The following is a 69,259-nucleotide window of genomic DNA, read 5'->3' as shown; positions in this document are numbered from 1 at the left end:
CCAAGAGCAGCAGCTCTGTGTGTTTGCCAGTGCCCACTCAGACCCTCAGGATTTTCCTGAAGTTCTCCAGGACTGCACTGCCACATACAATGGGAATTTTGTCCCAAGGGAACAGTCACTGGAGACCTTCTCTCTTCTCTTTTGAGCTCCCCCTTAGGCTGTTGCTGATGGAGATGGACTTTGGATTATGCAGACTTGTCTGGCTGCTGCACTGTCTTTGAAGTTCTTACATGCTCTTTGGAGTCTGGTTTGTGCCCTGAAGATGCTCTTCAGGGCCAGTCACAAACTGTGAGCACTGGTCCCACCTCACACCTTCACGCTGCTCCCAGGAAGGGCTTTCTATGGCTGTTGCATCTTTTTGGCATCCCTGGGAAGGCCTGCCAAGGTTCCACTGCCACCCTCTCAAACTTGCTGTTCCCAGTGCAGGCGGTGTCGCCAGTATCCACCTTCTGACCTCAATCCCACAAGCTCCTCTGGGCACCATGCCACAATATCTGAGCAGACCAGCAAGTGCTGCAAAGCACCAGGCCATGGCAAGTGACTCCAGACCTCCTCCAGTGTCCTTCCCTGCAGCTTCCACTCACTCTGCACCAGGTTTAGTGGCTTCAGTGGAGGATGGCCATGGACCAGGGAGAATTGTGCATCCTCACTGGTGTTCTCAGCCACACTGTGAGCTGATGCTCTCCTTGCTGCCATCTGGTGACAAGTGGTTGCGGGACTGTGTCACGTGGACATGGCCACCATCAGGCAGCTTGGATGTGGCCACCTTGGAAGTCAAGTTATACTGGTTTTGTTGGTCCTTGCTGCCCTTGGGCAGCACTGCCACAGGACACTCAAACCCTGCTGCAGAGGGTACATCAGGAACACCAGGTACAGCCCTGATGGGGTCCGAAAAAGGGGACAACCACCCCTCCAGCTGCACCCACGTGCTGGTTTACATCAAAAGGTGGTTCCCAGGCTGACAGAGCCAGGAGAGATGACATCTAGGAGACATTAAAACAAGTTTGATGGTGACACATTTAATGCTGCATTTTTCAGTTCCTGATGCAGGAAGAAAAAGTTCCATTTGCATGTGAAGCCCTTGGCTCATCACACCTGGAGGAGGTGGCTCCCTCTCACTCTCTGTGAGGTTACAGAGGCGCAGCAGGTGACAGCTGGGAGTCAAGGGAGGCACAAAGGAAAGCAGCAAGGGGTGACACGGAGCCATCAGGCACACACTCAAGGGTCAGTGCAGTCGTCTTTGGTAATTCCAAGGAGCCTCAGCTACTGGAAAGATTCAAGAGATGCTTCTTTGGTCCAAGGAAGATACTTGGACAATCTCAATGCCCCAGCTAAGGGAGAGGGAGGTTTCTTTGGGATGGGAGGGATGGGGAGTGAGTCCCATGCTGGCACCAAGAGTAAATCTGCCTGTAAATTTCCAAGAGCAGACAGGGAGGTGGTCCAGGGCCACTGAGAGATGCCCTGCAGAGAATCAGCATTCTTGGTCCTGAATTGGCCCCCTTGGTCTTGAATCAGCACACTTGGTCACACCTCTGCATGCAAGAGGAAAGCTTTCCAGCTCCTGGCTGAATCCCTTGGGCTCCAAGGAGCCTCAAGCTTCCAGGGGCAGGTTGGGAGGAAGAAAACACGAGCATATTTTTACAGAAATTGGAGTCTCCCTGCAGCAGAAAATCCCATACAAGCAAAACCCAAGTGAAAAGCAGCTTCAGCTGTTCTGGCTCTGGCTGTGACGGGCTTGGCCCCAGGCCAGTGAGTTAATTCTGCCTATTAACTAATAGTATAGTATTGTCGGTAAAGATTCATTGCTAAACTTATGTTTTTAAGATATCACTTATCATTTAAACACTTAACTCCTGATCCCCGAACATGTACAGGCACCATGTAGCCCTGCAGCCATGCTGCAGATAACCAAAGCCACCGCTGGCTGGGGAGGCCGGGCAGTGTTTAACCCTTTTCCCCCTTTGTTTGAATGATAAATTGTCTGGAGTAGCACTTTCCAGAGGAGAGCAGGCCCTCCCACTCAGGGACCGCTTATTATCACCTACTTAATGTTCCCCAGCTCAGCAGGGATGGAGGAACTGTTCCCAATAGTGGGTTTTTCTAACCTCCGTGAAGGGTGTGTGAACAGCCAGAAACCCCATGGATATCTGTGATTGCAGCCTGTCACCACCAAGGGCCTCCCTCTGTCCTTCCTTACCTTTCCCAGTCACCCCAAGTGCTCTGCAGGCTGGGGACAGGCAGGTCTGGTCCTTCAGGAGGAAGGGTGAGAGCAGCAGGGGCTCCCCACCTCCAGGCTGAGCCCTAGGTGCTGCCCAGCACCTTTCAGCTCAACATCCTCACAATTTTCAGGGATCTCAGATCTCTTCTGCATCATCCCAGAGCAAACCAGCACCTTTACCAGTTACACCAGTCACCGGCCACCACTCAAGCAGGCGTTGGCTGTAGCCCCCTACCCTCCCCACCCCACTGGGGACACTCTGGGGAGGTTTCTCTGCGCAGAGTTAAATAAAGATAAAGCTTTTACATCCCTTTATGCTTGGTGAGGGTACCTGGCCCTGGGTGGCTCATGCTGAAACGTGACACTGGACAGCCCCACCTCACTCAACCTGTTCATCCTGTTGCAGGGACCTGCGGAGGGGGAACCAGAGGCTCCCTCTCCCCGTCAGCTCCTTCCTCCGGCATTTCTGAGCTCTCTGCCTGAGGGGCTCCTGTGCACAAACCCTGAGCTCCCTGGTACCAGGGCAGGTGAAACAGAGAGGAGGAAGGTAAGAGGATGGCACTGGGCAGCCGAGCATCGTCCTGCTCTGGGACCCCCGGGAACGAGGCAGAGCCGCAGAAAAGCACCAAGTGAGGATTTAATCTCTCCGGGGAGGGGCTGCAGTGAGGATGGAGGATCAAGGAGTGGAAGGTAACGCTGTTTGTGCTGCTGTTGCAATGTCTGGAGTCTGAGGGTTTAGAGCCTTCAGCTAAATTAAGAAGGAAAAGTCAACTGGTAGATTGCAGTAACGATTTGGAGAGTTCTCCGCTCGGAAAATGAATGAAACTTTTGAATGGTAGCCATGGGAACAAATTAAAGAGAAGAGGCACTTTTGAAGCATTTAAAATAGATTTAGAACTGTAGAATTGAGCCGGAAATTTGGGATATTTTGTTCAACAGCTAATTTGAACCCAGGTTTAGAATTAAAAGTAACTTTTGGAAAAATAAAGTTCATAAAAGTATCTCCTTGGGGACTGCAAAGATGTCAGATCTTCTTGAAAAATTTGTTTGGGTAAATAAGCAGGACCACTGAGAGGCAGAAAGAAAAAGAATCATAAAAAGAAGGCAAATTTAAATAAAACCATATCTTTTTTTCAATAAAATCAAGGATTTCCTGATTTATAGACTTATATAATCATTAAGGTTGGAAAAGACCTCCAAGATCATCGAGTCCAACCTTCAACCGAGTACCACCACTTTTCCAGAATGTAGAGAAATGTAACAATCAAGAATATAAACTATTACTCTGTGTTTTTAAAAAATACATTAAAAAACGGTATTTAGATATACAGCAAAGAAAAGGTGGAACCATCACCAGAATATCATGTTATATATAGAAACTTAATCCAAAATACTTTACAGCCATGAGGCATGACCAGCAGAAGATGGGGTTTGTATTCTGGAAAATATTTTCATTTTAGTCCTTGGTTATAGCCAGAAATAACAATGTTAGAGAATAAATCTGCCCAGGAGATAACCTGTGATGAAAAACTGCCAGGCATTACCTACTGACAGGGGTAACGACATAAAAGGATGCTCGATTTAATTGCTGTCATTTGTAAAGGCTTGTAAAAGAAAAGGATGTAACCCAAGCTGTTTCGTGGCAGGGAACCCAAGGTCCAGAAGTCTTCCAGAAAATAGTTTTGAAGTTGTTCAAAGGAAGGTGGAAAAGCTGAAAAGTCAAACTCATGTCTGTGTTTAATACTATAAAATGACAGGGTGGCATCCTTGAAATTGAGAATGCTGAAATGGCATTTAATAGGAAACCAGGGAAACCAGGGAGAAAACTACCCAGGTTTTGTCAATGCTGGTGGTAAATATAGGAGCTTTGCAAATGCTTATGGACACTATGAAAAAATGCAACATTATGTGTTACATTTAAGGCACTCGTGAGCAAAATCCTTCAGTGCTCTGAAGTGGCAGATTTACGAGAAGGCAAATACAGGATCACAGGCAACAGCCTGGTGTGAAACTGCTCTTTGCTCCTCAGAGGTGCTACAGAAAGACAGACCTGAAGGAGGCAACCACACCTCCTTCCACAGCAGAAGGGTGGAAAACACGCAGGTTATCACGGCCAGGCTGAATGGGGGAGCCCTGAGCAAGCTGCTGTAGCAGATGTCCCTGTCCACGGCAGGGGGGTTGGAACTGGGTGATCTCTAGGATTCCTTCCAACCCAAACATTCTATGACTCTATCCAGGTCTTTCCAAAGGGAAGCAAGCTGTGGGAGATGTGGTGGCACAGAGAAAGCAGAGCTGAGTGCAGGCAAAACCCCCCGAGGTATGGAGATGAAAGGTCAGGAGTCAGCGGGAGCGGGGCTCGTGCTCTATGATTAGCATTTCCCATTCTCCCTTTGGGTCTAGGAATATCCATGTCATTAAGGTCTGGGCTGAAATGTGACTGAACTGGAACAATTCCTGCAGAGTGATGGCAAAGGCATGCACAGGCTCCTGATGCTGATATTAACTGGCCTACCTTTTATTTTATTGAAGATTCATGAGAATAATAATCTCTAGCAGCAAGGTATCATAGAATCATGGAATTATAAAATAGGTTGGATTGGAAGAGTCCTTAAACCACATCCCATTCCACCCCCTGCCATGGGCGGAGACACCTTCCACTATCCCAGGTTGCTCCAAGCCCTGTCCAAACTGGCTTTGTACATTCCCAGGGATGGGACAGCCACAGCTGCTCTGGGCACCCTGTGCCAGGTCCTTACCACCCTCCCAGGGAAGAATTCCTTCCCAATATCCCACCTAACCCTTCCAGTGTGAAGCCATCCCTCCTTGTCCTGTCCCTCCATGCCTTGTCCAAAGTCCCTCCCCAGGTTTCCCCCCATCCCCTTTCAGGTACTGTATGGGTGTGGTCTTCCTGGATCCTTCCCTTCTCCAGGCTGAACCCCCCAGCTCTCCTGCCCAGGGACATCTGGGGGATGAAGACGGGGTGTGATGGAGAAGCACGGGGCTGCAGGGGCAGGAGCAGGGTGGGAGGGGACAGGGAGCACTTACGATGCACAAGCACTGTGGAGGTGGTGGGCACATCTTTGAGGAGGGAGAGGCAGGGGCTTGCACTCAAAATGTGAGCAGGCTTGGAGGGTCATTTTGGGGCTAGGCAGAGGCAGGGGACACATCCATTCGTGGCTTGAGGAGTGCTGGCCATGGCACAGGAGCAGGACCTGCTCCGTGTCTGTCCATGGCTCTGGCAGGGAGTGGGAGGAAGCAGTGCCCAGTTAACCAAGGTGGATGGAGCACAGCTGCCTCTGGAACAGCCTGTCCAGCTGCCCTTTGGGTTGCTGACCTGGCAACACTTGGGATCTGCCAGCAAAAACGTGCTCAGGTGACTCCTGGCACCCTGACACAGCACTGCTGGGATGGAGCTGGTGAAGAGGCCGTGGCACAGATCCCTGCCAGGAACACTGGGCACAGCAGACAGCGAGGGTCACAGAAGTCATCCTTTCCTCGAGCCCTGCAATGTGACCCATTGAGGAGGCTCTTTGCAGATTTCCCTCTATACTGGTTTGGCCAAATTTAAAAATATATAGTCTGAGAGAAGGCAGGTCACCACCCCTCCCCCATCAAGTTCGGGGAAAAATAAATTTTCCTCAAAGGAAAGTGAAAGAGATAAAAACTATTTATTTAGCAAACACACGGGAAAAGGATAATAATGCTAAATAATAAAATCTCTTGCTGTGGAGAAAAAACCTGGGAAAGTGTTGAAGTCCTCCCTTTGGTCTCCTCAGAGCTGGGGCTTGGCCCAGGGCCAGGCCCTCTGTGCCCGGTGGAAAGTCCTCCTGATGTGTTCTGATACTGAAGCAGTCCAGCAGAAAAGGGAGAAAATCCAAAATTCCAGGGAAGTAAAAAAAGTTCAACTCTCAGTCTCTCTCCAGAGAAAAAGAAACTGAACCACTGGCCAAAAGCTGACCCAGGGAGCCACAAGCCGGGTGCTGCCTCCCTCGCCTGCCGCAGCTGGAAAGAAAAGTTGCTATCTCTGTGTGACCTTGAACAAGCTGCAAACTGCTTTGAGAAAGTTTTGCTCAGTTTTTCCTTCCCCCTCTCAGGCTCAGTTTAAAGGCATAGAAAGGCATAAAAATTAATTCCTGGGCATAGGAATGCAGTGGGATACACATCATAAAGTCACCCCAAGACACCCTCCAAGACTTGGTCCTTGCAGCTGCTGGGATCCCCTTGGCCCATTGGCATCAGCATCCTGCCTGCTCCCTGTGGGACTTCTCTTTGTGTGCTCCTTTGGGGATTCTCATGAGTGCCTGGGACTGCTGATTCCTCCTGCACTCACCGAGGTGTCCCTGCTCCTGCAGGGATCAGGGGCACGGCGTCCGGGCTGAGCCCTCACCATCCTGTCCCGGCACCAGGAGGGGATGGGGTGCCTTGAGGGGTGCTGTGGAGGCCATATGAAAAGTCCCTGGGAGACATAAACCCCATGTATTAGAGGGCAGCTGAAGACCCCTGGCTAAGTGCTATCTGCTGGGAAAGAGTCCATGGGGCTTCTCCAAAGGGGAATCCTGCTCCACAAGCCTTCAGAGCCCTCCAGAGTGGCTGAACACACACGGTCAGTGCCATCTGTTCCTGGCATCTGCTGGGGGTTCCAAAGGCTTTCCTTTAAGTTCCTTGCCAAAAGTTTTTTAAGGAAAGCAGGAAGCCAGGGGGAGTCAAGGGAGTTTCTTGTCATTTTAATTGCATAAGAGATGGTTGCAGAGAGGAGTAAGCAGAGGGAGGTCACCAGCCGGTCCTGCACGGTCTGAGTTGTCATCTCCAACAGCCCCAGAAGTGGCAGGAATAGGGATGAGCAGGGAGGTGATGAAAGATAAGTGATGCCATGGGGAAAACAACCATAGCTTCGCTTGCACAGAGACAAGGCTGCTTCCTTCTCCGTCTTCTCCCAGGAACAAACCAAAGCCATCAAATGACACTTGTGTGAGCTCCAGGGCCAGGGCCTAAAAGACTGAGGGTTTGGGAACAAAGGAGGTGGTTCTTCCTACAGATGGGAGGTGAACTGTGGACCTCTTCAGCAGAGCTGTGGACACACAAATCTCACAGGGATTCAAGTACAGGCTGGAGAAGTCCTTGGAACGGAGATCCAGGAATTTAGAGCACACAGGGAAATCCATGGAAATCAAAATAGCTGGAAAGCCTTCAGTACAGATCTTCCTGGACTCCTGCAGCCCCCCAGTCTGTCCCCTTTCTTCTGTTAAAATCCTTCCTGGCCCCTCAGGAGATGTTGTGGATGCTGGAGACTTGTCCACAGGCTACACCAACCTCTGCACTGAGCCACTGCAGGTGCTCGCTGCCATCAACATGGCACCAGTGCATGGATGGGGACCTCCAGCACGTCCCTGCCAGTCACATTCATGCACCCAAGAGGTCTTTAATTTGGCTTTACTTTGCTTTTTCCTTTCTCGAGGTGTGTTTTGTTCTGTCTGGAGAGCTGGGAATGTCAAGAGCCAGAGTTGCTATGCCGGTGCTGGCGTGGGGACTTCAGCAGGAGCTGAGGGAGCTGGCACAGGGCCCTGTGAGAGGGAGCAGGAGGGGAGCAGAAGGCAGCTCTAAGGGGAGCTGGTGGGTGCTCATGGGTGCTCCAGCCCTGGGAGCACAGCAAGCACAGAGCCTTCCAGCCTGTGTTGGGCTGACGCTGTGCTGAATGCATTGCTCAGCAGGAATTCTGGAGAGGAAATAAATCAGCCCCTGATTTACCTGGGAGGACAGATACTTCTTCTCAACTGGTTTTTAATTTGGACTCAATTTCCAAGCCCGGCTGTTCAGATGTCTCTGAGATAAGTGATCTGTGTAACATCTGAGTCAAACAGGATTTTCCTTCTTCTCAGACAGCAAAGCTGTGCTCCGTAAGTGGATGTTCCAGCTAATGAGGTGTTAAGTGTAGAGAGAATCACAAGTACTTGAGGGCAGGATCCAGCTGGTAGTAAAACCAACAACCAGCACCAAGATTGTCCTCAACTTCCAGGAACAACTTCAGACAATAAAACTGTACTGAGGGCAGGAGCGAGGGAAAACCTGGGAAATAGGACACAAAAATACAGCCATATGTCCTGCTACAGCTGCATCATGTGGCTACACATGTTCCCTTTCCTTGGGCCAATGGAGGATGACAAGGCAGAGACAGAACCAGTGGCTTTTAGCCAGCAACAAGGGGCCAGGTGGGAACAGCCCCGAGAGTCCTGAAATCCCAGAGTTTGCTGAAGAAATGTCCGCAGAAGATGCAGAGAATCCTGTCGGAGAGGTTTAGCACAGGTCTCTGCTCCCAGGGAGAAGGGATGCTGCCTGGGCCTGAGCTACTGTGCCTTGCAGTGTCCACAGTGCTGAGAGGAACAGGGTGACCCTTGAAGCCAAATTTATCATCTGTCCACTTTGTTTGCCTTTGGAGCAGTCCGAAGGCCCAGCTGCTCTCACATTCAATAGCCCTGGTGTCCGCCCCTCCACAGCACAGCCACCTCCATCTGTCCTCGTGCCTCTGTGCAGAACAGGCAGCCCGGGAGCAGCAGGGCCACCTGGCACAAGGACAGAGGGGATGCACAGGCTCCACAGTGACCTGGTCTTCAGGACACTTCCACACCACAGAATCAAAAATCATGGTGATATTCTCTGCAAGGGACTTTCTTAGTGTTCTGCTGTGGACACAGGCTCAGCTGGCACATCAGATGGACATCAGGGTTAGGGTCCAAGCCCTTGAGGAGGCTGGAGGAGACCAGATGGGGCAGAGAAGTGTGAATGTCCTACAAATGCAGTGTCAGGACACATAGATGTCTTAGCAAGGGACCTGAGCAGGCAGGATCAGAAACACATGTAGGAGAAACACAGCAGGTTGCCTAAAACAGCAACCTGTGGCAGATGTCCTGCTTTGGACATTCCAAGTGGTGCCCATCGGGGCAGATGGTAGAACACTGTCAACTCCAACACTCACTCAATGTAAGGAAACCTGGGGTTGCAGGAAATCCCCTGGATGGTTTCCAGGACCTGGGCAGACACAGCCACATCCACCCTGACCTAGTGCTGATGACACTGCAGGGGGTTGGACCAGAGGCCCCACATAGGTTCCTACCACCACCTCCAGGATTTATGGGTATCTCCTGAACTGACCTTCTCTGGGACACAGGTTGTGCAGCAGCAAAAGGAACAACCTGCAGTCCCTGAAGCAATATGGATATGGAAATGGATATGGATACGGACATGGATATGGATATGGATATATAGATATGGACATGGATATGGACATGGATATGGATATGGACATGGATATGGATATCGTTTAGTGGGCATGGTATTCTGTCAAAGGTTGGACTTGATGATCTTGGAGGTCTTTTCCAATCTTAATGATTCTGTGATTCTATGATTCTATTGCCGTCCCACTGCAGCAGGTGGATAAAGGCATATCTCTGGAGCAGGACAGATCTCAGAAGTAGGGATAGGAGAGCTGGGAGAAAGGTTCCAGCACCAGGACCCTCACTGCCATCCAGCATGGGACAGCACTCGGTGCCGGCTGAGCAAGGTCACCAGGGGATGGAATAACACAGGGAATAACACAGGACTGGCAGCAAGCCAGCGTCTCTCACAGCACTGGGGTTTATCTTTAACAACAACAACGGCAGCAGCCCCACTTTGCTGGAAAATACCTGCCCAGTGCTGGGATCCTGCATCCTCAGACAGAGCCAGGCATCCTGCGGGAGCTGAGCCGTGTTATCTGCCCGAGGGGGATTACGCTGAGAAAACGGCTCGTTGGGGATTGTATATTAACAGGATATGCTCGGCTGGTTGACAGGAAGCAATAAAGTAATTTGAAAGAGACTGGGAGAGAGTGTGTGAGTTCCTGCGTCTGTGTTAAATCATGGCTCTAGATAAGCAAACAGCGGCCCCGGAGCGGGAGGAGCGCTGCCAACAGGGACATGGCCAGTGCCAGAAATCTCCAGGAGCTGCCGCAAGTCCATCTCGGAGGCGGCGTGGAAGCCACTGGGATTGCAGTTAGAGCTCTCCCCCTGCTCCGGGCTCCCGTCCTGCAGGATCCTGTCCCTGTCACCCCAGCCCCGCACGGATGCAGGCGTGCAAGGCGAGAACCACTCGGCAGCCCAGAGACCTCTGTGGCTGTCTGCAGGAGCCCATCCCACCCACCTCCAGGAGCTCCGGGAAGAAGCTGCTCCTCCCAGCAGCTCCAGGCCTGCCGGAGGAAGGGGAGGAGAGCCAAGAGGAGAAATACGTGCAACGACAGTGCGCGATCTGCTGAGAGAAGTGTGAGCCAGGGGCTGCTGCGAGGCTGAGGGGAGAAGGGGGCTGTCGGGAAGCATCAGGCACTCTGCGTTTGGCACCTGGCGTGGATCGGAGCGCCCTGCTCGGATCCCGCCCGGGGGAAGCGGATCCTGCCGTGTGTGTCAGCCAGCACAGCACCTGGCGCGCCGGCCCCGCTCAGCCTCCCACATCCTGCTGGCATCACACACGGCAAAATGTCAGCAGCGTTTATTGCTCTCAGAGAGGCTCTGCTGGCCTCCAGGAGGGGATGTTTGAGGTCTTCTGATGCAATCCCCGATCCTTTTTGTTAGGGATACACTTTCACACACCGTGTGATTGCCCGGAAGCTCCCTGCCACAGGATACGGGCTCCATGGGATCAACAAAATGTGTCTGCGTTTGGTGGGGACTGAAGACACTCAAAGTGCTCTCTTCAGAATAATAGAAATTAAAAAATCATATCTGCTGCCTTCTGCCAGAGGCAAAAAAATCCATCCCAGAGCCTGAATGAGTGTTGAACCCTTTTTTTCCCATGTGTCAAGGGCTCTTAGCTGGATGATGGGCAGGAAGTGGGATGTGGCTTGGAGCAACCTGGTCTAGTAGAAAATGTCCCTGCCCATGGCAGGGCAAATGGAACAAGATGACCATTAAGGTCCCACTGAACCCAAACCATCCTGTGATTCTATGAAAGCTCCGTAGCAGTGCTTTATGCCAAAAGCTGTATCTCACTCTGAAGCACTTCACACTGCCCTCATCAGAGCGGATCTCCTGGTGCATAGAGCACTGTTCAGTGTGCATTGGGCACCCCTGTGCCTGACCAGCACCTTCTCCAGGGCATGAGTCCTCACACTCCTGCAACTCTGCGGTGAGGAGACTTCCCTGGAAGCTGAGCCCATGATGCATGTGGACACCTGCATGCATTGGAAAGTAAGTCCATGCCAGCACTTTTCATGAGCATGTTGGTTGCGTTCCTTGGGGCATCACAAGCCCTCCTTGCTGAGGAGAAAGTGGTGGCTGGGACAAGGGTGAAGGCGACTGGAGCAGAAGTGGTCAGTCAGAGACTGTGAGGTAGTGCCATGTCCACATGTTCCTCATTTGCTTTTTCAACATTCCCTCCCTGCTCCCTGCACTAATGCTGGATCCCCAGTGGAGTCATTGATGATGTTCTTGCACCCCTCCTTTCTCCCACGCACCTCACAAAATTTTTGGACTATCCAGGCGGGACAAACACAGCTCGTTCCCTGCCCGTGCAAGAACTGCTCCAGCTGGCTCTTCCAAATGCAGCCAGGCCAGCCACAGCTCAGAGTTATCTGATGGCCACACTCAGCAGCCAAGCCCCTGAGCCCTTCCCACAGACCTTTCCTGCCACAACTGGAAGGGCCTGGGCTGCGCTGGGGAGCCAGCTGGCACCTGGCTGGGTGCGTGGGTAGTCCTCAGAGCCTGAGATGCCACCAGGAGCTCAGGTGGGGTGCTGTGCAGCCCTTCCCATGGCGTCACTCAGCAGACTGGTGTGGGTGGCCCGTGGTGGCCTCTGGAGAGGCGGTGCCCTGCACCCTCCTCTCCCTCGGTCTGTTGCTGTTTCGTGTCTCGCACTGTCTCACCCTGCAGAGCCTCACACAGACTGTCTGACCTTCATCACCAGCTTGGCACCAGGAGTTACCTGACCTGCTCCTGAATCATCTCTGCACGCAGCCGGGAGCAGCAGCCTCCAGAAAATGGATGTACCTGCTGCCATCCACCCAGATCACAGGGCTTGGGAGCTGCTTTGAAGCTCCCCAGGTGGGAATTGGCTGCCACTGCTTCACTCTTGCACGTTTTCCTCAGCCACATGCTTGGAAGCCTGAGGGACCCTGATGGGACTGCCCAAAGCAGCCACATTCCAACCTCAGCCCCACTCCTGTAGAGACCTGGGACACCCTGATCGTCTTTGCCTCTCCAGCATTTTGTCCTCCTTCTCTGACACCCCCACACAGCTGCAGGAAAAAGATGTTCTCCCAGTGCATGACCCAACCACCTCTCGGCAGAATTGGAAGGGCTCCTGGAGCCAGGCCACTGGAGAGGAAAGACCACTCCCTGTACTGGACCTGCTCCAGGCTGGAAGGAGAGACAAGCTGCCTCGGCTGCAGTAATTAAATCCTTCGCCCGAATGAGAGAGAACATCCCATCCTCCCCACTGCCCCCACAGTGCTGCAGTGTGCAAGTCCCTGGCATCACTAGGCAAGCACATCAGTCATCCCCCAGGTGGGTTAGGCTGGACTTAAGTTGCTTGGGCTCTGTCCTTGCTGTGTCCGAGCCTAGGCGGGGCTCCCAGCTCCTCTGGGTCAGCTGTCCAAAAACTCCCACCATGCTGACCTAACCTTTTGGATCTGCTAACCCATGTCTGAGCACCTCAGCCTGGCTGCCCTGAGCCTGGGGGAGGCAGGAGAGAATTCCTGGTGCAGACTGAGCTGGGTTAGACACATCCTTGTGCTCACCAATGCACAAAGGCTGCAGGATGGGCAGGAAAAAGAAGAGGCAAACCCATGGAAGACAGGACAATTGCTATCCTGCAGCACCAAGAACTGGGCATCAGTGTGTGTTATTTACTGAGTCAGCACCTGCTGCCGGGAAGGGACAGGTGTTTCCTCCAGACCAGACCAAAATATCCCTGGCTTTCCCCTGTCTTGGGAAGAAACTCTGGTCCTGTTGGCTTGACTCAGCTTGTCTGGGATCAAGCACCATTATGAGCTCACTGGCTGCCCACCTGGCCAGGTCACCTCCATCCTCCTGCAGCCCCACCAGTTCCCAGCAGGTCTGCGCTGGTGACGGAACCTCCGTGGAGGGTGTGCCCCGGGTGCCAGCATGGCTCTCCTGCCCGGAGGCACCAGGCTATCTCCACCTTGCTCCCATCTCATCCCTGGGGACCCAGGGGGGCTCAGGACTCACACAGCCCCCACCAAATCTGCCTCCCCCTCCCCCATAAGCCAGCCCCCCTCCCCGGCAGAGCTGCGCTTCCCGCCTGTCTCTGCACGGGCATGGCTCGGCCTTTCTTCCTTTTCATCCCTTTCTCCCTCCCTGAATGCGCTTTGCTTGCTTTGGCGGCGCGGGGCAGGGAGAGCCCCTCTCCCCCCTCGCTCCCGGGGATCCCCCCGGCAGATGGGGCCGGGATATGAATGTGCACACAGTGAAGCCCCTAAGAGGATTTGCTGGTGCCCCTTTCATTGCGAGCCTTTGTGTGCTGCTCCACTGCGGTGGGACGCCCCCGAGTTCTCCGCCGGCTCCTCTCTCTTCCACTCCAGAAGAAAAGAAAGTGCCTATAAAGGCCTTGTTTGTCCGACTTGTTTGAGAGGACCATATTGCTGTAGGTGCCGCGGGTCCCGGCGTGACAGCGTCGCCCCTTTGAGAGCGGGTGACGTGCGGCTCCCTCCTGGGAGGGTCCGAGCGGGCGGCTTAGCCAGGCGCTGGGAAAAAGGGTTTCAGTTGCATTTCAATGTCCATTGAACCCTGAATCCCTGCCCATGGTTTTTCCAGTGGCTCTGCAGACAGACAAAGCCATGGAGGAGGAGGCTGGGAAGATGCTTCGTGTCCAGCAGTGGGTGAAGGACCTGCTACCCCCCCCCAAAATCCCATGCCGGAGAGCTGAACAGGGTTCAACGCTGCTTTTCCAATGACACCTAGTGGTAAAGCCAGGGAAGGAGGAAAACGTCGGCTGGGTTTTCCTGGCTGAAGCACGGCACCTCCCGCTGCGGCATTTTGCCCTTTGTATGGCAGCAGACAGCCCCCAGTGAAGAGGGAAGCACAAACAAGCTGCACAACAGCCTCGGCAGCCCCGAGATGTCAGCCAGCCCACCCCGAAACGTGCGCTGCTCCCTGCGCCTCGTCCCGGGTTTTCAGGGGCCCTGGAGCAGATGTCTGGGCTGGAAATGGAGGTGCACAGCAGCACTCCGATCTTGTCCTCCTTGGGTCGCCAGCTGCTCAGAGGCAGGTATGTGACACACGTGGCAGGCCTGGGGATATTCCCAGTGCAGGCAGGGTGCTCGCAGCAGCAGCCACAGGCAGTGACCCTGCGGCACAGAATATGGCTCCAGGGATGCTCCCAGGGCATCTCACCCCAGCTAAGGTGGTTCCCAGGACCTATGGTGGTCTTGGCAGGGGGGTGATGGGGTGGCCAAAGCTAAATGACAGCATTGGCTTTTATTTAGGAGGAGCTTCCGTACTTCACCAGACCCTGGAAAACCCACTCTGGAGAGCACACACTGGAGAGGTTGGTCATTAATGTCCCCTCTACACCATTTCAGAGCCATTTCTTACTGCTCACTACACACCAGAGCACCCACACTGCTGGACATGAACTGCTGATGGATGTTGTCCCAAGCCAAAGGGGATCATGGAGCCTAAATCCTCTCTCGCCCAGCCTCTTCTGCAGCAGATCACCTTGGCTTCCCTGGCACAGGGAGCTCAGAGAAGCTGTGGCTGCCCCATTCCTGGGAGTGTCCAAGGCCAGGCTGGACAGGGCTTGGAACAACCTGGTCAAGTGGAAGGTGTCCCTGCCCACGGCAGGGGGTGGAACAAGTTCTCCCCCAACCCAAACCATTTGGTGATTCTGTGACTTGGCACACAGGGCACGCATGAATGATGCACCTGAGGGTGCAACAGGGAGCGAGAGCTTCAGGACCACACCGACAGCAGGATGAAGAGACCAGAAATACAAATGCAGGAGGTGGCTTTGGTGGTCCTGTGCAGAGGCAGAGCAGCTGTAACCTTCATGGAATCTTACAGCTTGTGCCCAGAGCTTGTGCCACACTGTGAGCAGCCGGACGTGCAGCTGAGCCCAGCCACAGCAAAACCATGATCAAGGAAAAGCCCACCCACATTTTAATGCTGGGAGAGAAAAACTGAGCAAAACCCAGCACAGAAACAACTTTAAAAATGAAATACATTGAATCCACAGTCACTGAGACCAAAATGTGTTTATAATAAATTGGTGATGCTTCTGTCTGCCTGGGCTCAGGGTGCTCGAGTGCTCTGGTAGAGGTCCTTGGGGTCACCACTGCATAATGTTCAGGCACATCCAATGTTCCTGTACTGAATTTTATGGGAGGTAAAATAAAACAAGGGAAAAGGCAGAAAAAAATGGAGAATGCACAGACCATGAGAGATCACATCCTTTGGGGGCCATAGGATGATGAAGAAGCCTGTCCAAACGAGGAGGACAAGCCTCCTGGATAACCTTCAGGTCACCTCTTCCTTCTCAGTCATGCTCTCTGTTGTCCTCTGAGGTCACAGCCTGGCAAATGCCAGGAGTATCCCTCTCCATGGCCTTTTGGGACAGTCATTGGTGGCTGCATGTTAGAGCTGGGAAGGCAGAGTTGCTACAGCATTTCCCAAATTCTCCTGGCATTAGTTTCTCCTTCGAAAAGGCTTTTCTTCCCTCCCTTTCCCTGCTCAGTGGGGTCTGAACAAACACCAGTAGTTTCAGCTCCTTGCTCTCCAGCAGCTTGAGTGACCCATGCAATGGAGGGGGAGGCTGAAGGACTGAGGCAGAACTGCCAGGACTCATCCTGAGCCTGGGGCAGAGTTGGAGCAACTGTGGTGGATCCGCATGGATGCCAAAAAGAGAAATCCATCTACTCCTGGCCATCCAGCCTACCCCAGGAAACCATCCAGTGCTAGGGAGGGCCAGCTGATGCTTGTCTTTCTCCAGGGAGGAGGTACCCAGGGTGACCCCATGCTCTTCCCCCACACGCTGAGGGACCATGCTCCTCTGCAGGCAGCTGGTGACACCAGTGGCAGGACCCCCCTGGAGCTCTGCAGAGCTCAGGTATCACGACAGGAGCAGAGCCCAAGTCTCAGTGGCTGCTGGGGCCTTCCCATTGCTGGTGCCATGTATAGCCTGGAGGTCTCCAGGAGCCAAAACTGTGCACGAGCCCTCATGTTCCCAGAGCCTGACTCTCTGCCCAGCCCTCATGGACACCCCCAGGCTGCAGGACTGGATGTGTGACACAGGGTCACCTCACACAGCAGAGGACATCAGGCCATGCAGCCCATGGCAGGGGTGCATCCCCGAGAGTCACTTAGAGAAGGGCAGGGTTGTCCAGCTCCCTCCCAGGGATGTGCAGGGCTGTCCAGCTCTCTCCTGGCTCCCCTGGAAATGCCACCGATGACCCGTTGCTGTTCCTGTCACCTCGGTGACTACACATGCCAACACCCCAAACAAAAGCACTCCTGGCACTTGATGGGAACAGAAGGGAGCACTGGGCAGTACCACACAGCCCCTGCAGAGCTGCCACCCAAGCCCTCACCCCAGAGCTCCAGCCCCTGCGCTTTCCAAGGCAGCCAGGACAGCAGGCTCACAGATATTCCTTGTTCACAAACCAGATGGGAATTCCAGGTATGTGTCCATGCATGCTTCACGCATTTCCCTAGGGACCCTTCTTCCGCACATGGCTATGTCTTCCTGTGCTGTGGGCTTCAAGCTGCCTTACTTGATTTTTTCCCCTCTGTATGTAAATGCAACATTTTAGGGCAGAGTGAGGCTGTTAAGAGCAATCCCGGCCTCTTCCACCCCGGCACTGCCTGCCCAGCCTGTGCATGGCTCGGGCCCTGCCTGCTGGAAGCGTGTCGTGCTCTGGACAGTGTTTGTGTGTTTTGTGTTGGTGTCTGTGTCCCGTGTGACGATTCCTGTGAGCCTCCAGCCCGCCTTGTGTGAGGCACATGGGTCCGTTTGTGACCCGATGGGGCTGGGGTTCATCTCAGCCTCTCAGCCTGTACAGCAAACCGAGGGCTCTCAGCCTGTACAGCAAACCCACACACGGCTCCAGCGGGGCGGAAAGGACGGGGTGTGGAACAGAGCTGGGCTGTTCCCCCTGCGGGGAAACTGAGGCACTCGGGGGAGGGTGTGGGTGTGTCACTGATTTGTCCCCAGTCATTGATTTGTCCCCGGATACTGCCAGGAGCCAGTAGTGGAAGAAAAAAACGTTTGCCTTTCCTTTTTCTTGGAGAAAACCTTTGGAGAGGAGAGCAGGGCTGTCTGAGGCTCTCCCAGACCTGCGTTGTCACAGCTCCAGCTGTTTTGGGGATTTTGCCAAGATCCCGGTCCTGCATCACAGCAGAGGATCCCCAGCATGGCAAAGCATCCCCATCACGGCAGAGCATTCCCAGAGTGACAGAGGATCCCAATCGCATCACAGCATTCCCAGAGTGACAGAGGATCCTCAGCGCGGCAGAGAATCCCGCATGGCTCCTGGTCTCAGTGGGTGAGGGACAAACCTGAGTTCATTGCGGTGCATCCCTCAAGGGGTTAAGGACATGCGCGGGGCCAGGCCGGCCCAGGCCGTGCTCCCATCCGTGCCTCCCGCAGCCTCTCGCGCATCCTCTCCCGCATCCCCTCCCGCCGCTGCGCCGGGGCGGCACCGGGGAGAAGCCGCTCGGCGCCGGGCGCAGGAGGGCGGGAGGCAGCGGGAAGCGGAGCGGAAGGAGCCGAGCCCCGACGTCCAGGCGATCTGTGCCTGGAGCTGAACCAGGCCAGGCTTCTCATCCCGCACATCCCCATGGAAACCTCGGCCCCGCCGCCCCGCCTCGCACCGCGCCGATTGTAGGTCACCGGTGGCCGCGCGGGTCCGGGAAGCCAGGGGGACTGTCCGGGGGGGGGGGGGCTCCCTGACACCCAGGGGCACCTGCCCAGGCTGCCAAAGCTGCGAAAGGAGGGATTGAGCCCTTCCTCCCACCTCCGCCCGCACCCACCCCTCTCCGCAGCATTAGGAATCCCCGGCAGCATCCCCTGGCTGCATTCCCGGGGATCATCCCCAGGCAGCATCCCCACGCCCCCGGATCCAGCCCCGGGAGCATCTCTGCCCCCCTGGTCCAGCCCTGGGAGCATCCCAGCCCCTCGATCGAGCCCGGAGTGCGTGGGGTGCCCCACCACGGGGGGCTGCAGCCGCAGGATCGCCCCCACCCCACCCCGGTTCTGTGGTCTTTCCTCTCCTGCGCCCCCCCCCCCCCCCCCCCCCCCCCCCCCAGCACGAGTCCCCTGAATGCTCCATTTGAAGCTAATTCCGGCTGAAATCTGGTTTGCTTTCCAACGCTGCTGCTTTAAATTGGAGAGATTGACCTTGTAGCAGGAGGTGACATGCAGATGCACATCAGCAGCCCGTCAGAGCGGCGGCGGGGGCTGGGGGGGATGCGGAGCCGCCTCGGGGACACGCCAACTATTTTATGAGTAATTTAATATCTGGAACACAGACTTTTCATTCCCAGAGATCTGCTGGGGAAAGAAAGAGCCTTTCTGCAGCCCCGAGAAGGCTGTTCCTCATAAGGAGGCAGAGCAGAAAAAAAAGGGCTGGGATTTAACTCCTTGGTGGCCAGCCAGCGCAGAGCCTCCCGGCTCCCGGTCCCTGCAGAGGGCCAGGAAAAGAAGGAATTCCCTGCGCAGCTCTAAGTGGGAGACAAGCCAGGCTGTGTTGCTCCAGGCAAAAGAAGCAATTGCTCCTTCCCATTCAAATTCAAATGCAAGCCTGGGTGAGGGTGGGGGAAACAAACTTACCAGCAGCCCTGAAGTGAGATTTGGAGCTGGTGTCTCAGCTCCCTTCCCCGTCCCAGACTGGTTTCTGTTGTATTAAACTCCACAGGAGCCTCCCTGGGGTTGGGATCGCCCTGCAGTGGAACCAGTGCACCCAGGGGATCCATGCAGGGAGCTCCCACCCTGCTGACGGTGAAGCCACCGTGTGTGACTTCAGTATCCACCAAAGCTGCGTTGGTGCTGCTGTGTCCCGTTGGTGCTTGGTCCCAGCAAGCATAACCCAGTGTCCTGTCCCTGTAATGCCCCTGCCCAAAGCATTCCAGCATCTTGGCACAGCACTGAACCCACGCAGGGATTCCCATGCGGCTCCTGCATGTTATTATGGTTTGGAGAAGGGGAGGGAAGGAAGAACACAAAAAAATCCCCCAGTATTTCACTGCACAGCCTGGCCCAAGAGCAGAGGTGACTGTGGAGAGCAGCCACCAGCCTGGCAGCAGCAACTGTGGCCCAGAGCTGGGAGGCTGAAGGGAAGGAAATGCTCGAGGGCTGCTCAGGAGGGAGCTGCTGCCAAGGGAAAAGCCTCCCTGCATCGAGGAGCAGCATCATGAGCTACATGGGAGAAGGGCTGTTTGGAGGGGCTGGCATGGGAGGCTGATCCGGGAGGCCCTGTTGGGCAGCCTGGCTGGTGCTGCCAGCAAGGACCAAGGCCAGGCAAGGATGGTTTAGGAAGGGCTCTTCCTTGGTTAGCAGGTACTGGGAACTCCTGGGCTCCGTGCAAACAGATCAACACCTCGGCAACTCCGTGGTGTGTGCTGGTGGTGTTAGACCAGACCGTGGCACTGACATCCCTGGCTCTGCCTCACTGACAAACAGCATGGTTGTGATTTCATTCCTCCAGCTCAGCTTAATTTCCACAAATACTGACAGGCACACCCATTTTCCACCACATCAGATCTGCCAGAGTCCTGCTTATGCCGAGACTGGAGCTTTGGCACAGAGAAAACCTCCAAACCCTCAGTTAGATAATGCAGGAGAAAGCTCCATGTGATTTTCTTGCTGATCCCTATTGCTCTGTGCCTGGGAGCAGGAAGATTTTATTTTAACCACCCACCAGCTCTGTTGGTGTCTCTGCCCACAGCTGTGCTCCTGGTTTGCTCTCTGTCCCCCTCAGTGGCCTCCAGCACCGACAGACCAAAGCACCCCATGGCTTCTCAGCAAAATACTGACATCCCTAAAACTGCTGAAGTCACCTTGAAACACCTCCTGCCCCAACTTCAGCATCTGCTGAGCATCTGGTGGCCTTGGCCTGGGCACAGCCCAGCCCTCGGTGGTGGCCTGACACCACAGGTGAGGGTCGCAGCACCACCTGGTGAAGGAAGGGCCGTGGCTGGGCCCTGCAGAGGGACTGCAGCTGCCCTGAAAATAAACCCCAAAGGGAGTGACGAGGAGCAGAATGTGCATGTCAGGGGACAGCTGTGGAGCACACACAGAGCAGGGGGAGAGTGCACAGGGCAGGGGGAATGTGCACAGGGTGGGTGCAGACAGGGTGAGTGTGCACAGAGGGGTGAGTGCACACACAGCACAAGCAGGAGAGTGCCCAGAGCCCCAGACCAGCTCTGTCCATCCTGGGTGAGGACAGACCCCGCAGGTTTACTCCCAGGTGCAGCCATGCCAGGTTGAAGCACTGGGCTCAGGCACCCATGGGGAAGGTGTAAGGAATTAATTAAATATACAAATTGGCCCTTTCCTGAGTGACAGTGACCATGGCACTGCCCTGACCCACCCTTACCACCCACAGCACTTGACCGTGCTTGGGTTTCTCTCCAGCTCTCCTGTTAATGGTTGTGTTGTTCCAAGATTGCTCTGTTTCCACGGAATAATGAATCCTGGACCAAAGAGCAGGGCAGGAGGTTCAGAAGCAGGGCTGGGTTGGGTTGGTCCTGCTACTCCTGGGAGCACCAGGCAGGACAGGTGGGACTGCCAGCACAGCACCCAACCACCCAGGTGCTTTGATTTTCCCCAGCGTGGCCCTGAGCAGCACAGGGGTCTGGCAGAGGGACTGATTGCTGCGCACAGGAGGAAGCAGTTCCAGCTCCTGTGCATGGTCCCACGGGAAGGGACATTTTGGCTCTGGCCTCAGTGAGTGCTGTAACAGCTTGAGAGGAGGGGGCCCCTGCAGCTGAGGGGGTGCAGGCTGGGGCTTTGGGGCTTCCTACAGGGTCAGGAACGTGCTGCCCACCCCGAGCTGCCTGGGAAGAACTGAAGGGTCGTCTTGCATGGACCAACACCAGCCCCAGCACCTTCTGGGCCCCTTTCCTCATCCATTTTGGATACCCAAGCGGGTGTGCTTAGTGGCAGCTGAGGGGGAGCAGGCAGCTGCCATCCCACGGAGCCACCACCAGAGATGGCATTGCTGGGTGCTGGCTGAGACTCGTGGCATGAAACGATGCCCTCTGCACCTCTGGGCAACAATTCCCTCTTCTCTTTTAGGCAGCAGTGCCTTCTGCACCTCTGCACCTGTAGGTGGCGATTCCCTCTGCGTCTTTGGGAAGCAATTCCCTCTGCACCTCTGTTTCCCAGCTGTGTAAGCACTGTGAGCTGCACTTACAATCCCTGGTACCTGCACTGCCCTCTGACTTTCCCCAGGCACAGCCAAGCCCCCAGAACCCCTTCGGCTCGTACTGGTGTTAGGTCAGACATCCATTTTAAAAATAACACCAGCTTTGCACCTTTTCAAAAATCAAAAATTATTATATCCATTACCTGGAAAGGCAGAAAGCTTCCCCTTGGTGTCCAGCAACATCCCAGGTCCCTTCCTGTAGAGCTTTCTGCTGCCAGTGCCTCGCACATGGGGTTGTCCCATGCCAGAAGAAGGACTTTGCATTTGTCTCCATCAAATATCAGTGGGCTTCCGCCAACTCATTTTCCAGCCCTTCAGAGCTCTTGGAATGGCAGCCCTGACCTCCAGTGTATCCCTGCTCCTTGGTACAGCGTCTCCTACCTGCTGAGGGTTCAGGAGGCTCAGCCAGTGTGTGTTACCAGCCCTGTTTTGCGGGTCAAACACCTGCTCTTTTCCTCCACCTGCCTTGCCCAACTCAGTTTTATTTGTGATGCTGCATGTCCAGCTGTGAAACACCGTGGGTTTGGTGGCTGCACTGTAAAGGCCATCCAGTGCTCCGGCAGCGGGGGAACTTCAGAATGCGACACCCAACGCCTCTGCTCAGTCCTTCCGAGAGCAGCAGAGGCTGGGGACACGGGCGGCTGCACCCCGGGGGACAGAAGCCACAGATTGTGCCGCACGAAGGATAAAGCTCCGAGGTGGTGAGGAGGAGGAGCAGCAGATAGAACCGGGCTAATCCTGCCCGCTGCCTCCTCCCAGACCTTGTGGGCACAGCTGAGCCCCTCGTGCTGCCCGGCGCCGGAGCTGCGCCCGCCCGGCCGGGGAGCGAGGCTGCTGCCGCTGCCAGGTGAGGGCTGAGCCAGTCTCCAGTGCCACCTGCCGGCAAAGCGCCCCGGACACTGTCCTGCGCTGGGGCACGGACACCTGAGCAGCCCGGAGCTGGGGGGCCTGGACGCACGAGCAAACCCGGAGAGCTCAGGGGTGATGCTCCGTAAAATTCTGTCCATATCACACTCACCTCCCCAAGACCTCTTATCATCATCCTTTCCATCCAGACCCTTTCAAATCCCAGACTGCCCGAAAAATTCCTGAATGCCCCATGTCCACCCCCACGGGCTGGGCTGGGGGCTGCAGGCAACCTACCCACGTGGGTGCAATGCTGGGTTGTCACCTGCCCCGGGGCCAGGGGTGTCCTTGGGCTCCTCAGCTTTAATTCCTCTGGACATCCCTGGGTCCACAGCTCTGCCATTGATCAGGAGCAGTCTGGGAGGGCTCGCCTGTGCTCTGGGACGTGTCGGTTCTGTGCTGGGGTTTGGAGGCTGTAATGGGGGTGTCCTCCACACCCCATCATGGCATCCGGTTGCCCACGCTCACCCGCCCCACCTTGTCACAAGCTTTGACAATCTTCTGTGGGTGTTTCTGTCACCACCACCCCAAAAAAATGTCCAAGAGAGGTTTGTGTCCCCAGACCCTGCCACTGTCAGGACTCTCCAGTACAGCACCATCTCCAGCATCTCCCCACACACCACCAGTACCCAGTGGCCCACATTTTCCCACTATGTCATGTGTCCTGCCCCCTGCTAAAGGCTGAGCTGCTTCTTCATGCTTTCCTAACCCTGGGCTGGGACCCTTTGGGTGGCTCTGGAGGGAGATCCTCGGCCTGGTCTGCAGCAGGAACTGCATGGCTTGTCTGGCTCTGCTCACCAGCAATGACATGCTAATAATCCTGGGCTGCATCCAAGGGGGCAAGAACCAGTGCCCTGGGTATGTGAACATTATTTGGGAGGAAAAAGGTAAATCCAAGACAGAAAGAGACCAATAGTGCGAAGAGCTGTCATTTATTGTGCAAGAATGGCAGCAATGTGCTTCGAGCACCAGTTTGGGAGCAAAGAGTTTCCAGGGGAGTCCTCAGCTCTGCAGGGTCTGCAGAGGTGGGCTGCAGACACAGCTCAGTGGGCTAAGCCTCCGGGAAGATGAGGAAGCCAGAGAAGATGCTGTCGGACCCTTCCAGCCCCACCAGGGAGTTCTTCTCTGTTGGTTCCAGCCAGACAGACTCGTTCATGGCCATCTTGAGGACCACACCACCCGTGGTCACCTGGAAACTGCTGTGCACGAAGTCACAGAAGGTCACCACCTTGTCGCCCCTGCTGCCACCCCGGCCCTTTTTGATGTTGAGGCACAGGTTGCCCCGGGAGGTGACGTGGTAGGTGAAGTAGTAGATGCCGGGCACGCTGCAGGTGAAGCGGCCGTAGCGGTTCTCGTAGTGCCCGTTCTCGTTGGTGATGATGCGGTCGAAGCGGACGGGCTGCTCCCGGCGGGGGTAGGAGCTGATGCTCCTGGCAGCGGAGAACGCAGACTTGAAGGTGACCTTGTAGTCACCAGGCTCCCCCATGGGGCCAGGCGCTCCCCTGCTACCTGGGAAGCCAATTTGACCTGGGGGGCCCATGGGACCGAACTTCCCAGGATGCCCCGGTGGTCCCGGGTCTCCCTTCTCCCCTCTCTCTGCTCCACCCTGGCCAGGAGGTCCTAGGAAGGAGAAGGAAGAGTTGTTGTGGTCACAGCCAAGCCCCACTTGTCTGCAGAGGGACCACAGGCAAGGAAACCTGTGCTGGGTGTGGGTCAGTGGACACCCCTGCTGAACATGTGTGACAGACCTTGCTGTCATCCCCCTCCTTCCCCAGGTTCCTTGGGATGCTCCTTCACCCCCACCTGACCTCAAAGAATGGGTGCAAATGGGTTGCTTTCCCAGGACCATGTGCCTGGCACTCTTTCCCTGCTCTTGGCATTCACAAGACAATGTTTTACCCACCTGCAGCCTCTTCCTTACCTTGCTCACCCTTTGGGCCGTTCTCCCCATCCCTGCCATCGCTGCCAGGCTGTCCTGGCAATCCTGGAATGCCTGGGACGGTGCCGTAGGTCCTGCAGAGCGTGGCACTGGCAAGCTGCCCTCCAGCCAGGCAGATCAGCATGGCCCACATGGTCCACATCTGTGGGAGCACGGAATGGTGTTGGGGGACTTTCCTGGGTGATGGGAGGGCTGGGGAAGGCACTCTGTGCTGCTCTGAAAGATGGTGACTGCAAGCATGTCTGGGTAGTACCATCAGGGAGGGAAAACAAAGGACCATAACCCTTGGGCAAGGCAGGGCTTGTCAGTGTCTCGTCACTCTTAAATGCCCAGTTTACAAGTGCCCACAGCTTCAGCCATGCGAGTATTTGGGGTGGGTTATCTCAGAGATCTGATATCCAGCGTGGCCGTGCTGCTCCCCTGGGGGAGAAATTCCCCATCCCATCTCAGGACCACACTTGCAGGGTAAAATCTTTCCCCCACCAGAGCAGTTTCGTCATCTGCAAGGGAATGGCTCTTGCCTTCCACCAGCATGTCTGAGGGACAGCACTAGTCCTTAAAAATGGCAATGAGCCCCCAAACCTCCCTCCTCCATCCCACAGGCTCCCCCTGTGTCCTGTCCCACAGCTGCTCCATCCCAGAGGCATTTCTGTATCTAACAAGCCTTACTGGGACAGTCATCTGGGCTTCTTCCATCCCTGGGGACTCACCTTCTTCCTGCCCTCCCTGCCCAACTCCTTGCCCCAGATCCTTGTGTGGGTACATGTGGACAAGCACTGGGCATTTGGGGGCTGTGTCTGGACATCACATCACCCAGCCACAACTCCCCCACCTCAGGTGGATTTTCCCAGCTCTGAAGCTCTGGTGCCAGCAGGACAAAAGGTTGGTGAGTTGGATCCTCCAGCCACAGCTGCTCTGATTTGGGTGCAGCAGGTATAAGGACAGATCCACAGGCTCCCAGCCCAGGGCCATCGGAAGACAAGAGCTTCTCAGAGCAGGAGAGCACCCCCAGGGCACCTTTCAGACTGATGCACCTTTCAGTCCCTGATCACCCTTCTGGAACTCTGCCATCTCTACTTCTATGCTTTCCTTCTTCCAGGTGTAGCAGGAGGGGTCAGGGTCCCATCAGGTACCTCCACCACCCCCAGCCCAGCACCTCCACCCCCTGTTTCTCTTCTGCCCCAGGCCACAGGGAAATGCCAGCAATGCAGGTGACTGTCACCCTGCCGGAGCTGGGTTCCCCACGTGCTCCTGCCTGCGGGGGGAAGCTTGGGCTCAGTCTTGCTCTTACCTTGGGCTCCTTGTTGCTCGGGTGGGGAGATGGAGCAGGACACACCAGCGTCCTGCTCGGAAATGCCCGCGAGGAGAAGCAGAAGTTTTCTGCAAGGGTTATTGTGAAAGGATCTGGGACACATCCCCTTTTTATCTTTAGCTCCTGCCCTTTTTCTGTGGTGGTTTCATATCCTCCACGGATGCTGTTGTCAGCTGAGCAGAACAAGCCATTCCCAAATAGCACCCCGAGCCCCTCCAGCCACGGCTCTGCCCTGCAGCGTCCTGCTCAGGGGTGCTTGCTATGGGGAATGCTGTTGGGAGCTCCAGACGAGTTTGGGGTAACCCACCAGGGCTGCAGAATTGTGCATGCACTCAGCCAGCACCCCTCAGGCTGCTCCACACACTTCCAGCTCTGCAGGCCCAGGGGCTGCTGCAGGGTCTCAGCATCCATCACCTCAAGTCCCTGCTCCTGACTCTCCTGAATGGGAAATGATTTTACCCTGTGGGAAAAGCATTCCCAGTCCTGCTCTGGCTACTGCCTTGTGGAGGCGAAGCACAGGATGTTCAGAGAGGTGACCTCCTGTTCCACCCTGCAGTGTGTGACACCAGGAGAAATCCCTGTTGGGTTTTGGTGGGTTCTGCAGCCTCCACAACCATGAGCTTCTTTGGTCTGGCTCAGGAAGGCCAGAGTGCTTTTCCTGCCCCATCCTGGTAAGAACCCCGGGGACATCCCAGCCATGGTGCTGGGGTTTCCTTTGCAGTCTGTGCCCCCGTGGAGCTGGATTGCTTTGGAGGGAAGGGGAGTATCAGGGCCCTGCTTGGAGGAGTCTTGGTGCCCTCCTGGTAGGGGTGGTGTGGGGGCACGGGGACCATCCAGTTCCTGCAGCAGCCAGGGATCCCATCCCCCGTGCAAAGCCAGCTGTGGGTGGGGTGTGATGGTCTCTGATGCTGAGCACGGCCCAGCCGGTGAGGCTCAGGGACACGCTGATGCCACGCAGAAGGCCAGATGTCACATGCACGTGTGCACACCACAGAGAGGTAGGACATGGAGGAAACAACACACTGCACCAGGTGCACTGGGGAAGGTTTTATTGACACTTTCCACAGCCAGGTCATGGCAAAGGGGTTGCTGCAGCCTGTGCCAGGACACCTGGCTGAACCTGGGGCAGCCCAGGTGGGGAGGGGAGAAACGCAGAGAGACCACTGAGGTAACGTGGGATTATCAGGGGGGATGCACGTGGCAGTGCCAGCAGGACCAGGAGCTCGGCACCATCACTCTGGGCGCAGATGCATCCAGATGTGCCTGTTCCCCTTGTGCAGCAGCTACCAGTGCTCAGCCCCCAGACCTGGGGGGTGGGTCTGGCTGCTGGCATTGACCCCCTCCCTGCAGAGAAACTGGGAGCATCAGGAAGAGCCCAGCAGTGAGCAGTGTGTTCAGGGCAGGTAGAAGCAGTCGGGGTGCTGGGGTGGGCTCTGCTGATCCTCTAGTCCGGGAAGAGCAGGAACCCTGAGAAGATGCTGTCGGAGTTGGCGATGCCCACCATGCCGTTGTAGTCATTCACTCCCAGCCAGACCTCGTCCGCAGCAGCCAGGTGGAGCAGCGTCCCCCCCGAGCTGACCTGCATGGTGTTGGTCTTGTGGTCGCAGAAGCTGGCCATCCTCCTCTGGTTCTTGTGCAGGATGACGCAGAGGTTGGCTGTGTGGGAGCTGTGGAAGACGAAGTAGTAGACCCCGGGGAGCCTGCAGGTGAACTTGCCCGTGGTGGTGTCGTAGTCATGGTTGGTGTTGGTGATGACGGTGTTGAAAACCACGGGGACGTTCTTCAAGGGGTACTGGCTGGTCTGCCTCGTCACTGAGAATGCTGACTGGTGCTTCTGCTTGGAGCTGCCTGGCATTCCCGGGGGCCCGGCTATGCCCACAGTCCCAGGGATTCCCCTTGGACCAGGGGCCCCAGGGGGGCCAGGCTTGCCTGGAGGTCCAGGGAAGCCTGGTTCCCCTTTCATGCCCTTGGGCCCTAGCTGTGTAGAAGAAGCTGAGATACCTGTGGGGTGGTGAGGGGTGAAAAGGAGTCAGTGTCAATGGCAGGGTGTGGGGAGAGGCTTCTCTAGCCCCTTCCCTTGGGCAGGAGAGTGCTGTTGCCTCTCTCCACCTGACCACAGAGGATGCTCTCCACAGCCTGCAAACCAAGGCAGACCAGCCATGGAGGACTCAGTGTCCCCCTGGAGCAGCCCGTGTGGTTTCCCTTCTTGCTCACTCACCTGGCTCCCCTTTGGCTCCCTTCAGCCCATCCCGGCCATCCCTGCCTGGCACACCCGGCATGCCTGGCAGTCCTGGAGCTCCATAGCAGCTGTGAGGGTCTTTTGCAGTCACAGCAGAGCCCAGATTCAGGAGGAGGAGGGTGAGAGCCAGACAGAGCTGCTCCCAGAATCTCTTCTCCATTTTGCTGTTCTGTAGCACAGAAAGAAAAAGAAAGTTCTGGAGTGAGGGGCCAGGGCAGGGCGGCTTCCAGGACATGGAGAAAAGGAGACTGGATGCAGCAGGAACACCTGGCTGCCATGGGTGTGTCCTCAATGTCCCACCCATTCCCACTGCAGGGCAGTGGGGAGGTGGATATGTGGAGATGGGCCCAGGGCTCATCTCCAACCCCCGGGCAGCCCCTGATGGCACGGGGTGGTTGCACTTTCAGTCTGGATGGAGCCATGAGGTCTGTGGTACCCATGGCCAGCCCCAAGCCCATGGTCAGCCCCAAGCCCTCCGAGTCCAGTGTCCCCAAACCCTGGCGATGCACACGCCACTGCAGACCGTCACCCCGTGCTGCACCGAGGCTGGAGCTCCCGGCACACAGCTGATCTCCCTCCTCCTCCAGCAGCAGCCTCACTGTCCTGGCTCTGGCCATCAGGAGCAACCCTTCCATCAGCTGGTGCGTTCTGTCTCCATAACATGGAGCCTGTGTGCAGCCTGATGGTGCCTCTGTCTCCTTCCTCTCCTCCTCCTCCTCCTCCTCCTCCTCTCCCATCCACGTCCTCTTCCCACTCTCCCCCTCTCCAGCACCGTGCCATGCTGCTGGACCCCCAGTCCCACCCCCGAGACACAGGCCGTGCAGCACCTCTTACCTCTGCTGGGGACCAGGGCAGGGAATCCGTGCTGCTGGTCCCTCTGGCTGCGTGGTCACTGCCAGCACAGCGCGGTGGGGCGGCTCCCTGACACCCTCGCAGAGGAAGTCACAGAGTTAGGAAAGGGCAAAGGGCCCTTGGGAACACAGAACCCCCAGCTGTTCCCACCCAAATTTCACATCCTCCTGCCTGATGGTTTCTGCTGAGCCAGCGCTTTCTTGGCTGTCCAGCGAAACCTGTACTGGTGCCACTGCAACAGGAAGGGCTGGAAGGAGAGAGGTGGGACACGGCTCAAAGAGATGCAGCACAACCCCCCAAGCCACTGCCAGGAATAGCCCCTCCAAATCCCCTGCTTTGCCTCTAACTTCCCTTGTTTCTGAGCAGAAGGGCAGCTTGGGAGCAGAGCCTCAGGCCAACTCCAGCGGGATGGAGATGTCTGTGGCACGAATGGGCTGCTGCAAGGTCACCGCCTGGCTCTGATGGAAGATGCTGCACCCCTAAATGGGACTGGAGAATGTTTCCCCTTGAGAGGTTCTGATCTGCACCTTTCCCCATGCCCCACCAGCTCTGCTGGGTGCTGGACTCGGTGAGGCCCCGAGGTCCCTCACTGGGGTGTTGCTCCTCACAGGTGACCAAGCCTCCTCCTCGCTGTTCCAGGAATGGGGATATTTGAGTGCCCAGTGTTTGTGGAGCAGCTCCCCTGAGGAGCAGTCCCAGGGTATGGCATCTGATGTTTCCTGACCAGCCCAGCCTGCTGTACCTCCCTCTCATGTCACCCCAACAGCTCACAGCTGGTGGAACCTCACAGCTCCACCACCATCACGCCACAACCCCATCAGTGCCCCAATGTCCCTGTCCCTCCTTGCTGTAATGCCAGAGGACCACAGCTGCCTTTTGTCTTCTCGGGAGAGTTTGGGTGCCAGCATGGGACCATGTGGGTGAGGTGCAGCATCTGCTGCCTGTGTTTTCCCCTGTAGGACAGCTGCCCTGGGCTCGGCAGAGAAGGACACACATAGCCCTGTCCCAGAGGTTTCTTATTCCTCCCTGGAAGTGTCAGCTCTGATTGGACACTCCATTCCCTCCTGTCCTTCTGCCTTTGAAGGACAAGCTGGAATCATTTCTCTCCCTGGGAAGCTTGGGAAGGGGTCCAGGATATTGATGGTTTGGGGAAGATGCATGAGTAGAAAAGAAAACCCAAGGAGCAGTGGTAGAAGAAGCGTTTATTTATACTGATGGGGAGGATGTGACAGGACGTGTTCTGGTGCCAGGAAGGCTTTTGCAGTGGTTAGTGGGACAGAAGCAGTGGCAGGCAGTGATTTTCCCACTCAGGATCAAAGACCCACAGCTGATGACAGCTGGGAGTGGAGCTTGAGTGCCCAGGAGGAGAAAGGGATGAGAGTCCACAGCCTCCAGGACAGTGCGGGCAGGCTCAGCGTGGTGGTGACTGCTGCAGTGGTGACCCACAGCTTGGCCAGTTGTGACATTGGCGGAAGCACAGGACACATCAATTTGGGACCATCCCCATGTGCTGTGGCACTAAAGCATCCCACATACCCACAGGGGAGCAGCCAGGCAGGCAGACACCCCACAATGCTGTGGGAGTCCCTCAGGCTGTCTCTGGGGACACCAGGAACCCGCTGAAGACGCTGTCGGCCTCAGAGCCGCTGTAAATGGAGCTGCCCCGGGCAGGGTCGGTGGTCAGGGACACCTGGTCACCTGCGGCCAGGCTGAGCACGCTGCTGCCCGAGTTCACCTGCAGGATGCCGTGGCTGTTGTTGTCGCAGAAGCTGACCACGCGCAGCCTGTTCTTGGTGATGCTCAGACACAGGTCGCCGCTGGACACCACCTGGTAGGCGAAGTAGTAGAGCCCGGGAATGCTGCAGGTGAACTTCCCGGTCTGGGGACTGTAGGAGTTCTCCTGGTTGGTGATGATCCTGTCAAACACCACCGTCGTGCCTGCGCGCGGGGGTGACAACCTGGAGGCGGAGAAGGCAGGACGCGGGTGCTCCAAAATATCACCAGCTATCCCTTTTTGTCCCGGCATCCCTGGCAGCCCTGGCACTCCCTTAGGGCCGGGTAGGCCAGGTATGCCAACCAGGCCTGGGAAGCCAGGAGGCCCTGGTTCGCCTGCATCCCCTTTGGGTCCCTTGGTGCCTGTGCCTGACGCTGGTCTCCCTGGGGACAAGTGGGGAGGAGATGGAGTTCATGCACATCTGGCATCTCCTGAGCTGCTCCCACAGCCCAGGATGCTCCTGTAAGAGGCTCCCAGGCCCCCTGCACCCAACATCCCTGGCTTCCTCTTACCTGGCTCTCCCACATCACCCTTCTGCCCTGGCCTCCCATCACGGCCAGGGGCTCCAGGGGAGCCATTCTTGCCATCCGGTGCCTTACACACTCCATCCTCCAGCAGGGCCATGCCCAGCACTGCTGCCAGGGTGCTGGCTGCCAGCAATAATCCGGGTTGCATCCTGCCTCCTGCAGCACAGGGATGAATTGGGGATGGAGGCAAACACACAGATGAACCTTAGTCACAGATATGCAGGTGCCTTCATCAGATGCATGCACAGATCTACTGCATTGTCCAGTATGGGTAAGCAGACACCTCATGCAGTGGTGGAAATAACTTCCTGGAAGGGTTTTGAGACTGTTTCCTCATGTGATCTGAAATCACTGATGTCACTGAAAACCTCTGGCATGCCCATGGCAGAGCTGTGGGATTGAAAAGCCCAGGATGTGGAGCATGACACAAACCCTTTGCTACATGTCCTGGGCATGGGTGGGGGCACCTGATATGCCTGTAGAGGAAGTTTATTCCTGTCTTGGGGCAGAAGCACTGCTGTGGGGGGCAGTGGTCCCATGGGATAGAGAGCACAAGGGAGGAAAGGATGCAAAGACACACGACAGGGATAAACAGGAAAGGGCAAAACAGCAAATGGGATCTGAACCTCCAACATGCAGAGCTGGGAGAGAGGACACCGACCTATCCCAGAACCTGAGGTTCTCAGCCTGGTACAAGCCTGCAGAGCCCAGTGATGTCCACAACCACACAGAGCAAGGACAGATTACTGCAGCTCCCTCTCTTCTCCCCTGCCATCATCTTCTCCCTGTTTTCCTACTTTGAACCTTTGTGGAGGGGGCAGTGAAGAAAGAAGGAGGACAGGGAGCAAGGACTGGAAAGTGGTGGCAGGAGAGGAGAGTGTCCCCAGCTGTTAGTGGCGACTTACCTCGGTGCAGGGGCTGAAGACAGAGCAGTGTGAGCAGCAGCTCGGTTTGCTGGAAGCTCTTCTCTGGGAGTAGGGAGGAAGAGAAGAGGGGTGGGAAGGATGAACTTGCATGCGCTGTGATTTGCCTGGTTGGAGAAGGGATGTAATGCGTTTCACTTTCTCTCTACAGGAAAGAAACTTGTTCCCCTTTCCACGCCTGACTCTGGCTTTACTGGAAACAGCCTGGTCAGCAAGAGTGCAGGACTGCTGGGTGCCCAGCCTGGCCCAGCAGCACAGTCCCCACAGCTGGTGGTGACTGGGCACAAAGCAACATGACTTCAGGACACCCACGGGCTGCTGAGATGGCAGGAGGGGACAGGGGTGGGAGCACCAGGTGTCACAGCCACCCAAGGGATACTTGGGGCAGCCCAGGGATCACCCTTGGAGGTTTCTGCTCTGCCTGATGGGTGGTGTGTGTCTGTCACTGGTACCCAGCTTTGTCATGGTGCTGCTGGGTGCTGACCCCTCCAGGTGCCCACCTTGGCACTGCACTCTGATGGAGCAGGGTCCAGCAAAGGGATCATCAGTGCCTGTGTGGTTCAGCTGGGCCTTGATTATTTAGGTTGGATATCAGGGAAAAGTTCTTCCTCCAGAGGGTGCTGGGCACTGCCCAGGCTCCCCAGGGAATGGGCACAGCCCCGAGGCTGCCAGAGCTCCAGGAGTGTTTGGACAATGCTCTGAGGCACAGGATGGGACTGCTGGGGTGTCTGTGCAGGGCCAGGAGTGGGACGGATGATCCCTGGGGGTTTCTTCCAACTCAGGATAGTCCATGGTCCAATGATCTCCTTCCCGCTGCCCTGCTTCAGGGCTTTGGGGACCTGGTGTCTGTAGTAGAGTGGGAAAAGATGAGGGTGTCTGGCACTGACGATGCTCTCAGTCCCCTTTGGGTGACTGTGCCTTGCACCAGCCAGATCTGGGCAACCCCAGGAGCTGTGTGTGGCCTCGAGATCTGCCAAGTGAAACACCAGCACCTCCTATCGCTGAGTGCAGGGAGTGGGTCCAGGGGTGCACATTCAGCTCTGCTAAAAAAGAGCCCCAAAACGCCACCAGTCCCCAAACCCCATCACATCAGGGACGGGAGGTGCCACAGTGACTCCAGCAGGTGGACATCCTTGGGACCCTGGGGACCAGCCAGGTCACCCCATGGGGGACACAGTGGGCAGTGAGGAGGAGCCTTCTCATCCATATCCCCTGGAGTGTCCTTTCAGGAGTCGTGTGACAGCTGCCCCGACCTTCATGAGGAAGAGGCCCCAGAGCTGGAGCTAGGGCTCAGGGGAGGATATCCAAGGAAAGAGGGCAGTAAGCAGGCCTGAGATTAGGGTGACTCCAAAATCAAGGGGGGGTTGGCAAACCCCCTATCCCTCCTGCCTTCTGCTTCCTGCATTCCCAAGGCAGGTGTTGCATCCTCAAGGCAGGTGTTGCATCATTTCCAAAACAGCTGAAAAAGGCGATGACCAAAACTCAGTCCAGAGACCTTTGCCAACAGAGATCTGTCACTCGGTCTTTAATTCATTGACTAGATGCTCGCTTAATGCAATATATTACAAATTTTTAATCAAAATGTCACCCCATAATAAATCAGATGCCCAGAAGAAATGTGATTTTATTTTATCAGCAGAGTACCCCTATCAACCTGACCTGTAACCGTGTCAAGACAAGATGACAGGTGAGTTTAAAGAACCTACCTTCCACCAAACGGTGCTTCTGGACAGTAATTGTATTTCTATCCTATTGCCCTTTCTTAATATACAGCTCAAACAAGACCACTCCATCATTTCATCCAGCATTGACTGATGGCTGTGTCCTCATGCTCTGTGTCCTTTGTCTTCTGCTGTCCCCTTAACCCCATTATAAATGCTGAATTACAGGGGCTGGCTGGGGGTTTCCAGCATCTCCTGGAAGCTGGTGTTGGCCTGGGTGTTCCCTCCTCCAGGTCTGTGAGATTTCTGAGAAGTGTTTATCCCCACTCACTTAACTTCCAGAGTTGCTGCGGTCAAGCCAAGCTTTCCTCTCCCATCCTCTGAGCACGTCCTCCTCCTCTGGATCTGCAGCTGGGACATCCCAGACTGGTTTGGGTTAGAAGGGACCTTAAAGCTCTTCTTGTTCCACCCCTGCCACGGGCAGGGACACTTTCCACGTCCAGCCTGGCCTTGGACACTTCCAGGGATGGGGCAGACACAGCTTCTCTGGGCCACCTGCGTCAGGGCCCTCCCCGCTCACAGGGAAGGATTTGTCCCCACCATCCCCTCTGACCCTGCCCTCCGGCAGTGGGAAGCCACTTCCAGTGACAGCCGTGGCTCCAGAGGTGCCGGCTGCAGGGAGCCAGGCACGAGCACCGCACGGCGCCATCCCGGAGGCTTCTGCAGACCGCAGCTGCCGGCACCAACACGTCCCCGTGCCGGCACCAACACGTCCCCGTGCCGGCACCAACACGTCCCCGCGCCGGCACCAACACGTCCCCGTGCCGGCACAAACACGTCCCCGTGCCGGCACCAACACGTCCCCGCGCCGGCACCGGCGGTCCCGCCCCGGGCAGCGCCGGCAGCGGGCAGCGAACGCGCCGCGAGATGGCGCTGCTGCCTCAGCAGCGCGGTGCCCCCCGCTCTGCGCTGGGAGCGCGGGCTCGGGGTGACCCCGCCGTCCCCGGGGCCGCGGCGTGTCCAGCTGCCCACTCGGACACCTTGTGCCGGCACCCTGCACGTGAGAGCCGGGACAGCCCATCTCCCCAGCGGCCCCAAACACCCCCTCCCCAGGCTGGGGCAGTTCGGCCCTCCCTGAGACTGCGGGACAAGAGGGGTTCGCTCGGCGAGGACCAGGCCGTACAGCCCTGCCGGGTTCTCCCTGTGGGGCAGGTCCAGAAGCCCTCCAGCAGCACCGCGGGCAGGCTGAGCATGGAGCAGGAGCTGGGACAATGCAGGGGACCCCCAGATGGCATGGAGTGGGGCCAGGCACAATGCAGAGGTTACCTGGAATAGCCAGAGGATGTAGATGCTCTGCGGAGCCCCAGGTGTCACAAAATCATCCCCAAAGAGGACGATGCCTTGGTATTTGGGGAACCCGAGCACTCAGGTGAGCATCCACATGATTTAGGGCACCTGTTATGGCCTCTTGGCTCTGCTGCACACCCAGGAACTCTGCTCCAGATGACTTTTACCCCAAGCACCCCTCCTCCTTTCAGCATGGGCCATGGGGCAGCTCCTTCACCTCTGGCTGCCCTCCCAGCTTGGGGTGCCAGGTGAGACGGGACAGTGCCCTCCCAGCCCTGCAGCCCTTCATGGAAAGGAAGCAACCCCTGCAGCCTCCCACGTCCCCAGTGCCTGCAGGCACACACGAGCTGCTGACAGCAGACAACGGGGAGAGATGCTGCTGCACTTCCTTCCCTGCTGGGGATCCCTGGGGTGCCGAGCCTGACAGGCAGGAGCTGCCAGAGGAGGATAAATCAGACAGCTGGCACTTACCTGTCACTGAACGGGAGGCAGTGATGGAGATCGGCGGTGCTGGCAGGTACCACACACCCCTCTGCTGCCAGTCACCAGCATCCCAGTCAGCCACCTGCACCCACTGGGAGGTGAGGACAGCTCACAGCATCCACCCTTCTGCAGCCACTGGTGGCTTAATGGTGCCTGAATAACCACCCAGATGGATGTTGCAGCTGTTGAGCTGGGCTGTCCCAAATAGAATCAGGGAATCACGGAAGCATAAAGTTTGGAAAAGCCCTCTAAGGTCCTGGAGTCCAAACATTAACCCACCACTGCGAGGTCCATCACTGAACCATGCCCCCAAAGTGCCACATCCACATGTCCCTTAAATCCCTCCAGGGAGGTGACACCACCACTGCCTGGGGCAGCCTGTGCCAGTGCCTGACAGCCCTTTCAGTGAAGGAATTTTCCCTAATATCCAATCTAAACCTCCCCTGGCACAACTTGAGGCTTTTTCCTCTTGTCCTGTCACTTGTTCTGTGGGAAAAGAAACTCACCCCCACCTGGATCCATCCTCCTGTCAGGGTCTTGTGGAGAAAGATGGTGCCCTGGAAGGATTTAGTGAGATGTCAGGTGAAAACCGGGCTGCAAAGCCACTTGCCACACTGTGTAACACTGGGTGGCACACTGCCACACGCCTGAAACGCTTTAATTGCTGTCCCAGGGGATGTGTTCCTATGACGGATGCTTGCACAGAGCAGGTGTGAGGAATAAACACAGGTATGTGGTTTAAGAGCCAGGATTTCAGGCTCCAGCCCTTGCTGGCTGTCTCCTGTCATTGATGCACATCTCTGATGGCTCATGGGACGAGAGGAGATAGATGAGTGCTGAGCAGCCCTGGGCAATGCTGGGAAAGCTTGTCCCATCCCTCTTTCTCTTGTTCCCTGTTAAGGATGTCAGGGCTTGTCATTATTCGACATCTATTGGTTAATTTGGCTGATTGTTCCCCATTCTTTAATGTATCCGTTATTTATTTATTCTCTGGTGTAACAAGCAGTTCCAGATTGATCACTTTGGCATGTAAATGAGCTGCTCTAGTGCTTGTCACTGAAATTTGTAGATTGGGGGAGTTTGCAATCAAACACAGCCGGAATCTAAATTACAGCATTTCAGGCAATAATAGCAGGGAGAAGACAGGAAGGATGTGCCATAAATAAGATGGTATCAGAGCAGGGTGCCCCGAGCTGTGCTGACAACACGCCTGGAGCCCCAGGGCGAGCAGCAGGAGTCCCTGCCCTGCACATCCGAGCTGTCCTGGCAGGGCTGGCTCATTCCACAGGGGAGAAGGGCAAACAAAGGAAGCAAAAGGCTTTTGGGAATGGTAGGGCCTGGCTGGGAACCAAGGGCTGCTCACATTGGTCTGTGAAGAGCCAGAAAGTGTTCACAGGACTACGGGCTGAAGGGAGCCTCTGGACTCTTGCATAGGATACCGATTTGATTGCCACCATGGATCATGTTTGGCGTCTTCCCACCCCCATCAAAAGTCAGTGGATGCATCCAGGATGAGATTCTGTCCTTCCCAAGGACAGAGATCCCCATCATTCCAGTGACCTGTCTTGGAGCTGGACCACACTCAGGTGAAGAAACATTTCCTGATGTCCATCCCAAATCTGTGAAGGTCCCTTGTGTGCCCACCATCCCTAGTTATGTCATTTGGCATCACTGAGATGTGTTTAGCTCTCTTTCCTTGCAATTGCTCCCAAGCAGCTGCAGCAGAGATCACCCTCCCCTTCCCCTGGCTGACAGTGAGGTGGCCTCCCCACTGCTGATCATAAGGATGAACAATTTCCCTTGCCTTGGCCACAATCCCCCCGATGCAGCAGTTTGGCTCATCTGTGCTCTGTTCACATTCAGCCTGGTGTTCACCCCAGCCCTTCCCTACTCCAGCAGTGAGTCCTGAGCCTGTTCGCCTGTTGCGATGAGGAGCGAAGCAGATTCCCCAGGCAGGTGCAAAGGAGAGCCGCTTTATTGCAAAAACGCGGCCTTTTTAAGCACTTAGCCGGTTATCTGTTTACATAGCTTTAAAGCACAACAAACATAACTCAACCAACCACCACGATGTGAGCACACGATGGTCACACAGCGTGTTTTTCTACCCTTAATTCTGCTGTGTCTCTTTCCCACAGTCCTTTTCTACTTAGCCGAAGTAACAGACCTGAACCATGATTTTACAAAGGCAACAAGGCCTTCATGCAACATTCACCCCTTGAGGAGAGTCCATGGTATCTCCTAAACACCCCTAAAGACTTAAAAATAACTTGAAGTGCCATTTTTACAAGGCAACAACAACAACAAAAAAATCCCAGTTCTTGTCCTTCCTTTCCCTCTTGGCTTTGTGAGGAAAAATAATCCACAAACACCAGAGGTTTATGTCCAAAAAGGAGACAGAGGAGTCCCGTTACTTTATCGAATAAAGGGGGAGGCCACGGCACATTCCCCTGGCATCTCTCAAATTGTTAGAGGATGCAGCCTCCTTTTTATCCTAATTTCCCAGCCGCATTTCCCTCTCCCTTTCCCCATTGGCTGAGGTACTTGAGAGGTACAGACTTCCCAAAATGCCTAATACCTAAGACTCCCTTCTAATGTATAACCCCCCCTTTATTTTAATTCTTATGGAATTTATGGTTCTTCCCATTGTTTCTTTCATCTCTCAATATCCAGTTTCATTTATCAGCAGACCTGTAGTTTATCTGTAAAGAGAAATCTCTTTCTTTCCATTCATCAATCAGTGGAATCCTTCCCATTGTTTCTTTTATCTCTCAGTGCTAGTTTTATCTACCAGCAGGCCCACAGCTTGTTTGTAAAGACAAGTCCCTCATTCCTTTCAGCTTTATGCTACAGCTTCAGGAGATGAGGCTCTGAGAGACATCCTGGACATGGTGGGATTCCCTTCAAATCCCATGTGATGGCCACACTGGAGGGGAGGCACAGGGTGTCCCTCTCTGGGCTGTGTGTTTTGGTGCCTCAGTTCTGGTTCTGTGGGGTTTGCACTCTTTGGGGCCATTAGGCCATGGCAAGACCATCAGGAAGGGATGTTCTCATCCCAATGGATTGGGAACCATCAGGCACTGGTTTGTAGCAATGTTGTGCTTCCCCACTGGGCTGGGATGACCAGCACAGATTCTTCCTGCACCCTGTGCCCAGACAGATCCTGACAGCTACTGGAGCATCGTGCCCCCTTCCCAGACTTATCTCCATGCCATAACTTGCTTTCCCTGACATCAGGCCTTGAAAATGGAGTGGAAGTTTCCTGCAGGCAAGCATCAGTGTTAACTGGGTCACGGCAGCTGGAGGTCTGTGCTGGCTGCAGCCGATTACACCTCATTTCTGTTAAAACTCACTTTCCACAGTGGCTGTTCTGGGAACTCAGCTTCCCTCTACCTGACCTTGGCTGCCGGATCGATGTGAGCTCCCAGGCTCACTTCTCACGGCTGCCCAATTTGGAGGGAGGCCGATTGCTGCTCCTGAGGCTCTGATTGCCTCTGCCCGTGGCCAGCGGGGCCCCGGCATGTGCCTCAGGCTCCATCGGCCAAGCTGGCACTCAGCTTTCTCAGGGAATATCCCAGCAGCAGGGCCGAGCACAGCTGGGACGGACGTTTCCAAGGCAGGGAGGTGTTCAGCCTGCACTAGGCTGGACGCCACGATGCCTCCCCATTCCTGTGCTCTGAGAGCCAGACACCTTGAGTGGAAGGAGTCCCTGCCCATGGCAGGGGGTTGGAATGAGGTGGTCTTTAAGGTTGCTTCCAATCCAAGCCATTCTGGGATTTGACAATCCTGGTCAGATGAATGCAGACCTTCATCAGCTCTGATTTTGGCAGCTCTCTGGCTCTGTTCCCCAAGCAGAGGGCAGCAGTACCTGTATCCTCAATCCTGGGGTGGTCCACACGCATCCAACATCCTCTGAGGCACTTCCATCAGCTCAACAACCCCCTGCCCTCCATGGACACACCCCAACCTCTCTGCTCCTGCTGTGAGCTCACTGTCCCGCACCACCTCCACTGCTTCCGACCAGGACACGGCCCCTTCTCCGCTTGGACAGACACTTCCACTCGCAGTGGCATGAGCCATTCAGGATTCACTCCTGTCCACATCCTCTCCCATATGCAGAGGGCAAACCCATGTCCTTGCTGCCAACTCAGAAGCAAATCAATCAACACCTCAGAGGCCACTCCAGACCCTTTGCGTGGGGGCAATTTTGTGGCAGCCCCAGCACTGACTCCTGGAGTTATTCTTCACCTGGACTTTTAATTTCAGAGCTGCAATGAGGGATGAGAAGAATCCCAGCTTCTAATTAATTACTGACTTCCCCGTAATTGATGCAATTTACTGCCAGTGTGTCTGGTTTATCGCACTGCGGGGAAGGTCACTCTGAACACTGTTTTTCCAAACACCCCAGTGAGTGGCCCAAAGTCCTGAAACAGCTCCACACTCCAGATCCTGAGGGACATTTGCACTGGTGGCAGAAGATGACAGATCCTGTGCCCTGTGTATGTCACCAGAGTGGGGAACTACAGAGCATCCTGGAAGGTGGCTGCCTCTGGACAGTGGGTCCTGGTCCTGTGGATATTGGGAAGGAATTGCTCCCTGGGAGGGTGGGCAGGCCCTGGCACAGGGTGCCCAGAGCAGCTGTGGCTGCCCCTGGATCCCTGGCAGTGTCCAGGGCCGGGCTGGATGGGGCTTGGAGCAGCCTGGGACAGTGGAAGGTGTCCCTGCACATGGCAGGGGTGACACTGGATGGGCTTTAAGGTCTTTCCAACCCAAACCAGTCTGGGATTCCGTGATTCCACGATCTGATCTGGTGGACATAGAGGTACCAGCATGAGGCCAAGCACAAGGTGATATATGCAGGACCCTACAGCTGGGCTTCATGCGGCATTTCACGTGACAAAAAGAGTGCATTTTTATTGCCAGGTAAGATTCATGCTGTAACGGGACGTATTTGTTTGCATTAGCCTTCATGAGCAGGATTCAGGAGCCTTGGGATGGGCAGTGGGATCTCTAAGGAGCTCTAATCCTTCCAGTAATCCCTGATTTATTTCAATTTAATTTATTAGGAGAAGTCAAATGAAGCCTCTCATTTGCCACAATGGTGCAAGGAGATTACAGTTTGTGCCTCCCATTCTCGGTCCTGAGCTGGATGGATCTCCCTAATTCCCTAAAAGCCCATATTATTGGGATCTGTGTCTCTTCTCAAGTGTCTCCTACACTGCTCTGATGTAGCACCCCCTGGGCAGAGCCACATCCTTGCTCTTGGAGCTGGATGTGCCTCGCCGGGGCTTAAGAGGGGATTTACTGAGCCTTTCAAATTGTCTCCCTCACTAATTAACGACCAGGTTTCAGGTTCAGAACATGCACTTAAATAAACTGCAAAAGTGCATTTCATTAATATTAATTAATGATTTAAATACTTGGAAGCCTCTGCTCAGGCTCCGTGATTGATGGCAGCTCTGTCACCCTTCTTGGCATCCCTGCCTGTACAGTGGGGACAGGGACAAGGACCTGTCCCTTTGCCTGCTGCCTCCAGATCCAGGCTGGGCACCATTCTGGAAGGTTTTAGGTGCTTTATCAGAAAGTGAACGAGTGGCAATTCTTGTGCTAGACAGGACAACTCCCCTGAATTTAAACTCTGTGCGTTTGGGTGTGCCAAAAGCCAGGGCTGGTGGAAAACAGGCTTTGCAGACCACTGGAGGGAAGAACTGGGCTAAGTGGGCAAGAAATTGCACTTCAGGCCCCTGCAAAGCACCATCCACATCCCTGCAGGGCTTGGACAGCCCGGGGGGCACAAAGAGTGTTCAGTGCCATCGCACCTGAGGTGGCACCAGGAGCATTTCCCAGTGCTGAGATGCTGAGGGAAGACCTTCCATCAGATGCACACGTGGAGCTGTGCAGCTGCTCATGGAAATGTGAATTAAGGGGGGAAGGAGCCTCCTGCATTGCCAAAAAGCTGCTGCTGAGTCTGAACGTGGACGCTGCACCCTGGACCTGCACCCTGGACCTGCACCCTGCCTGCTCTCTGCCTGCTGGAGGAGCTGTGCCAAAGTGTCCCCCCCTATCCAGCTCCCGGGGAATTAGGGTAGAGATAACTATCAATTTAGAGACCAGAGGATGTGATAAAAGCTCGTTTGCACATCCACAAAGGGGCGAAGAGACAATGGCAGGAGGGGGAGCCCAAACACTACCCTGGGGCTACCCCGAAACTCCCCAAAGGAGAACCATCAGCCCATCAAATGTCCAGAAGCCGTGGGGGGCACAGGGTGCCGGGTGGGAACCCAGATTGAGGACTCCCGAGGAACAACCACCCTGTCCATGGCCCCTTCCAGAGCTGTCCCAGCAGCACAGGTGTGTGCTGGGAACACACATCTTCAGCCTCATTACTGACAGACGTGGGGACAGGCAGCTGCAGCAGCCTCACGTCCCTCAGCTGCTGGATCCAGCACAATGTGCTCCCACTAACAAAAAACACTGAAGCCAACAATTTAGTGAATAAGGATTGGGAATCAGCAAAGGAACTACCTACGCTTGTCTCTGCTGTGTCCCCGCTGCAGACCCTGAAGTGCTGCATCTCTGGGTGTGCAGACAGGAGGAGGAAAGAAGAACCTTTTTGGAGAGAAGACCAAGAAACTCTGCCCCTGATGTTGTTCTTCCAGGAGATGAGCATCCTGCTGCTCCTCTGGGATGGCACCAGCTCAGTGCATGACACGCAAAGCCTCTCTCTCAGCATCCCAGTTACTCTGTGGGTTGGAGCTGGAGGTGAGACACCACTGTCTGCAGAACTGCAGTGGTACCTGCCTGAGTTTTCACTGACACCTGGCTCCTCAGCAGCAAAGTCCTTGTTCCCTCTCTGGCCAGACAAGAATCAGGAAGGGATGCTCCCTTGCTTTCAGGAACTCTGATAAAAATGTATTTTTTAAAGCTCCACTTCCCTAAGTGATGACATTAAGCATAATACTCAGTTTCTGCCTAAAAGAGGTATATTTTTTTTTCCCATCTGGTGAAGGAAGAACCTCAAAAACATTATTAAAAGGCTACTGCCAGTTTAGACATCAAAAGCTGGGAGTGACAATCCAAAATCAATAATGGGTTTTTAATTCAGACCTGATCTGAAGCTAGAATAGTTTTGGGGCAGAGCACATGGTTTACCATCACCCCCAGGGTGACACTGAGAAGCATTTCTAAATTTCTGGGAGACTTAGGGACTAGACTAGACTATGGATGTCATGTAGGGTGGCAGCATTCCCCTGGTGCCTCTGGGGTCCAGACATGTCCTGAGCAGCAGCTGTGACCTTTTGTCAGCCCTGTCCTTCGGCTGGGTGGGGATGGGGACCTTTCCCTCATGCTGTGCCTCAGGGCACAGCCTGGGAACTCTGACAGCCTGGCCCCTGGGCTCTGCTGCAGCTCCTCACCCTTTATTAAATATCACACTTTGCTTCGGATGCTGATTAATTTCTAATCAAACCTGTTTGCCAGTGGCCATCTCCAAGCCCCCAGGGCTGCACTGCTGAGGATCCTGTGTCCCTGGCACCTCTGAGGTGGCATTTCTGCTGTGCCCGTGTGCCTCAGCTGTGCCCTCAGCAGAGCTATCAGACAGTCACAGAACCCCAGACTGGTTTGGGTTGGAGGCAAACTTAAAGCTCATCCCATTCCACCCCTGCCATGGGCAGAGACACCTTCCACTGTCCCAGGCTGCTCCAAGCCCCATCCAACCTGGCCTTGGACACTGCCAGGGATCCAGGGGCAGCCACAGCTGCTCTGGGCACCCTATGCCAGGGCCTGCCCACCCTTGCAGGGAACAATTCCTCCCCAGTATTTAATCTAAATTTACACTCTTGCTGCTTTCTCACCCAGCTCTACAGGGTGTCTGCAGGGTAGCAGCAGATGGGAACCATGACTGCAACATGCAGGGGAAAGCTGGCCAGACTGCAGGCTGCAGGGAAGCACTCTGAGGTATCTGCCTTCACCAGACATCTCCCTTTTCATTACTGGTCATGGCAGATTTTCACTGCCCTGTGCTCTCAGGCAGCCCCGCTGTGTGCACCCCCCAGAGCCCTGCAGGAAAGCTGCTGTCCTAAATGGTCCTTCATGGGATGGAACCATGAGAGGAACATGGGATCATCATGGATCAGGCTGTTCAGTCTGAAGAAGTGAAGGGAGAGCTCAGAGCCCCTTGCAGGGCCTAAAGGGGCTCCAGGAGAGCTGGAGAGGGGCTGGGGACAAGGCATGGAGGGACAGGACACAGGGAATGGCTTCCCACTGCCAGAGGGCAGGGCTGGATGGGATTTTGGGAAGGAATTGCTCCCTGGGAGGGTGGGCAGACCCTGGCACAGGGTGCCCAGAGCAGCTGTGGCTGCCCCTGGATCCCTGGCAGTGCCCAAGGCCAGGCTGGATGGGGCTTGGAGCAACTTGGGATAGTGGAAGGTGTCTCTGCCCATGGCAGGGGTGGGACTGGATGAGCTTTAAGCCCAAACCAGTCTGGGATTCTGTGATCCCTGCAAATGCAAACTCTTCCCCTCAGTGTCCTGGAACCCGGCTCTGGGAGGAGGAGCTGCTGCTGCCCGATCGTGCTCAGGGGCTGCTTTTGGATCATATTGAGGACAGATAAATCATCTGCATGCAAAGTGCTTTCCTTGTGCACAGCTGGCTCACATGACAGATCCGGGAGTCAGGGAGCCAGGGAGGCTTTATTATACCTGCGATTAGAGAAGTGCCTGACAAGTGCTTACTCTGAGTCAGCCAGAAGTAAAGGACCCCTGTGTGAGTGAGCAGCCACAGTGGGGAAAGGCACTGCTGGGACTGGCTTTCCCTGCAGACCCCAGGACTTGGCAGCACCAGGGAGCAGCTGGAGGATGAGGATGGTGCCCAGCACACCTGCACACTGCTCCCAGCCTGGCTGGGCTGTGCTGGCGATGCTGTTTGGTGACGTGCATGACAGGGCTGTGTCCCCTCTCTGTGCCTGCTGCGTGGGCACTGAGGCACCTGCCTGCAGCCCCTTTCTGTCTCTCCCAAACCTCCTCACCTGCTGCCTGCACCCCTCCCTGCCTCCCTTCCCCACACAGTACCTCCTGTGACAGATGCAGACAACACCAGCCAGGGAGGAGAGCCAGCTCCAGCTGGGTGGAGGAGCTGGAAATAGCCTTTTGTTAACCATTTTTAGCAGTTCATTTGGAGATGTGTTTTGCCAGCAGAAACTTCAGCGTGCTGTTTATCCCTCTTAGGGGAAGGCTGTTATTAGTGCAAAATGAATCAGCGTGGATGCGGCTCCTCAGCAGCTCTGAGCCGGGGATGCAGCAGGAGGGATGCAGCAAGCACAGAGAGAGCCTTCAAAGTGCCATTATTAATTCCTGCTCACATTCATTGGAAGAACACCTTCAATTGTGGCAAATTCGGCTGCTTTAGGCACTTGGTGCAAGGGGACAGAGGCTTGTGGGAAGGAGATTTGTGAGTGCAGCTCCACGCTTGGCCTACACAGCCAGAGTGGAGTGGTACTGGTTTGATTGGGACCCTGGCAGGGATGATGGCCTTTGCATCCCACGGTTTGCAGTTACTGGGCACAGAGGTGAAGTCATTGTGACCCTGTAGGCAGGGATGGCTCACGGACATGGATATTCACAGAATATCTCAGATCATCTCCTCCAGCCTTTCAGCCTCCTTCAGCTCTAATTTCAAGGACTGCAGCACATAAGAAAGGGTTGTTAAACACCCCCGTGCCCCCCAGCCCTGCCCCCCATCCTGTGGAGGCTGCATGGAGATTCCCACTCCATAGGTAGGGCATCCTGGTACCATGGATGGATCCTGGCCCTGTGCTGACCCCAATCCCTTGTCCCTTGACTAAGGGGTGAGTGCAGGGCACAGCAGGAAGGCTGCACACGTGTGATGGGAGCAGGAGGCGTGGGAGGAGCTGCGGCACCCAGACACACCAACAGTATAAATACAGGTACAGCACGGACAGGCCCCCGCTCCCATGCAGAGATACACCACTGACTGTTCTCTGGATTTGTCACTGACGGTTATAACTCAAAACAGAGTGAGCTTTTGTATTTTTAACACAAAATGTGCCCAGGGGAAATGTGCCCACGACCCTGAGCGTGTTTGGCACAGGTATTTCGGCAGTTGACCCACAGCTTGTCTTCCTGCCTGATTCCAGACTGCTCTGCCAGCAAGCCTTGATGGACAAGTCTTGGAGAGAAAATTTAACGGCAACCCAGGGACACAGGCTTCCCAACACTGGAATTTGGAGAGGGGCAGGATTTTGGATAGTAGCAGCAGGGTGTCCATGCCCAATCTCTCCAGGCCAACCGTGGATGGCACCTCCCATGCGCTCCATGCTTTGCTCTCTTTGCCTGGAGTATCATCCCAGCAGCAGCGGGGATGATCCAGCCTGGTCCCCCACTGCCAGCAGCAACACCAGCACTGCACAGGAAAAGGGAGCAGCTTCTGGAAGATTTCCCCAAGGGTTGGTTGAGTGACACCAGAGCTGTCACAGGGGAGGGACAGCTGATCCCAGCCAAGACCAGAGTGATGCAGCTAAGGAGGAAGGGAGGAGAAGAAGGAGGGAGTGGGAAACCTCCTGCATTCCACTGGGGCTTAAACCTGCAGCCCCATAGACACAGGGCTTTGGGAACAGGCATGGGCCCTGTGAGAGGGGTCTCAAAGAGGAGGGAAGTTGGTCAGAAAGGCTCAGACCTGCAGCTGCGGCAGCGCTGGGCACAAGGAGATGCTCTGGACCCAGCAGAGCCAGGCTGTGGGGATGACAAACCCGACAGCACAGGCTGATTGGAATATTTGCTTTGTTTTTCTGGCCTTTGCTGAGGTACTAATGAAGTGCTTTGAGGCACAGCAGCAGTGAAGGCGTCTCCTCAGCACGGCGGTGTCTGTTGGGGGGGCTGGTGCTGCGCGCTCAGTGTTGAGATCCATTATTTACAGCAGAGAGCCGAGTGCGCTCGGCTTCACAAGCGGCATTTCAACAGGGCCAAAGGCAAGGTCACACGTGGGGAGGGGAGGTCACACCTGTCACAGGGGCTGTGTCCTGGAGAGCAGGGCCCGTGGAAGAGGACTGCAGGGCACAGCACCCACCACAAAGGTGCTCTTGGTGTGGCCACCAGGGCAAATGAGGAGCTGGTGTGAGCAAGAGGTGCCACAGAGGGGGGTGACCTCCCTGTCCTCGTGTCTGACGGCGCTCCTGGAAAGATGTGATGTGGCCGATGGCTTTCTCAGTGTCCAGCAGAGGATGTTTCTGGTGCTGTGCTGGGCGCTGCAGGCAGATGGGCTGGTGAAAGTCAGGCATGAGTGACTTTGTCATAAAGACAGACCGTCCAGACCTGGGCATATTCCCTGAGGTGTCACTTAGACACCAGGTCCACAGAGGTGTGATCTGAGACCCACTGCCCAGCTGTCCCACCACCACCAGCACCTCATCCACAGCACAGCCAGAGCAAAGAAGGTGCTCATTCATAATATGGTATCGAAACATGGTCAGGAAGAGGCTCAAGGACCTGGAACTAAAATGTGCCCAGGGGAACAAAACATACCATGTAAATATGGATATTCTTATCTTCAGATCCATTTACTCCTACAAACCACTGTGTGCTACTCACCCACCACCACAGGTGATGTGAGCTTCTTCTTCTGACCCCACTACTCCTGCTCCACGTGCTGCCACCATAACAGTTCGGGGGGTACTGGGGCCCCCAGTAAAAGGAGGTTATCGACCTGTTGGAGAAAGAGAAAGGCCCAGAGAAAGGCCACAAAGATGTTCAGGGGCCTGGAGCCCCTCTGCTCTGGAGCCAGGCTGGGAGAGCTGGGGGTGCTCACCTGCACAAGAGAAGGCTCCAGGGAGAGCTCAGAGCCCCTTCCAGGGCCTAAAGGGGCTCCAGGAGAGCTGGAGAGGGGCTGGGGACAAGGCATGGAGGGACAGGACACAGGAAATGGCTTCCCAGTGCCAGAGGGCAGGGCTGGATGGGATTTTGGGAAGGAATTGCTCCCTGGGAGGGTGGGGAGGCCCTGGCACAGGGTGCCCAGAGCAGCTGTGGCTGCCCCTGGATCCCTGGCAGTGCCCAAGGCCAGGCTGGACAGGGCTTGGAGCAGCCTGGGACAGTGGAAGGTGCCCCTGCTCACAGCAGGGGGTGGGACTGGATGAGCTTTAAGGTCCTTTCAACCCAAACCAGTCAGGGATTCTGTGATTCCTGCTCCAGGTCAGAAGAGAGAGTGGACAGGATGGGTGAGGGGAAACCAAAGAGGCAGGAGCAAGGGCAGGGGACAGCATCACTTGATCCCCATGGCTGGATGGATGCAGGGATGCAGGCCATGCAGGGAACCTCCTTCCTAACCCTTTATCTTGCCTGTGCAGCTGGAGGCCCCGTGCTGTGCTGGGTGCAGGGAAACCATCGATGTGGCTCTTTGGGCCTGGAGCCAGCACTTAGGATCAGGGGAGATGTGGGTGACACTGCTCAGTGACTGGGAAGCTCTGGCTTGGCCTGAGTGTTGGCTTGAGGCACCTGGAGCTGCAAGCACCTGTCCATACAGAGGTGGAGTCCCTCCTGTGCCACCAAGGAGGATCTGCATCCCTTCCCTCATGTGACACCCATGTGCAGGTCTCTCCTCTCTCTCCTGTTTCTTGCTGCCTGAGCTGTGCAGAGCTCCAGGTCTCTGTGCACGGGGATACAGCACAGCTCTGCTCCTGCACAAGCTTTCATGGCGAGCTAATTCTGGAGTCACTAATTTAATGATGATTAATGACAGGTACACCACCTTTTCCTTCCTCCTTTTATCGATTGGGAAAAAAAACTGGAGCAGAGCCGGATATTAATTAATTCTCTCAAGTGGAGGGGAAAGTAATCAGACTGAAATCAGATTGAATTTAGGACTTGCGGGTAAGCAGGAGGATGTGCCGTGATGGAAATGAGAGATGCCCCAGCCTGGCTGGGCTGGGAGGGACAAGGCTGCTGAGCAGATTCCCCTGGAAAGGGCTGGCAAAAGTGGATGTAAGGGACAGGTATCCAGGCTAGACCTGCCCACCTGAGGCACGCAGCCAGACCCCACACTGGGCAGGAGTGGGGATGACAGGAATTTGGTGCAAAGCCTGGCACAGGTTTGGCCTGGGTGGCCTTACCTCTGCCCTGCCTCCACTTTGGCTCTCTTTCCTACAGGCTGCATTGCAGCATCACATTGCACCTCTCTGGCAGTGTCCAAGGCCAGGTTGGATGGGGCTTGGAGCAAGCTGGGACAGTGGAAGGTGTCCCTGCCCATGGAAGGGGTGGAATGGGATGAGCTTTAAGGTCCTTCCCAACCCAAACTGGTCCAGGATTCTATGAGCATCCAAACTGGTTAAGCTGCCACAGAAAGTCACATTTTGCAAATCTCTGTGATCATAGATTGGTTTTTTTCACCTGGGAATGCCAGAGCAGGGCTAATCAAGGCTGGGGAGTCAATCTGCCAAGCATCTAACTCTAAAACCACATATCCTCCAAGAACATCCATTTCACCTTGGGAAAATATCTCCTTCCTTCCTTCCTTCCCTGTGAATCAGTTCACTGGCAGGGCAGGGCTGAGCCTCACAGCTCACTGAGGCTCGGGGCTCCAGCAATCTCCCAAGTATTTAAGCATGACTAAGTGGCTTGTGCCTACCATACAAGGGATTTAAAACCTGTATCCTGTTCAAGCACTGGTCAGACTCACAACTGCCTAATTTCTAATAGCTTGCACACTCAGCCGTCAGACAGGAGATATTCCAGAGTGCCCTCTCCCTTTTGCAGTCCAGTGCAGTGTCACCTCACATTAGGACTGGGACCATGAATCCTAAACCTGTGACCCCAGTGAAGCAGTCAGTGATGCCGTGTCAAAATCTTTTGACATGATGCTTCAAAAAAGAATCTTAAAGAAAATGAACCAAATTAAATAAATGCAATTAAGTAGTCATTTTTCGTCAGAGGTTACTGACTGGGTCCACTCCAGCGTGTGAGCAACCATGTGTTCATAAAGGACCAGAGAAAGTTTTCTGCTGAAATCTCCAGTTTGGGCAAGGCTGTGTGGGTCAGGTTGGGTTGGACTGAGCCAGCAGTGAGGGCTGTCCTTAGGTGGGCTACCTCCAGCTCTGTGGGGGAGTGCAAGGCAAACACAGTCTTTGGAATAGTTGGACAGACAGACAAGAGCAAACCAGCGATCTAGTTACTGCTCCTGCACCAGCAGTAGAGACTCATTTAAAAGAATCACAGAATATCCTGAGCTGGAAGGGACTCACAAGGATCATCCAGTCAAAACCTCAAGGGCAGGACATTGGGGGGACAGCAGGCAGGAGACAGGCATGGAGATGAGGAGAGAGGCACAGTTTTTTGTAGGCTGGTACTACCAAAAATGGGCCCAAGCCAGAGCCGTTGTGTCCCATCACTTGTGCCATCACCTTCAGAGACCTGTGTGATATTGCACAAATCATTTCCTCCCGTGTTTTGTGGTGAGAGCAGAGTGAACACAGCCTCTGAGCCAGGTGCTGCTCTGCAATCCCCAGGCCAGCTCTGGGGGATGCTCAGTGCTGTGTGCCATGGGACAGTGAGTGACAGAGGACTGTCACAGCAGCCCTGCCCTGCCCATGGCCACACAGCAGCAGGAACTGGCTGTGAGTTATGGGCTCTCTGAGAACCCTCACCAAGGTTCTGAGTGACCCAGTGCTCAGTGATCTCAACTGCACAGGTACAGAGGGTCTCTCAGGGAATGTGGGCTGGCATTTCTGAGCTGGACTTGGGCCAGGATGTGCAGGAGAATCACAGAATCACTCAGGCTGGACAAGACCTCTGAGATCATTGAGTCCAAGCACCAAGAAGGGAGCAGAGGGGAGGGTGGGATGAAGGTGGGCAGGTGGAGAGAAGGAAGGGAGGTCCATCCCTGATCCCTAACTGACATCCTAGCCTCCTGCCAAGGGAAGGAGGTCAGTAATGATGGCACAAAGGGGCAGAGGTAGGACCTCTCCTGGCTGCCTCCTGTTGTTGAGGGCTCTGAGTAGCCCGGTCTGGTGGAAGGTGTCCCTGTGCCAAGGTGGGTTGGAATGAGATGAGGTTTAAGGTCCCTTTCCAATGCAAACCGTTCTGGGATTCCGTGATTCTGTAAGTCTAGAAGGGGGATGTGTCCCTGAGGCTCTCGAAACACCAAGAGCACATCTCGACCCTGCCGTGAGCAGCGACACTCTCGGAGGTGGCCGGTCCCTCCCCAGCTGTCTGTACTGCCTCTCTGCCCTCAGCATCCCTTCCAGCACGCAGGGCTGTGCCTGCAGGCGGGGCTGCCTCCCACGGAGCCTCGGGACAGGAACAGCCGTGCCTTGTCCCCGGCCCCGCAGAGGGACAAGAGCCAGCGCAGCCCCGACAGCCCCGGTGTTCTCCTCGGGGCTTGGCTCCCTGGGGCCCTGCACAGGGCAGGACGGGTTTGTAATTTATTATTGATTGTCAGGAGTGGGGAGTGCTCTGCAGGACACGGAGGACGCAGGGAGACAGGCTGCCTCTGCCTGTGCTCCTGCAGCAGCGCTGCTTTGTGATAAAACTTTGGTAAATTGAAAGACACAGTTTCCATTCCATTGGTAATTAACTTCTGCTGCTGTGTTCCCTCCTAATTGTCTCTATTACTCCAGATAAAACTGAGATCAATAGAAACCAAAGTCTGGAGGCTGGGAAAGTTGCAATTAATTAATTATCTCTCTCTTGCATGCATCTTCCATCTGCTGGTAATCAAACGAGACGGGCTGGTCCTCACGCAGATCCCGGGCCCTCCATGACTGCTGGAGGCCTGCGGGGACTTTGCAGTGGGCTGGGCAGTGTGTCTTGGAGCAGAGAAGGCAAAGGGGCAGCTCTCACTGTGCCATTGCATTCCTCCCGGGTATTTGGCCTCTCCAGGATGGATTCCATGAGAGACCACTCCACTTCTCCCAGCACGGTGGCTGCTTGTCATTCCTCAGGCTCTGCAGTTTGTGCTGGGACACAAACACCAGGAAACACCTGGAAGGCAACGGTGTGACACATCTGTCAAAGCACATCACTGCCTGTGACTGTGAACAAGGCTGAGAAGAGCCAGAGCGTTTCTCATGTGGCCTCTGAGAGTCTCTAGCAGTCTTTGGCGTGCTCTATGACACATGGACTGAACCACCTGTCGCCAGAGCAAGCTCATCTCTGGATCCTCTTTAGAGGCTGGAGTATTTCTCCCACTCCTCCTATCTCTACTGCCTGTGGAAAGTGCTTCTCTGGGATGCTGTCAGCTCTCCCAGCAAAAGCTCTGTCTGCTGGAGCACGTCCAGAGATGGGAACAGAGCTGGGGAAGGGTCTGGAGCACCAGGAGCCACTGAGGGAGCTCAGCCTGGAGCAAAGGAGGCTCAGGGGGACCTTGTGGCTCTGCACAACCCCCTGAGAGGAGGGAGCAGCCGGGGGGGTCGGGCTCTGCTGCCAGGGAACAGGGACAGGAGGAGAGGGAACGGCCTCAGGCTGGGCCAGGGGAGGCTCAGGTTGGATCTAAGAAAGGGTGTTTAGGCACTGGCACAGGCTGCCCAGGGCAGTGGTGGAGTCACCATCCCTGCAAGTGTTCAAAAACCATGTGGATGTGGCACCTGGGGACGTGGTTTAGTGGTGAACACATCGATGCTGAGTTAATGCCTGGACTCGATCTTAGGGGGCTTTTCCAACCTTACTGACTCTGTGATTCTTTATGATTTTATACTCTGCCATGCCCTGCTGTGAGCCAGGGCAGCAGCAAGTCACCTCTGCAGCCTGTGCTGACATGTGTCCTGTGTCCCTTGGGGCTCTCACAGGAGACAGCTGCTACTGAGCATGGACACTTGGATTTATATTAATTTATTCCAGTGCTCAGAGAAAAAAATGCCTTCCCCATGAAGGTGAACACAGCAGACCACCAGAAGAGCTGTGCCATGGCCACCATCCATCAGTCACAAACAGATGGTGGGACTTCCTGGCCCAAACACAGGTGCCGAGTCCTGCTGCTCCACTGCCAGGCACTCCTTGGAAGCTGGAGGATTTCCTCCCGCCGTGTACTAGTGGGTGCTGTCACATTCGCAGTGCTCCTGACCATGGCAAGAGGTTGGAGTGAGATGATCTTTAAGGTCCCTTCTGACCCAACCCTGTCTGGGATTCTGTGATTTTATCTTTCTCCATGCTTTGAATTGCCCGTGTTTCAGGCTGTAGAGGGAATCCCTGCAGCAGGGCTGATGCACAGACCCCTGTGTCCTGACAGCCCATCGATATTCCCCTTGCAGAACTCCTCTCTGTGGCTTTCATATCATTTGCTGGGATGTGGGTGCTGCTAAACTGAGAATTTAAGAAGAAGCACTCAGGTGTGCTGCACTGAATTTCAACACAGCCTTCCCCTTCCACCAGTGCCAAGGACCTACCCCAGCCCCCTCCCGGCACTCGTCCATCAGAGGAGCCTTTGCAGGCACAAAGCTGCTCTGGGTCATCTCCACTGCACTCTGGGAGCCTTCCCAGTACAGCAGCTCCATGTCTGGACCACTCCCATGGGTGAGAAGAAAGGTTCAGGAGTTCCCCGGCTTCCATCAGTCTCCAGGGGACAATCTGTGGTCTTGTCCCACGCTTGGTGGAGACCCTTTTAGACAAAGTGGGTCTTTGGGTCACCCTAATCTCTTAATGTTCCTTTGGTAAGGTTTCCCCAGCAGTATCAGGGGGATCCTTCCTGGTCTTGTGGGCTTATTTTGGTGTCTAATGAAGGTGTGGGGTGCAGAGAGGAGCTGCCTGGAGTTTCAGTGTGCCCAGCCAAGTCCTGCACTTCCCCAGCTTCTCCTGTGGCACCTTTCCTCTTCTTTAGGCCTTAAACATCTTCCACATTTTGGATTGCAGAATCTATCCCTAAGGACACTGGCTGCAGCTCCACCCTATTCCACCTGTGGATGTGACTTCTCCCCTCTTGTTGTCCACCTATTCATCCCTGGTTGCTTCATCCAGGCCCCCCAAAGTCATCCTTTGTCCTCAGAGGTTCCTCCACCAAAAACTGCCTAAAAACCAAGGGGTCAAGGGGTCAAGGCACAAGAAACCAGGGGGTAAAGGAGAGGCTGGACCACCTGAGCTAAGCCCAGCTCTCTGCAGTCATGGCAATCACAGAATACCAGAATGGGTTAGGCTGGAAGGGACCTTACAGATCATCTCCTTCCACCCCCCTACAATGGGCAGGGACACCTTCCACTAGACCAGGCTTCTCCTCATGGATGTTTGCTCCAAAAGCACATTCACTGCACATGGACTTGTAAAATATTAAGGCAAAGAAGATATTTTTGCAATGCCTGACAGGTATCATGGAAAAGAACTGACAGCAGGCAATTTCTCTGGGGAAAATTCCAGCTAATCCCAGGAGAAAGTGGACAAAACCTATAGTACAGAGGGAAAATAACAGCATCTCTGGCTGGGGGAGCTTCATCCAGACCTCAGTTACGATGACAGATATGTCAGGCCTGACTGATCTTAACCTGTGCATCATTCCAGCTGTTTCAGGGCTTCAGCAGGGAAGAGAACCAGGAGACTGTGTTAGGGGAAAGAAAGATAATATAAAGGAAAAGATGGTTTCTGGCCCTGCAGGTGGCCAGCAGGACCTGACAAAGAGATGCTGGCAGGCAGTGATGGACCCTCCCTTTGAGCCTCTCCAGGGATGCTGTTGTTCTGTGTGTGATGCAGACCTGCATTTCCAGCACCAGGTTGACTCCTTCCTTGACCCTTTGCTTTGGAATTAATCCCAAACCTCTTTGTCCCCTTCTCCCTGCTTGGGAACCCATTCCCCTTTGTGTGTTTGTGAATCTCTTAATTTTCCGTGTCACCGTGGTCACAGGCAGTTTATGCAGATTTCATGTGCTAACAGAATTGTCTCTGGCATGGGATAATCCCTTTCCATATTTAAAAGATGGTGATCTCCTTTCTCGACCCTGGTTGCGTCAGGCCAAGGTCCCTGTGCTCCTCCACTCCCCAAATCCTCCCAGCACTGCTGCCAAGCACCGGAGCTGGAGATAATGATGTGAGTAAGATCTTAACACCGCCTTGTACGTCCCTGTCTCTGCTGCAAACGCTCTGTCTGGTGCATTGTGTGCCCGCATTAGCCACAGACTATTGGGAATCAAATTAGATTAGAGGAAAAAAGAGATATCAACTACCCTTGATCTCCAAGGTTTGAGACCAATTGTTTGTGACTAAGATCTTCACTAAGCCTGATTTGAGAGGCACATATAATTTGCCTGGAGTGAAACAAATTAATAGAAAAGCCTCTCAAATGAGGTAAATCCATTTTGGGGTCCTGGTCACGCTTGTGAGTCCATAACTGCCTCTGCTATCTTTCAGTATGATAAACCACACTTTTAGGGCAGCACCAGGCTACTTTATAAACCTAGAAATGGAAGGAGCGTTTAAAAATCTGTAAAACTTCTGCACTGCTGTACATTAAGGAGGAGAAATGCTCTTTTAAACACTGTACCACAGCATTACTGGGTTTGAAACATCTACCATGGTTAAACTGCAAAGTGAACCAGTTTCACAGAAATTAAAAGAAAGTAATGTCCAAATGCAGAGGAGAAAATTGTGCCCAGACCTGGGCAAATTAAGTGTCAAACCATTATGAATAGGATTAAATATTTTTAAGAGCAACTGGTTAGCAGCTTAAAGGCTAAGAATGCAACTCCCCCCACACATCAGGAGGTCAGGTGGTCAGGAGTGTCACCTCTCCTTGGTGACATTCTATCAAAGGAGGACAGTGGGAGCCGATGGCTCCACAGAAAAATAAAATTAAACTGTTCTGAACACCTCTGATCAAGGAGATTCCTGCACCACAAGGGCTTTTCCAGGGGATAAACACGAGAAACTGCCTCAGAGAGGTGTCAGAGGAGATGTTGGAGCAAAATGTGCCTGAAGAGTCCCAGACAGACAGGACTATGTGGGACTCGGACAAGAATTCCAGAAGAATCAAATCAGCTACAAGCTCCAATGTGTAACCTCAAATGGGTGTGGAAGGTGACACATGTGACACTGAACCACCCAAAAATCTGTGGCCACCTAGACAGCACGTGGCCAGCAGGTCTCAATGTCACACCAGGCAACTGGGGCAACTGCACTGAGGAATAGAACAGACATCTTGATAAACAGAATTTATTAAGAAAGCGCCTGAGATTTTCTGTAGAGGGGAGTCAGGTCTCTCAGACCTTGGAGAGATCTTTGAAGTGGTGAAAAGGAATGTGGAGGAGGACTGTATGGACAGCACCATGTTCTTGGATCTCAAAGGCTGTGCCAAGATACCCCAGAAGAGGCTCCTGTGCTAAGGGGCCATGGCCCAGCCCTGTGGACTGATAACGAGCTCGAAGGAGAGAAAACCAGAACTGGGATGAGATGTCCAGTTTCATGATGGAAGAGCTCACCATCAGGCCCAGGAAATCTGGCAGAGTCCCAGTCTTGGTAGAATGTTTGTAACAACCAAAGGAGATGGTGAAAGCTGAGGCAGCAATGCAAATCTATTGAGAATGTTTGGATCTGAAAGAGAACATGAAAAGCTGCAAAGAAAGGCAAAATAATGATTGGCAGGGAGATAAAATGGCCCTGAGTCCATGCCCAGACACAAAGTCATTCAGATGGAAAGGAAACCCAAGCCGAATGCAATAACGGGCTCCAAGCTAGTGGCACACAGAAAGACTCTTGCAGCTACGTGAAGCTCCCTGATCGTACCTTGAAACTGTCCAGTAGCAAAGGGAAGGAGAAATTCATGAAGTAAAATATTGGGAGCAACAGGGATACTTCGCTAGAGCTCCAGTGAGCTGAACAGCACAGGCAGTTCAGGCCTTGGCACCAAAAACTGATTTCTTACAACACAAACAGGCCCAAAGGAGAGAGGTGGGATGGTGGGAGAGGCAGAACAGGTACATGAAGAGAGATGGAAGGGATGGGAAGATAGGCTGAGGGAGAGGGATGCTTTGGAGATCTGTGCAGTCCTGCCAGGTGTGGGGCGACGAAGGGCTGGCAGCTGGAATGGGGAAGGGATGTGTTTCTGGAGGACGGATTTGCCAAAGGTGGGGTGCTTGCTCTGGGGGTCCCTGTCCAGCCAAGAGCTGTCCTGCTGTGGCCACCTGCAGTGTGCAGCACCAGGCCCAGCCCAGGAAGAGCCTGTTGGCTCCGTGCTGGTCCTGGATTCAGCTGCTGCATGAGGGACAGGTTGGGCAGGGAGCCACAGCCTCCTCAGTGCCCCACCACGAGCTGGAAAGGGACTGGGAAAACACACACCGTGAGTAGGCAGCAGTCCAGCCAAATCCAGCCGCTGAATTTGCTAGAAAATTGATTCCCTGAATTGCTCCTTTGCTGCAGATAATGAAAATTAGAGAAGGGGTTGTAAACTGCTAACAGGAGAGAAGGGCTGATTTCTTCTGCCTTGGGTTTGATGGGGCTTGCCAAACCCACGAAGCCTCCACTCCCCTCTGAATGACACTGGGGTGCACTGGCACCATCCCAGACTGGCAAAGACATTTACAGGACTCCACATGAGAGGCGTCCGATCTGATCTGAGCTGCTGCTGGCACAGAACAACTTCTCACAGGCTGCAAGAGATCCCTCAAGAACCTTTCTCATGGACCCCCATCTCCCTTGGAACCAAGGCCCACCCACTGGAACCAAGGCCAGAAACACTCTTCCTGTCCCTGCCGTGCCCACAGACCCTGAGCTGCCCAGGACAAGGTGCCAGAGTGGCACAGGAGGTGCTCCCAAATTTTGGCATCCCCAATGGCCCTGTACAAACCTGCCCTAGTCCTGCCCCCATCTCTGACTTGGTGCACTCACGTGAGCAGCAGCTCCATGTCTTTTAAGACATGGTTGTGAATGTTACTTTAATTCCTAATTTGAAATCCTGTGTCTTTTGTGTTCCTGGTTCCCGTCCCTTCTGTCAGCTGGGCCCCATCCCCACTCAGCCTCTCTGCTCTCCTAAACAGGGATGTTGCTGTCCGGCTGTGCCCCTGACTGCTGGTTTGCTTCATCCAATGCCCCATCTCATCTCTGCAGGCTTTGCCAGGCACTTCACCTTCTCCCTTTGTGACAGAAATTCACTGTCACAGCCATTTTCAAGCCTGCTGCATCTGTGTCTTCCTTTGCTGCTCCTCTGGCTGTTCCCTTCCTGCCTTTGCACTCACCCGCTCCTGCCCACCTGCTGCCAGGCTCTGAATTCTCCTTGTTCTCTCTTCCCCCAACCCCTGTGGACATTCCCCCTCCTTTTGCCTCGCACCTGAATCACAAACCCCTAATTACTCCCACTGTGCTGCCCTCCTCTGATCTCGCTGTACAACGCCCTGCCCATGCCTTCTCCTCTTTCTTCCTAACACTTTCTCCTTCTCTTCTCATACTCTTCCTCCCCACTGTCCCTGACAAATACTCCCTTCAGATCCTGGAGGTTCTGAAGGCTTTGCTTGGCCTTGCCTCTGCCACCCTTCCCATCTCTTTGGGACCACCCTCCCTCCCTGCTGCCCCATCAGTAACAAGGCTGGGGCTCATTAAAGCAACAGACCCACAGCCCTGTCAGGAAATACCCGGTAAAGAAGAGGCCAGGACCCTGGCAGCAGAGCTGCTGGCAAAGGCACAGGGGATTGTGGAAACAGCAAAGCCCTTTTATTTTGTTTCAGTGCCATAAATTGATTCCACTTAGGGGCCTTTTGTGCTCTTCTCCCATCCCTGTCTCCCAGCCAGCATCTCCCATAGTGATTGTGGAGTACTGTGGAGCAACGTGGTTGCTGACCTGCGTGGCAATGACATGGCATCCCCTGAGGACCCGAGGCCATGGGGCTTAGTGCCAGCTTAGAATGAAGCAATTCATTTTCGCAGCTGAAAACCCTTCACATTTCATCTCATTCTGCAAAAAATGCTGATAAAGCCACAAATTCCACAAGGAAAAGGGTTATCTTGACAGTCAGCCTTGTTTGCTCTCCTCCCAAGCAACCCCCCCACCTCTGAAAGGGCAGAGCTGCATCTCCCCTGGCACAACAATTCCAGCCCAGAGGATGCTGAGGACATGTCTGTGGGAAGCAGTGCCTGGTCCCATTGTGCACTGACAGCACGATGACAGTTCCCCTCGGGGCTGGAAAACTGCAGCTCACCCAGCCGACCCCTCCCGTGCTGCCACGAAAGATGAAACCTCTGCAGCAAAACCGGGGCTGTTTGTTCACAAATACCCTGTTTTGCAAGGGAGCTGAGTGGGGAGTGGGGATGGGAGTACTTGAAAAGCAAATGAACTTATGTTGTATGCTTTTTAAGATGTCTAACAGAGTACAAAAGTTCATCTTTAATAGGAGGGCAACACTGAGTGCTTAGAGCTGCGGTTTGACACAGATACAGAGCTCAAATGCCTTTGAAGTATCTTCTGATTCCTCATTCTGCCTGAAGTAACTTTAGATTTATGCAGCAGATGGGAAATAGTCCCTCGTTACGTGGCTCTCCACTTCAGCGCTGACTCCGAGATAAGGCAGCCTTGCTGCATCTGCACTCCTCAGAAGAGCTCTTAGTGCTTTAGTCTTCAGGGGCCTGAGTCTGTAGTTTGCATATTTTTTTCCTGTTTTTCTCCAAAATTAGTCTTGATAGGTCTAACATGTTGTGAGCCTCTTCAAAGGAGAATGAGGAGGAGAAAAGTTTGTGTGTGGAGTAGAGGTGATTCATTTCAATGCGTTTGAAAACAGCTCTGTGTGTTTGGGGAAAGAGCTTTCGGAGAAGCGCTGGGGAGCGGCCTCGCGGTGACCCCAGCCTCGCACACGCCGGCTTTGAAGGAGTCACTAAAGGAGCTTTTCAGTGCCTCTCACCGCTGCAAACCACACCCTCAGCCCCAGCGAGGTCCCTGCGAGGGGGGCCGCTCCCCGAGGGGGCTGCAGGGAGAGGCCAGCGTGTGCCGGGGCCGGGCTGGGGGACGCTGCTGCTTTGAGCGCGGCTGAGCCCCGCGCCGGCCGCACGCACGGGCTGCTCGCACGGCACCGGCGCTCGGCGACAGGCACCCACGCCCGTCATCCCTGCGGGCTTCGGTTCCCCTGGGCCTGGAGCCAGCCTTTCTCCGGGGCTTCAACGCTCCCAGCCCCCTCTGTTCCTCGGAAGGGAGGCAAGGCTCCTCACTCCACGCCTTGCACGGCGCTGCTTCACCGGTTGGAGCCCGGCCCCTGCACCACAGCCTGGAGAAAAGGAGGCGCAGGAGGGAACCTTCTCGTTCTCTGCAACTCCCTGTCAGGGGGTTGGGGCCAGGACAGGCTTGGGCTCTGCTCCCAGGGAACAAGGGACAGGATGAAAGGAAACGGCCTCAAGCTGTTGCCAGGGGAGGTTTAGATTGGATATAAGGGACATTTTTTCACAGAAAAGGTCGTAAAGCATTGGAACAGGCTGCCCAGGGCAGCGGTGGTTTCATCATCCCTGCAAGAGTTCAAAAAATGTGTGAATGTGAGACTTGAGGTTCCATGGTGAACCAGCTTCTGGGTTGATGTCTGGACTTGATCTTAAATGCTTTTTCCAACCTTAGCAACTCCATGATTCTATGATTTTCCTGCACTCTTTAGTTCATTTAGCATGGTCAGGACAAGGCTGATCAGTCCTAAGGGCTGGCCCATCTCCTGGCAACTGGTCCACCTCCCAGCAAAGCCCAAGCCAGCCCAGCTTAGGGTGCCCTCCCCACAGGGCTCTCACTGCTCCCAGAGATGGTTTAGGGCACGCAGGTGCTCTCCCAGGGCTTGGATCGGGTTGTGCCTGGCAGGTGCTGGGTGGGGCAGAGCAATGATGCCATGGCAGTTGTCACCAGGAAATCTTGTCTATTATATCACAAAGTACCCGCAGTAACTGAGGTTGTGCAAACACCATTCATCCCAGCAGGACTTGCAGCTGTGACGGAATTGGCTTTGTTTCCAGCTTTGAAGTTTTCCCCACTGACCAGATGCTGAGGCTTGTGTTGTTTACCCTCCTGCATGAAAGCCTCCTTTCACACACAGCTTGGCATTTCTGCTTCTTGCAAGATTCCCTGGAATACACCATGCTGGAGCACTGCCCTCCTCAGATCCTGCCCAGAAACTTCTGAAATCTCCAATGCCCCTTGCCCCTGCAGGGACCCATCCAGGCACAGGAATCCTCTCCCTGAGATGGTGCAGCAGGAGCTGCTCATCTGTGGCAGCCAAAGGTGTCTCGCAGCCTCCCGAGGCTCAGTCACCACTGCAGAAGGCAGGTGGGGATGTTTAGGAGGAGGCTGCCTGACACCCCTCCGGAGCATCCACTGCTGGCCTTTCTCCTGGGGTGCCCAGCAAAAACTCCAGGATATATCTATATAGATATAGATGCCAGATATATTTATATATTATAATTATATTATATAGAAACATATAAAATATATATAATAAAATATATGTAAACATATATATTATATTTATATATGGCATGATATCATGCTCAGCTGCGTGCCCTGGGCTACAGAACCAATCACAGAATCCCAGAATGGTTTGTGTTAGAAAGGACCTTAAAGCTCATCTCATTCCACCCCTGCCATGGGCAGGGGCTCCTTCTGCTGTCCCAGGCTGCTCCAAGCCCCATCCAGCCTGGCCTTGGACACTGCCAGGGATCCAGGGGCAGCCACAGCTGCTCTGGGCACCCTGTGCCAGGGTCTGCCCACCCTCCCAGGGAACAATTTCTTCCCAATATCTAGTCCTAATATCCTCATATCTATCCTAATACCTAATATCCTAATTCCTAAGATCTGGGATGGACACTTTGCCTATTTATTGCTGCCCTATTCCATCCAGACTGTCCCTGCCTTCTGCCCTTGGTTAAAATCCTTGGAATCCTTCTCAGCCCAGGTATCCCAGGCATCCCTGAAATTGCTTGTGGGAGTGGGGAGAGGATGAGGGGGCTCCTGTAATTGGGACAATTCCTCTCTCAGTCCATCTCCTGCGATGTTTATGCCTCTCTCTTTGTCTCGGGTGTTCGGAGCTGGCTGATCGACACAGTATTTATGACTTGTTTGTACAATAATTGCTGCTTAAGATAAATGATTCATAAAGTCCTACCATGGTCTTGGAAATGGTGTAAACAGGGAGAGCAGCTGGAGGACAGCAGTGGGATGCTAATGAGGGACCACCACAGGGAAGCAAACGCAAAAAGGCTGGGGAGGAGGGGAATTAATGCAGCCCCTGCTGCTGAAGAGCACCCAGTGCTCACCTGCAGCACCGGGCAGAACCCAGGCTGCCCCCGCCCTAATCCTGAAACAAGAGGTCTGCAAGAGTCGCTTCAAACCATGAGGGCAGGAAGGATCCGAGCACTGGAGCCAGGAGCCAGCGTGGGCAGCTCTGAGATGGCAGGAATGAGCAAGGACACAGAGGGAACAGGGCTGGGCACCCAGCCCCAGGCAGCAGGTGGGACTTGCAACACCTGGCATTGGGATCAAAGACCCCCAGCCCCACTGAGCCCTTGGGGCAGGTGAGGAGCAGGCTGCTGCTGAGCAGGAGCACAGGTCACCTGCTCGCCAGCTCTGCTCCAGCCACTCTGTCTGGCTGTCACCAGCTTTAGCTCCAGGTGTAACACCTGCATTGACAGGACACAACAGATGGGGTGGAGGGGCAAAGAGTAGCGACAGCCCTGCTGCCAGGTGCCCAGAAAACACCTTGGGGAGTGGGAATTGTTATTCCACATACCAGCATATGAAATTCGGTATGTCTCCTAAGAGTGTGAGTCACAGGGGGTGCACTGGGTGGGAACCCTACTCCAGCCCTGGGCCCAGTCTGAGGACAGGTTACAGGAACAACCTTCTGGAGTCATGTTCCTTTGATAAGGAGGCAAGAGCCACTTGAGGATAGGCATCTGTCCTGCCTCTGCCTCACTGCTCTCCTCTGGGTGCCCAGGGAGTGTGGGCACTCAGGGGAGATCTCCAAAAACATTCTTCTGAGCAACACTTGGAAGAGTCCAGCTCCAGGGCAGCACCTGGAAACAACTTTGAAGAAGGTTTACATGTGCTGAACATCCCCCATGACCACCCTCAGCTCTGACACAGGTATCACCCCATGGAAGGCCAAGGGCTCTCCGTGCCCACCATTCACTAATAACACGGAGGCTGCAGGGCAGGTGTGGGATTATTCAGCCTCTCATTGAAATTAAAAGAGCTGAAACTGGTCACTCTCTGATCTCACAAGAAGATGAGCAGAAATACATTCCTTTACTTTCTATTCAACAGCGTTAGCAGGCTGAAGCAGCCAAGCCCAGTCCTGCCAGCGCCCGTCCCTCAGGGGCTGGATGTTGATGGAAAGGCAGCGCAGTGTCAGTGCTGCAGTGGCTGTTAAAGGCACATTGCTGCTGAAGAGCAGAAGTTATCATTTGGGATCACCTGGGCAGAGCAGCTTGGAAGTGGGGCAGAAGGATGAAAATGTCAATGTGTGGGGCACTTCCATTGTCTCTGACTCTGTGGGGTCACTATGAAAGGGTCTCTGTAGGGTGTGAGCAGAGAGCGGCACCCAAACACAGCCGGAAACCCCCTCAGTGCTCAGCCCCTCCAGGCTAATCAGTGGCTGGATAAATAAACACCTGCAGGAAGAAGATGGGCTATGACTGACGAGCTCCCTGCAACACCCAGGTCAGGGACACAGGACAGCAAACCCCTCCTGCTGCAGCACAGGACCTTTCCTACCTCGTGTTTCCTGAGTGGTGCCCCAAAAGGAGGATTTGGGGCTGCATGCCAGCGGGACACCACATACACATCCCTGCAGCACCACCCTGATTGCAATGCCTCCAGAACTTTTCCGGTCCCCAAACCCCAGTGCTATGGCCCTTTGCAGAGCAGCTGGGACCTCCTCACTCCCCAGAGAAGCCCTTGAAAGTAGCTGGGACATGGCCAGAGCAGACAGTGATGGTGACAGGGCCAGCCCTGGGCAGTTGCAGGCTGCCATCCCAGGCCAGAGTGCTGGCAGAGGTGAGAAACCAGGATACCTTTTGATTGTCAAGGAGATCTTGCAAATCAGACCAGGGGCTGGAGCTTGGATGCAATGCAAGAGCTGAACTCAAACTCTTCCAGACTGATTCCCGTTTTTAAGGGCTTTCACTGTCAAGCAAACATGTGATGTTCAATGGTTGTATGTGAGCTCCAAGGCTGAGGAGAGAGGTGAAACGTGGAGCTGTGCTCCTGAACTGCCCTGGGACCAGAGCTGGGACAGGCTGAGGCAAAGGAGTTTGTTTTCAGGGTGCTCTGCCCTGTGCCCAGCTGAACATACATGATTCCAAGAACATCCAGGTCACAAGTGACAGGACGAGGGGAAACAGCCTCAAGTTGCACCAGGGGAGGTTTAGGCAGGATATTGGGAAAATTTCTTCACTGAAAGGTTGGTCAGATATTGGCACAGGCTGCCCAGGGCAGTGGTGGTGTCACAATCTCTGGAAGAGTTCAAAAACCATGTGGATGTGGCACTGGGGGATATGGTTTAGTGGAGAACATGGCAGTGCTGGGGAATGGTTGCAGTCGATGATCTTAGAGGGCTTTTCCAACATTAACAATTCCATGATCCTATGGACACAATTGCTCCCTGCCACCAGCAGCTCTCTGTGCCACCAGACTGAGTATTAGGGAGGACAAAAGGTGGCAGCAGCTCTCAGTAGTGCCGGCATCCCTGTGGGAAGGCCAAACATCCCAGTCCAGGCTCTCTCAGCACCCTCCAGCCTGAAGCAAAGCCGCTGTGAGGGGACACACTGCTGGGGGTTCCTGGGGCAGGCAGGCACTGAGGCAGTGCCATGTCCCTGTGCCTCTTGAAGGACTCCTGCAGCACTGGCCTGCAAATCCTGGACTTAGCTGAGCTTCCAGGGAACCAGAGAGCCCAGCCAGCCACCATGATTTAGCCTGAGGAGAAGGGACTAAGCATCATGCCTAGTGCTGGCTCTGCTGAACCCCAGGAGCTGTGGGACAAATGAAGAAAATGACAGACTAGAGGGAAATTAATAGAGCAGAAAATTTGAAATGATGTGGAAATAATTCTCCCAGCTTAAGGAGAGCTCCTTGTATGTTTAATTTCAGAATGCAACTGTTTTCGTGTTGCTAAATTACAGTATCAAAGCGAGGGGCCCTGCCTGGAGCTGACGGGACATGGGGACATTCCCATGCCTGTGGTGAGCTCTCCCACCTGGAGCAAAGTAAGGGCTGGGGTGACCTATGTTTGCCATAGGGTAGGGGGCAAGGGGCTGTTGTGGCTGCTTTGGAGAAGCCCAAGTGCTGCTTGTCATCTCCATGAAGATTTGTCCCGTTAACCTTTCATCCCTAATTTGGCACTGCCAGAAGCAGCTGAGGGGGAGGCAAGGGGGTGGGGGGTCTGGGAGATGTCTGCTGACTCCTTCCCCAAGCTCCCAGACTCTGCTCCCCCTCTGTATGGGGATTTCTGCCCACTCTGCTGTGCACAGCCAGGGTTGGGAGCTGGAGGAGCCAAGAGGTATGGAGGGAGCTGCCACAGTGGAAAGGGAGGAGAGGGACACTCCAGTTTCCTGGAAGCCTCCTGAATCCACCCATTGTGGGGGTCTGGCCCCAGCTGAGACGATGTTGCAATGCCCTGATCTGCAAAGTTCTCCCACCTCCTGCAGCCACCTGCGGGCTCTGTGCTGGGTGTTGAGCCAAAGGCAGGGAGAGCACCCAGGACCCAGCTGCCTCTGCCAGGACCTGGAGGACTGGAATGAAACTCTCCCTGGGCACATTCCCAGTCTGGGGATATGAGGTCCCTTTGGCAGGGGCCACAGAAAGCAGAGACTGCAACGACCCAGTGAAAAAACAGATCCATGACAATGGTGCTCCCAATGCTGCACGCCAACCCAGCCCGGGGATCCCCTGCCCAGGCTCGGTGGCAGCCATGGGCTTACACTGCTGATGAGTGCCGGGGGAAGGGGCCATAGGGAAGATGCTCTCTCAGATGCTGAAAATCTATTGGGAAGTCCCCAAGGAGCCTCAGGGAGTGAGGAATCAGCTTCTTTTCTGACAAAAGAAGTTTTCAAGGTGTCCTTTAGGCTTCAGAGCACAGAGTGAGATTGATCTGTGCTCAGCCCCCCAGAGAAAATCACCAGTCTGGATTTTCTCTTTCCTCACACATAAATGGGCAGGAGCTGCCCACATGTCCATGCCAGTGGAGCCGGGAGCAGGCAGCCCCAGGAAGCAGGGAGAAGGGGGACAGACGGGGCATCAGAGCCACATCCAGCTCTGTCTCCCCTCTCTCTGCAGCAAATCCAACTGGCTGCAGACTCCTGGCATGCAGGGTGTGAGGGGCATGGGCAGGGAGGGACCGAGCCCTGGGATGTGGGCAGAGGAGCAGGCGTGTCCCATCTGGAGACATGGCCCCTAATTTCCCTGGGCAGAGTGCTGGGAAAAGGGACGGCACCTTTTTGCTGCTAAAGCCCTGCAGCCCTGCCCTGTGCATGCTCCAGTGCAGCCTCCACCGTGCATGCAGGACCCACAGACCTGCATCCCTGATGGGACACTCCCAGTAAGCACGCTGGGGTGGCAGCTGCTCTGCCCCACAGTACCGGGCACCGGGCGTCTGCACAGAGAATGTTCTTCTGTCACAGGGGTGCTGCAAGAAGACGCACGTGGGCAGTGCTGGAAGGACCTACCCGAGTGGTCTCTGTCCTCTTGCTGCTGAGTTAGAGCGCTCCAGGCACCCCTTCTAATCAAGCTGAGTGGAGGTTTCAGTCTTCCTGGGAAATACCCGGGCTTCCCAAGGCTGCCTGCACAGCCCAGTTCATCCCTGCCTGCTCTAGTTTCCTCCTGCTCAGTGCTGCGTATTTCCCCAGCACAGGGAGCACGGTGCAAGCTGCAGAAATTCCACTTTTATTACAGCAGATGGAGTCCAAACCCCGACGGCGGGGAGGGGAGGAGAGGAGAGGAGAGGAGAGGAGAGGAGAGGAGAGGAGAGGAGAGGACTGGAGAGGACTGGAGAGGAGAGGAGAGGAGCCATCCTCTGCAGCCACAGCTTGTGTGGGGCTTGCTAGACATCCCCTCTGACCACAGCAGGGCACAGAGGGAGTGTCCTGCATGTCCCCAGGGTGAACATCTCTGCTCTGATAGCCTGGACCCGTGCAACCAAAGGTCGTTTGCGGTGCACGGTCACCCACGTGCACACACCAGCTGTTTAGCCCTTGGTACACAAACCTCAGCCACATGGAATGCTGCTTCCCCTCTGGTTAGAATATTCCCCATTCCAAACCCCTGAATTTCCTTCCTGGATGGAACCTCTGGGGCATCTCCTGTGCTTGGGTGGCTGCTGCTGGTATTGCCTCACCAGAGTGTCTGCTGTCCTCCATTTCCAGCACCTGTAGCATGGAGAGGTGCCCCCTGGCAGAGTCACTCTCTGTCCCCAGGGGGGGCCTGTCTCTCTTCCCTGGAATTCTGAGCCCCGAACTGAGCTTGCTGGGGAGCCCTGGCTGAGTGTGGTGCATGGATGAACTGCATATGCACATGCAGATGAACTGCACCACAAATGAATAGACTAAAAACAGTGCAGTGAGCCCTCTGTGCATGTAAACGGCCCCAAACTGAAGTGCAGGAGATGGAAAAATAGCCTGGGATTAAGGAACACCTGGAGGTGTTATCACCACCCTGTGACAGAGTCTTGACACCCCCGAGGCTGAGTCTGGGAGAATGGGTGAGGGAACACGAGGAGCTGCAGCTTCCAGGGCAGGACCACTGTACCCAACAGATCTTGACCCAGAGCAATGCCAGCCACTGTCAGCTGGATCTGGAAGAAGACAGACAGACCCTAAAGCCTGCTCTCAAGATCTAAGAATGACAAATTCGGATTGAAAAATAATCTCTGAACCATACTGGTGAGGTGGGATTGCTACAGCTGGGACAGTCTTCTCCTACCAGTGACTCCAGTCCAGTAGATGCTGCAGAGGGAAAGCCATGAAGGCTTCACCAGTGGCTTCGGGCAGGTGGGCAGTGAGGGCTGAGAGGCAGAGTGATGAACCTGCTCTACCACTGTTCCCTGCCCAGCACAGCCCCTCCCGCTGCCCGAGCAGCACCCGCTGGCTGCGGGATGCTGGCTGGGAGGAGGACAAGCCCTGGGAGATGCAGGGCGAGCGTGTGTGTGTGCCACAGAAGCCCCTGGCCGCTCGCTGTGTTGTGGCAGCAATAGCGTGTAAAGCGCTGTCTGTGCGAGAGGAATCGCGTGTCAAGTGCTCCCCAGGGCCGCGGGATCGCCGCCGCATCCCGCCCGCCCCGCGCGGGGCGGCAGAGCAGCGGAAAGGGGCTGGGAGCGGCATCCCCGCGGGCAGCCCACCCGCCGGGCAGGGAGGCAGCCGGGGCTGCAGCCCTGGGCACAGCCACGCTCCCCCAAACTGGTGATAAGCTCCCAAAACCCGCCCCGACAAGACAGGGGAGGCAGTGGGAGTTCGGGGTGAGAAGTGGGTCAGTGCATTTAGGCTGCTCATCTCAGCTCTCATCCTGTCGTGACTCCATTTATTCCAGCAGACTGGCTTGGACCTGTGGTGTGTTGGAGGTTATTCCTGCTCCAGCACATCGTCTCCCCTCAGAGTGTGGGCAGGAGGTCGTGGAAACCCCTGTGCCCTTGGCTGAGGGCATGGAGAGCCGGGGACACGATGCCCCCATGTTAAAACGTGCCACTGGCACATCTTGAGCTGCACCCAATGGTCACAGCACGTGTAGGCAGACAGAAAAATCATCCCTGGAGCCAGGTGACAGTCTCTGAATGACACCTGTTGAAGGTCAACGAGTCAACCTGTAAGAAAGGCCAGAGCTTTTCCCAGAGCAGAGCAACCCTAGAGAGCGTGGACTGGATTGTTCCAGCAGGGAAAGAGCAAAATCACACAGTCCAGGGGGTTTGTGGTGCTGGGGCTGTCATGAAACAAGGTTCAGCCAAGGATTTTTCTTGGAAGGGCTCCCTGGAGATCTACAGTCCAGCCCCCAGCTCCAAGCACAGCCACTTCAAAACTAGGTCAAGACTGCCCTTGAGCTGAAAATCCTCACCAGTGCAGATTTTTTGGCCCTCACCAGCACTGCCTTGGAAAGTTTACACATGCACACAATTAACAGCACAGGTGCCATTCAGGGGGTCAAAAGGCAGAGGAAAGTTTGCACCTGCAAAATTATCCATCCCTTTTCAGAGACTCGAGCATTTACATTTGTGCCAAGTTCTGGTGCCTTGGATGCCTCCTGCTGCTGGTTGTTTGGGAAGAAGACAACCAAGGTCCTGCTGAGCATGAGCCATGTTCTCACGTGTGTGGATGGAATTAGGGAGGAATGGCTGCTCCTGCACAAGATAAGCTGAGGCGAGTTGAGATGCACAGAGTTTCAAACTGAAGGTCCACATCAGTTCCAAGGTTACCCTGGGAAAGCACAGGGACACAGAAAGGCACAGGAGCACTGCGGTCTCTGCTGTGTCCCCTTCTCTCAGCCCCTCAGAGCAGCTCTGGGAAGCTGTTAGCACTCACGTTGTCCCAGATAAGTGAAAATTTGAACAGTAGGAACGTCCTTGCTAGGTACATTTAGCTGCCTGAAATAGCCCAGCAGAATTCTCCAGGGCCAGGCCTGGTCATTAAGAAAATCATCAGGATCTTGCTGAAGAGAGAGCATTTATCAGCCTGTTTGGGAGCCGGCCCTGTGTCCCTGGAGCAGATGCAGGAACGGTGTCCTTGGTGCAGGAGGTCTCTGGTCACACACCTTGAACTGCATCCTCCACACCAGG

The 69,259-nt window shown here is 54.9% G+C and overlaps 3 protein-coding genes and 1 long non-coding RNA gene across 4 annotated transcripts; 1 reads left to right on the top strand and 3 right to left on the bottom strand.

The window, feature by feature from the left end:
• Positions 1-23,442: 23,442 nt before the first annotated feature.
• Positions 23,443-25,865, bottom strand: C1QB (complement C1q B chain). Its single transcript, XM_042015849.1, has 3 exons — positions 25,757-25,865; positions 24,448-24,607; positions 23,443-24,146 (listed from the first exon to the last, which is right to left on the bottom strand). The coding sequence occupies exons 2-3, from the start codon at positions 24,605-24,607 to the stop codon at positions 23,578-23,580; spliced, it is 729 nt and encodes a 242-aa protein (XP_041871783.1). The 5' UTR covers positions 25,757-25,865; the 3' UTR covers positions 23,443-23,577.
• A 944-nt stretch (positions 25,866-26,809) lies between these two features.
• On the bottom strand, positions 26,810-28,958 carry C1QC (complement C1q C chain). Its single transcript, XM_042015847.1, has 3 exons — positions 28,851-28,958; positions 27,996-28,185; positions 26,810-27,778 (listed from the first exon to the last, which is right to left on the bottom strand). The coding sequence occupies exons 2-3, from the start codon at positions 28,174-28,176 to the stop codon at positions 27,222-27,224; spliced, it is 738 nt and encodes a 245-aa protein (XP_041871781.1). The 5' UTR covers positions 28,177-28,185; positions 28,851-28,958; the 3' UTR covers positions 26,810-27,221.
• A 1,094-nt stretch (positions 28,959-30,052) lies between these two features.
• C1QA (complement C1q A chain) lies at positions 30,053-32,195 on the bottom strand. The gene is made up of 3 exons (XM_042015848.1): positions 32,075-32,195; positions 31,155-31,325; positions 30,053-31,025 (listed from the first exon to the last, which is right to left on the bottom strand). The coding sequence occupies exons 2-3, from the start codon at positions 31,315-31,317 to the stop codon at positions 30,457-30,459; spliced, it is 732 nt and encodes a 243-aa protein (XP_041871782.1). The 5' UTR covers positions 31,318-31,325; positions 32,075-32,195; the 3' UTR covers positions 30,053-30,456.
• An 11,104-nt stretch (positions 32,196-43,299) lies between these two features.
• LOC121658711 lies at positions 43,300-64,406 on the top strand. The gene is made up of 3 exons (XR_006014030.1): positions 43,300-43,395; positions 56,531-56,534; positions 64,396-64,406. It is a non-coding gene; the product is annotated as an uncharacterized LOC121658711 (long non-coding RNA).
• The last annotated feature ends 4,853 nt before the right edge of the window (positions 64,407-69,259 follow it).

This window comes from Corvus kubaryi, unplaced genomic scaffold (genome assembly GCF_017639235.1).
Source record: "Corvus kubaryi isolate FWS band 111438036 unplaced genomic scaffold, C.kubaryi_AGA036_p1.0 split3-37344, whole genome shotgun sequence".
Taxonomy (NCBI): Eukaryota; Metazoa; Chordata; class Aves; order Passeriformes; family Corvidae; genus Corvus; species Corvus kubaryi.
This window is presented reverse-complemented; position numbering and strand designations above follow the sequence as displayed.

Coding starts and splice junctions, on each gene's coding strand:
- C1QB (XM_042015849.1), bottom strand. CDS start 24,607: ATGTGGACCATGTGGGCCATGCTGATCTGCCTGGCTGGAGGGCAGCTT. Junction 24,147..24,447: donor CGGCCCAAAGGGTGAGCAAG/GTAAGGAAGAGG, acceptor TCTCCTTCCTAG/GACCTCCTGGCCAGGGTGGA.
- C1QA (XM_042015848.1), bottom strand. CDS start 31,317: ATGCAACCCGGATTATTGCTGGCAGCCAGCACCCTGGCAGCAGTGCTG. Junction 31,026..31,154: donor GGGTGATGTGGGAGAGCCAG/GTAAGAGGAAGC, acceptor ACTTGTCCCCAG/GGAGACCAGCGTCAGGCACA.
- C1QC (XM_042015847.1), bottom strand. CDS start 28,176: ATGGAGAAGAGATTCTGGGAGCAGCTCTGTCTGGCTCTCACCCTCCTC. Junction 27,779..27,995: donor GGGAGCCAAAGGGGAGCCAG/GTGAGTGAGCAA, acceptor ACCACCCCACAG/GTATCTCAGCTTCTTCTACA.